Source organism: Salmo salar, chromosome 13, assembly GCF_965601325.2.
Source record: "Salmo salar chromosome 13, fSalSal1, whole genome shotgun sequence".
Classification (NCBI taxonomy): Eukaryota; Metazoa; Chordata; class Actinopteri; order Salmoniformes; family Salmonidae; genus Salmo; species Salmo salar.
The window spans coordinates 11,442,815-11,514,903 of NC_138303.1; the positions used below are offsets into that span (position 1 = coordinate 11,442,815).

The 72,089-nt window shown below is 42.9% G+C and overlaps 3 protein-coding genes and 1 pseudogene across 6 annotated transcripts in view; 3 read left to right on the forward strand and 1 right to left on the reverse strand.

Moving 5' to 3' along the window:
• The first annotated feature begins 18,505 nt into the window (after window positions 1-18,505).
• LOC123726188 (aerolysin-like protein) lies at window positions 18,506-24,102 on the forward strand. The gene is made up of 4 exons (XM_045692892.2): window positions 18,506-18,634; window positions 20,628-20,658; window positions 22,497-23,006; window positions 23,296-24,102. Exons 3-4 carry the CDS (start codon window positions 22,524-22,526, stop codon window positions 23,743-23,745), a joined length of 933 nt encoding a protein of 310 aa, XP_045548848.1. The 5' UTR covers window positions 18,506-18,634; window positions 20,628-20,658; window positions 22,497-22,523; the 3' UTR covers window positions 23,746-24,102.
• A 274-nt stretch (window positions 24,103-24,376) lies between these two features.
• Window positions 24,377-28,485, forward strand: LOC106566391 (aerolysin-like protein). The gene is made up of 2 exons (XM_045692893.2): window positions 24,377-27,443; window positions 27,736-28,485. The coding sequence occupies exons 1-2, from the start codon at window positions 26,961-26,963 to the stop codon at window positions 28,183-28,185; spliced, it is 933 nt and encodes a 310-aa protein (XP_045548849.1). The 5' UTR covers window positions 24,377-26,960; the 3' UTR covers window positions 28,186-28,485.
• Window positions 28,486-42,293: 13,808 nt separating this feature from the next.
• LOC106566392 (aerolysin-like protein) lies at window positions 42,294-44,049 on the reverse strand (annotated as a pseudogene). Its single transcript, XR_014379929.1, has 2 exons — window positions 43,211-44,049; window positions 42,294-42,883 (listed from the first exon to the last, which is right to left on the reverse strand). The product of XR_014379929.1 is annotated as an aerolysin-like protein (transcript).
• A 26,310-nt stretch (window positions 44,050-70,359) lies between these two features.
• The window catches only part of LOC123723853 (aerolysin-like protein), a 14,669-nt gene continuing 12,939 nt past the window's right edge, over window positions 70,360-72,089 (forward strand). For 2 of the 3 annotated variants that reach the window (XM_045692896.2, XM_045692894.1), the window contains exon 1: window positions 70,360-70,521. The gene's annotated coding sequence lies outside the window, so the exon portion shown is untranslated. Of the gene's footprint in view, window positions 70,522-70,575; window positions 71,915-72,089 lie in introns of those variants that run through there. The other variant, XM_045692895.2, reaches the window with a different exon arrangement.

A 72,089-nucleotide genomic window follows, 5' to 3' on the forward strand; every position in this document is an offset into this window, starting at 1 on the left:
TCTAAACTCTGGTGTCCAAACACCCAGCGCGCCCTAGACCTTCTGTCTGAGGACCAACTAGGTTCACCTAGCCACATAATAATACACACAGGCACAAACGACCTGAGAACACAGCAGGAAAGGGTGGCCACAGCACTGAAGTGAGTGATTGAAAAAGTTTCTTCTACTTTCCCCAATGCACAAGTGGTTATCTCCACCCTGCTACCACGAAAAGACTTCCACCCTGCTACCAAACAGCAGGTAACCGCAGGTATTTCCCGTGACTGTGCCTCAAAACCAAATGTTTTCCTGACCCACCAGTTCATCCTGGACTTGAACAGCCTCTATGACCAGGTCCATCTATACAAGGCAGCAGTGCCCACCTTCGCCCGGACTCTAAAGGACATGGCTCTCAAACGCAGCCTCAACACTTCACACAGGAGCAACAGATCAATTGACACCCTGCCCAGACCAGCGAGACTCTCTCCCAGACCTACGGGATCCCCCCCTGGACCTACACATAGAGGACCCACGCCGAGAGGACCTACATCCAGACCACAACACCACCAGCCACATACACACCCAGACCCCAACCAATCAACACACTCCCAAGTCAACCATGCCCACACCCCATTTAGGGCCCCTCAGATCAGACCTGTGCCACTCCTGCGCACCCCAGCAAAGAGGCCTCAACATGGAAGTCACACATACGCCCAGGCAGTGAGCGGGCAAACTGGCCCAACACCCACTCTTACACTAGCCCAAGCTAATGGCATGTACCAGATGCTCAGCAGGCTCTGCTCACACTTACTGGCCTGAGGCCAAACCACACAACCAACAACATTGAACACTTTATGGAACACAAAGCCTTCACTATCTCATCCTGGAATATCCAAGGCCGGAGGTCATCTGCCTTTGGCCTAAAGAGCAGGAACCTGGACTTCATCAAAGAAATACAAACATTGTCATCCTTCAAGAAACCTGGTATAGTGGAGACAGACCCACTGGTTTCCCTCTAGGTTACAGAGAGCTGGTAGTCACATCCATCAAACGACCAGGTGTGAAACAGGGAAGGGACTCAGGGGGTATGCTAATTTAGTATAGAGCAGACCTAACTCACTCCATTAAATTAATCAAAACAGGAACATTTTACATTTGGCTAGAAATTCAAAAGGAAATGATCTTAACAGAGAAAAATGTCCTCCTGTGTATCATTTCCCTACCCAGGGACATGTACTAGTCTGTGGCAACATAAATTCCAGAACCAGACAAGAACCTGACACCCTCAGCACACAGGGGGACAAACACCTGCCTGGAGGTGACAGCATTCCCTCCCCCATATTCCCCCTAGGCACAACTATGACAACATAACTAATAAAAACGGGTCACAATCCTGCAGCTCTGTCGCACGCTGGGTATGTACATAGTCAATGGTAGGCTTTGTGGGACTCCTTATGGTAGGTACACCTATATATAATTTCTTGGCAGTAGTACTGTAGACTACTTTATCACTGACTTCAACCCAGAGTCTCTCAGAGCATTCATAGTCAGCCCACTGACACCCCTATCAGACCACAGCAAAATCACACTCTACTTGAACAGAGCAATACTCAATCATTAGGCATCAAAGCCAAAGGAACTGAGTAATATTAAGAAATGCTATAGATGGAATGAGAGTGGTGTGGAAATCTACCAAAAAACAATTGGGCAACAACAAATTCAATCCATTCTAGACAATTTCCTGGACAAAATGTATCACTGTAATAGTGAAAGTGTAAACCTGGCAGTAGAAAACCTAAGCAGCATATTTTGACCTCTCAGCTTCCCTATTAAATCTAAAAAAATCTAAAAATAGAAACCCGAAGAAAATGAACAACAATGACAAATGGTTTGATGAAGAATGCAAAAACCTAAGAAATAAATTGAGAAACCTGTCCAACCAAAAACACAGAGACCCAGAAAACCTGAGTCTAAGCCTTCACTTTGGTAAATCACTAAAACAATACAGAAATACACTACGGAAAAAGAAGGCACAGCATGTCAGAAATCAGCACAGCATGTCAGAAATCAGCACAACGTAATTGAAGAATCCATAGACTCAAACCACTTCTGGGAAAATTGGAAAACACTAAACAAACAACAGCATTAAGAATTATCTACCCAAAATGGAGATGTATGGTTAAACCACTTCTCCAATCTTTTTGGCTCTATACCAAAAAACAAACGGCAAAAACATATACATGATCAAATACAAATCTTAGAATCAACTATTAAATACTGCCAGAACCCACTGGATTCTCCAATTACCTACAGGATAAAATAAAAACCCTCCAACCCAAAAATGCCTCTGGTGTTGATGGTATCCTCACTGAAATGATAAAATATACAGACAACAAATTCCAAATGGCTGTACTAAAACTCTTTAACGTAATCCTTAGTTTTGGCATCTTTCCCAATATTTGGAACCAAGGACTGATCACCCCAATCTACAAAAGTGGAGACAAATGTGACCCCAATAACTACCTTGGGATATGCGTCAACAGCAACCTTGGGAAAATCCTCTGGTCCTGGGGCTCTGTTCACAAACAAAAACACACCCCACAGAGCCCCAGGACAGCAACACAATTAGACCCAACCAAATCATGAGAAAACAAAAAGATAATTACTTGACACATTGGAAAGAATTAACAAAAAAAACAGAGAAAACTAGAATGCTATTTGGCACTTAACAGAGAGTACACAGTGGCAGAATACCTGACCACTGTGAGTGACCCAAACTTAACTTTTTAGTGACAGGGGGCAGTATTCGGAAATTCGGATGGATGACGTGCCCAAATTAAACTGCCTACTACTCGGGCTCAGAACGTAGGATATGCATACACTCTGACGTTTCTAAAACTGTTTGAATGATGTCTTTGAGTATAACAGAAGTCATATGGCAGGCAAAAACCTGAGAAAAAATCCAACCAGGAAGTGGTTTGTAGTTTTTCAAGACTGGGCCTATTCAGTATACAGTGACTTAGGGTTCATTTTGCACATCCTACTTTGTTTGAGGCTTCTATGGTGAACAGAGAGCGAACAAAGGAAGTTGGAAGTTGTTGACTCAGGAAAGGACATGGCCTCAATTGCGCGCATTCACATGAGAGGTATGCTGTGTTCCATTACATTTTTGAAGACATTTGAATCGTCCGGTTGGAATATTATTGAACTTTTATGTTAAAAAGGCCCTAAAGATTAATGCTATACATCATTTGACATGTTTCTACGAACGTAAATAGAACTTATTTAAACTTTTTGTCGTGAAATATTCGGCGCGCTTCCTACATTTGGAGTAGCTTAATGAATGCGCTAACAAAGAGGACATAAATGATGGACTTTATCGAACAAAACAGCATTTATTGTGGACCTGGGATTCCTAGGAGTGCATTCTTCTGAAGATCATCAAAGGTAAGTGAATATTTATAATGCTATTTATGATTTTAGATGACTCCAAAATGGCGGGTATCTGTATTGCCTGCTGTTGTTTTCTGAGTGCAGTTCTCAGATTATTGCAAAGTGTGCTTTCTCCGTGAAGCTTTTTTGAAATCTGTCACAGCGGTTGCATTAAGGAGATGTTTATCTATAATTCTTTGAATAACAGTTTAATATTTTATCAATGTTTATGATGAGTATTTCTATACATTTATGTGCTCATTCACCGGAAGTTTTCGGAGGAAAAGCATTTCTGAACATTACGGGCCAATGTAAAATGGGGTTTTTGGATATAAATATGAACTTTATCGAGCAAAACATACATGTATTGTGTAACATGAAGTCCTATGAGTGCCATCTGATGAAGATCATCAAAGGTTAGTGCTCAATTTTAGCTGTATTTCTGTTTTTTGTGACGCCTGTCCTTGCTTGGAAAATGGCTGTATGGCTTTTATTTTTTAGGCACTGTTCTAACATAATCTAATGTTTTGCTTTCGCCATAAAGCCTTTTTGAAATCGGACAATGTGGTTTGATTAAGGAGAAGTGTATCTTTAAAATGGTGTATAATACTTGTATGTTTGAGAAATTTTAATTATGAGATTTTTGCTGTTTTGAATTTGCCGCCCTGCTATTTCACTGGCTGTGTCCCGCAGGTGGGACGGTAGCGTCCCACATAGCCCAGAGAGGCTACGGAAAGCTTTGACTATGTACAGACTCAGTGAGCATAGCCTTGCTATTGAGAAAGGCCGCCGTAGGCAGACCTGGCTCTCAAGAGAAGACAGGCTATGTGCACACTGCCCACAAGATGAGGTGGAAACTGAACTGCACTTCCTAACCTCCTGCCCAATGTATGACCATATTAGAGACACATATTTCCCTCAGATTACACAGTTACACAAAGAATTCGAAAACAAACCCGATTTTTAAAAACTCCCATATCTACTGGGTGAAATACCACAGTGTACCATCACAGCAGCACGATTTGTTACCTGTTGCCACAAGAAAAGGGAAACCAGTGAAAAACAAACACCATTGTAAATACAACCCATATTTATGTATATTTATTTTCCCTTTTGTACTTAACCATTTGCACATCATTACAACACTGTATATATACATAATATGACATTTGAAATGTCTATATTATTTTGGAACATTTGTGAGTGTAATGTTTACTGTTCATTTTTCTTGTTTATTTCACTTTTGTATATTATCTACTTCACTTGCTTTGGCAATGTTTTCAATAAAGCCCCTTGAATTGAATTTAATTGAGAGATAAAGAGAGAGTGTCACGCCCTGGCCATAGAGAGGGTTTTGTTCTCTATTTTGGTTAGGCCAGGGTGTGACTAGGGTGAATATTCTATGTCCTTTTTTCTATGTTTTGGTATTTCTTTGTTTTGGCCGGGTATGGTTCTCAATCAGGGACAGCTGTCTATCGTTGTCTCTGATTGGGAACCATACTTAGGTAGCCTTTTCCCACAGGGTTGGTGTGGGTAATTGTTTTCTGTTTGGTGTGTTCACCTGACAGAGCTGTTGCGTTTTGATCCACTTTGTCTTTTGTTTCAGTGTTCAAGTTATAATAAACATCATGAAAACTTACCACGCTGCGCTTTGGTCTACTCCTTCTTCCACAGACGACCGTTACAGAACTACCCACCACCAACGGACCAAGCAGCGTGGTAAAAGGGAGTTATGGACCTGGGAGGAGATCCCTGATGGGGCAGGACCGTGGACAAGGCCGGGAGAGTACCGCCGCCCGCCGGAGGAGATAGAGGCAGCGAAGGCGGAACGGCGTTTCTGAGAGGATCGGCTGAGACGGCAGGAGGAGACTGAGAGGCAGCCCCCCCAAAAATTGGGGGGGAGCACACGGGGAGATTGGCGGAGTCAGGCGATAGTCCTGAGCCAACTCCCCGTGCTTACCGGAAGCAACGTGGTACTGGTCAGGCACCGTGTTATGCGGTGAAGCGCACGGTGTCTCCAGTACGCGCTCATAGCCCGGTGTGCTATAGGCCAGCCCCCCACAAGTGCCAATGCGAGAGTGGGCATCCAGCCACGGCGGATTGTGCCAGCTCAGCGCGTCTGGTCTCCAGTGCGCCGTTTCGGCCCAGAGTATCCTGCGCCGGCTCTGCGTACTGTGGCTCCGGGGCGCTGGGAGGGCTCAGTTTGTCCTATGCGTGCGCTCCGCCCGTGCCGCGCGAAAGTGGGCATTCAGCCTGGAAGAGTGGTGTCAAGTCTACGCACCAGATCTCCAGTGCTCCCCCACAGCCCAGTCTATCCTGTGCCTCCTCCACGGACCAGGCCTCCAGTAGGTCTCCCCAGTCTGGGGAGTCCTGTGCCTGCTCCCAGAGCCAGGCCTCCTGCATGTCTCCCCAGCCTGGGGAATCCTGTGCCTGCTCCCAGAGCCAGGCCTCCTGCATGTCTCCCCAGCCTGGTGAGTCCTGTGCCTGCTCCCAGAGCCAGGCCTCCTACATGTCTCCCCAGCCTGGTGAGTCCTGTGCCTGACGCCTGTCCGGAGCTGCCAGAGTCGCCCGCCTGTCCGGAGCTGCCAGAGTCGCCCGCCTGTCCGGAGCTGCCAGAGTCGCCCGCCTGTCCGGAGCTGCCAGAGTCGCCCGCCTGTCCGTTGCTGCCAGAGTCGCCCGCAAGTCCGGAGCTGCCAGAGTCGCCCGCCAGTCCGGAGCTTCCAGAGTCGCCCGCCAGTCCGGAGCTGCCAGTCGCCCGCCAGTCCGGAGCTGCCAGAGTCGCCCGCCAGTCCGGAGCTGCCAGAGTCGCCCGCCATTCCGGAGCTGCCAGAGTCGCCCGCCAGTCCGGAGCTGCCAGAGTTGCCCGCCAGTCCGGAGCTGCCAGAGTCGCCCGCCTGTTCGGGGTTCCGCGGCGAGGGTTCCCACTCCGGAGGCGCCACCTAAGTGTGCCAAGCCTAAGGTGGAGCGGGGTCCACGTCCCGCACCAGAGCCACCTACGTAAAGAAGGCCCACCCGGACCCTCCCCTTTAGAGTCAGGTTTTGCGGCCAGAGTCCTTACCTTTGGGGGGGGGGGGGGGGGGGGTACTGTCACGCCCTGGCCATAGAGAGGGTTTTGTTCTCTATTTTGGTTGGGCCAGGGTGTGACTAGGGTGGGCATTCTATGTCCTTTTTTCTATGTTTTGGTATTTCTTTGTTTTGGCTGGGTATGGTTCACAATCAGGGACAGCTGTCTATCGTTGTCTCTGATTGGGAACCATACCTAGGTAGCCTTTTCCCACAGGGTTGGTGTGGGTAATTGTTTTCTGTTTGGTGTGTTCACCTGACAGAGCTGTTGCGTTTTGTTCCACTTTGTTTTTTGTTTCAGTATTCAAGTTATAACAAACATCATGAACACGTACCACGCTGCGCTTTGGTCTACTCCTTCTTCCACAGACGACCGTTACAGAGAGGAAGAGAGAGAGAGAGAAAAGACCGATAGATAGATAGACAGACAGACAGACAGACAGACAGACAGACAGACAGACAGACAGACAGACAGACAGACAGACAGACAGACAGACAGACAGACAGACAGACAGACAGACAGACAGACAGACAGACAGACAGACAGACAGACAGACAGACAGATAGATAGATAGATAGATAGATAGATAGATAGATAGATAGATAGATAGATAGATAGATAGATAGATAGATAGATAGATAGATAGATAGATAGATAGATAGATAGATAGATAGATAGATAGATAGATAGATAGAGACAAATAGATATAGGAATAGGAAGAGGGAGAGGGGAGAGAGAGAGGGTGGTAGGAGAGAGAGGGTAGCGAGAGAGAAAGAGGAAGAGAGAGAGGGAGAGTGGGGAGAGAGGGGGGAGAGAGAGAGAGAGAGACAGAGACAGAATCAGCAAAAATGGATGGTAGTCATACCTGTGACCAAAATGATCCACTCTGGGTGACTGGGACGTCGGCAAAATAACTCCTAGCTAGTTCCTCAGTGCCTACTCTAACTCCTCAAGCTGAGGCTACAGTCAGAGTAGAGGGTCAGTGGGTAATTTAACATAACATGGCATAGGAGGAATTACAACAGATTGGATGGTTGTAATGCAGGTGGTTGGGGCTGGTGATGACAGGCTAGATCTTTTTTCAGAGCCATCTGTTTCATGTAATGTCTCATCTCTGTCAATATTAGTTAGCATACCACCGAGATGGAGGGAAGAGCAGGGGCAGAAATCCCGGCGGGGACGGGGGGGACACGACCCCCCCATCCTGGGAAAAATATGATTTGTCCCCCCCAATATATCACTGAAACATAACTATGTAATTTAAATAATATTAATAATACGCAATGAAAGCAATTGTGCTGATAATAGACACTTAATAGCGCGTTTTTAAGTTTCAAAAGATTGCAACCCCCCCACCCTTTGCCTCACAATGGTTTGATCCACTGCCAGTTCCTTAGCTTGCTAGGTAACAGAGAGGTCGTATCTACTGTCTGAAAGGCACTCAATGCACGTAACTGACGTGAGGTTAATCCAGTCAATCGCACACACACACTAGCTGAATATGCAGAGCTAGCGCGCAAATATTAACTATTAAGCTAGCTAGTACCTATTCCATTTATGTGGCGTCGTCAAAGATGGAATCAGCATGCAGATGATGCAAGTTAGTGCTTCAAAGTCCCTGTGATAAGGTTAGCGATAAACTGAAATCCAAACTGAACAGAACTACACTCTCTTCTACCATTGTCTTAAATATATTTAATGGTCTCGTTGCAAAAGCTAAATTGTCGCAAGTGAACTTTTATTTATTTATTTTATTTCACCTTTATTTAACCCGGGTAGCAAAGATTATAGCAAACACCACTGAAACTGAATTGGTGCTTGCTAGCTTTGCAAATTCAGCCATTGTTGGAAGCCAGCCAATATGAAACAAACTATTAAAATTACAAAAGGTTGCAGCATATGTTGTGTAAATGGTGAACTCATACAGCTGTCAACTCTTGTCATTTTAATCCGTTTCACATTTGCTAGCTACCTTTTAGATCGAAGCCCAAATAGAACGATTGAAGATGATAGAAGCCCATCTCCTACTGTAAATAACCTACACACTGTGTGTGTAGCCAGCCAGCCAGCCAGGTAGAAAAATGGCAGAAAAATAAAAGACGGACATCAGAGTATTTTTCAATACACCAAAACGCATAGTAAGAACCCTAGTAGCCTAATATCTCAAAGACTAGTTGATAAAATGTTCATAAGAAAGAAATGAAATTCTAATGGAAAGGTTTCACAATGATGTCATTAGGCAGAGCAGGCAACAGATGGCACACAGACAGCAGAGTTGGGGACAGATATGCAGGGACAGACTGGCAGAGACAGGGAGTCTCAGGTAAGTTTGTTGAGTCTTTGTTTGGCAACATTATGAAAGGTTCTCAATTTTTTTGACTTGTAAAATAGGAACATAATTGGAAAATGCCATGGATACTCCCACTCTCAACCTAAACTGGTGACTGAACTAAGATTTGTTAAAGGCAATGGTATTGCTGTTGTGATTAGTTGTGTAGTTTTGGGTACCGGTAGTTAGGAGTACGGCAAACACCTTATTTCTTTGGTTCCTCAATATACATTTACCATATTACAATGTAGGCTATGTGTTACAGCACTACTATTGGTGTCCCCCTCAGGAATTGCTCTTGAGAAAATTTCATGTAATTGTCCCCTCCAAAGTTGATATCAGATTTTCGCCCCTGGGGAAGAGAGAGAGAGAGCGATGGAAAAGTTTAGCTACCTACCCACAGTTTTCGGCTGTCTACACTTCTCATCAAGCCACTGATACAAGAAAAAAGTTTAGTAACCAGGCTAACACAGTTGGCTACTGTATCCATTCACTTTCTGTGGAATGTTTTTTCACTGCAATGGTTACTGTAGGTCTGATACTATTCAAACCCTCCCAAAATACATGGATGGATGTTGTTCATAAGTACTGTTAATCAATAACTTTTGTCAGCCTTCATTTCTCAAGGTGAAGTCACTTTTATGCTCATACTCACTTGTTGAGTTGTGCGAGTGAGTGGCTTCCATGGCTGGCAGTGAACTCTCCATGGCTAGCCACCCCCCAGACCACCATGGTTTGGTGGTTCATTCACCCCGACCTTCTCAATCTCTCCCTCCAGACTCTCTTCCCCCTGTGCTTTCAATAGCTCCCTGTGTCACCAGATTGATTAAAACAAACAGCGGCCCTATTTTGGTATCTAATCCAATAGTGCTCTGTTTCAAAATAATTTGGTATGAGTTTGAAAGTGAAGATTTCTGGCGTTGACCAGATTTATTTTGGGGTGAAGTGGGGTTGGAGGTATTGACTAGGAGACTAGTGTTTATTGTTATGTTGATGTTGGGGCATGTCGGGCTCTGCCAGATCAGCACTCCCTCTTTGACCTGTAAGGTCCATGTGTGTCTGTCTTTCTCTCTCTGTACTAATCTTCATGGGGTCCAACACCAATTAACAAGACATTACAATCAACCACAAATCAAGACTTCACAAACATTCAACCTGTAGACAATACAGACAATTAAAATAGCTGACAGGAAACACATTTAACATTCAGTTGATGCTTTCTACTTCCTGTCCAGTCATATGGTCTATCGCATTAAATGTTCTTTTATTTTTTCTTGAAGGTGGATTTACTTTTTGCCTCAGAAATATGGATTGGTAAAGAGTTCCATTCAGCTTTGGCTCTATATAGAACTGTAGATTTAACCTGTTAGGGCTAGGGGGCAGTATTGACACAGCCGGATAAAAAACGTACCCGATTTAATCTGGTTACTACTCCTGCCCAGTAACTAGAATATGCATATAATTATTGGCTTTGGATAGAAAACACCCTAAAGTTTCTAAAACTGTTTGAATGGTGTCTGTGAGTATAACACAACTCATATGGCAGGCCAAAACCTGAGAAGATTCCATGCAGGAAGTGGCCTGTCTGAGAAGTTGTGTTTCATCTTGGCTCTTTTTATTGAAGACTGAGGATCTTTGCAATAACGTGACACTTCCTACGGCTCCCATAGGCTCTCAGAGCCCGGGAAAAAGCTGAACGATATCGAGGCAGCCTCTGGCTGAAACACTTTATCGCTTTTGGCAAGTGGCCGCTCAGAGTACTATGGGCTTAGGCGCGTGCCCGTGTCGACCGAATGCTTTATTTTCTTTTGTCTGTTTACCTAAACGCAGATTCCCGGTCGGAATATTATCGCTTTTTTATGAGAAAAATTGCATAAAAATTGATTTTAAACAGCGGTTGACATGCTTCGAAGTACGGTAATGGAATATTTAGAATTTTTTTGTCACGAATTGCGCCATGCTCGTCACCCTTATTTACCCTTTCGGATAGTGTCTTGAACGCACAAACAAAACGCCGCTGTTTCGATATAACTATGGATTATTTTGAACCAAACCAACATTTGTTATTGAAGTAGAAGTCCTGGGAGTGCATTCTGACGAAGACAGCAAAGGTAATAACATTTTTCTTATAGTAAATCTGACTTTGATGAGTGCTAAACTTGCTGGGTGTCTAAATAGCTAGCCTGTGATGCCGGGCTATCTACTGAGAATATTGCAAAATGTGCTTTCACCGAAAAGCTATTTTAAAATCGGACACATCGAGTGCATAGAGGAGTTCTGTATCTATAATTCTTAAAATAATTGTTATGCTTTTTGTGAACGTTTATCGTGAGTAATTTAGTAAATTCACCGGCAGTGTTCGGTGGGAATGCTAGTCACATGCTAGTCGCATGCTAATGTAAAAAGCTGGTTTTTGATATAAATATGAACTTGATTGAACAAAACATGCATGTATTGTATAACATAATGTCCTAGGGTTGTCATCTGAGGAAGATCATCAAAGGTTAGTGCTACATTTAGCTGTGGTTTGGGTTTACGTGACATTATATGCTAGCTTGAAAAATGGGTGTCTGATTATTTCTGGCTGGGTACTCTGCTGACATAATCTAATGTTTTGCTTTCGTTGTAAAGCCTTTTTGAAATCGGACAGTGTGGTTAGATTAACGAGAGTCTTATCTTTAAAATGGTGTAAAATAGTCATATGTTTGAAAAATTGAAGGTTTTGCATTTCTAAGGTATTTGAATAACGCGCCACGGGATTACACTGGCTGTTGAGTAGGTGGGACGCAAGCGTCCCACCTAGCCCATAGAGGTTAAGGCGATTTGTCCTTGGCTTGGGTTGTCTTAGCTGCCCTGAATTTGCCTGTCTGGTTTGGTGGTTATGCGTGTTGCTAATACAGTGGCTTGCGAAAGTATTCACCCCACTTGGCATTTTTTCTATTTTGTTGCCGTACAACCTGGAATTAAAATGTATTTTTGGGGGAGTTTGTATCATTTGATTTACACACCATGCCTACCACTTTGAAGATGCAAAATATATTTTATTGTGAAACGAACAAGAAATAAGACAAAAAAACTGAAAACCTGAGTGTGCATAACTATTCACCCCACCCAAAGTCAATACTTTGTAGAGCCACCTCTACCAAGTATTGACTTTGTAGATCCACAAAAAAAAATGAAAACTTGAGTGTGCATAACTATTCACCCCCCCCCCAAAGTCAATACTTTGTAGAGCCACCTTTTGTATCAATTACAGCCGCAAGTCTCTTGGGGTATATCCCTATAAGTTTGGCACATCTAGCCCCTGGGATTTTTGCCCATTCTTCAAGGCAAAACTGCTCCAGCTCCTTCAAGTTGGATGGGTCCCGCTGGTGTACAGCAATCTTTAAGTCATACCACAGATTCTCAATTGGATTGAGGTCTGGGCTTTGACTAGTCCATTCAAAGACATTTAAATGTTTCCCCTTAAACCACTCGAGTGTTGCATTAGCACTATGCTTAGGGTCATTGTCCTGCTGGAATGTGAACCTCCGTGCCAATCTCAAATCTCTGGAAGACTGAAACAGGTTTCCCTAAAGAATTTACCTGTATTTAAAGCCATCCATTATTCCTTCAATTCTGATCAGTTTCCCAGTCCCTGCCAATGAAAAACATCCCCACAGCATGATGCTGCCACCACCATGCTTCCCTGTGGGGTTGGTGTTGTCGGGGTGATGAGAGCTGTTGGGTTTGCGCCAGACATAGCATTTTCCTTGATGGCCATTTTAACCTCAACTGACCAGAGTACGTCCTTCCATATGTTTGGGGAGTCTCCCACATGCCTTTTGGCGAACACTTAAAGTGTTTTCTTATTTTTTTTCTTAAATAGTACAGATCTGGATTTAGAATCCTAGCTTTTCTGTCTTCAAGGAGATGTGATTGTGAAAGATAAGGAACACAGAAGATGGTACCGCCCCTATTGCTGTTATCAGTAACATTACATTACATTACAGTCATTTAGCAGACGCTCTTATCCAGAGCAACTTACAGTAGTGAATGCATACATTTCATACATTCTTTCTCCGTACTGGTCCCCAGTGGGTAACAGAGACATTAGCTACGCCCTGATCAAACTATACTCCTGGAATCAATCATGAAGAACCGATAGAGCAGACAGATGACAGGAGAGAGAGGGGGATGATGGAGGAAGTGTTAATTCTTAAACATGATCACATTGTAATAGTACTTTTAATCAACAAATGAATGAATGGAAAAAGTAGTTTGTAGCTGTAAACAAAAGGTTTGCCACAAAACTAAACCAAATGAATCGGCATGCCTCATACATTTATTTTCCTTTTCACGGTTGAGTAACAATAGAAAGAGCAGAGAACTTAGCTACAGTTATCAAAGGTCTTCCACTGTAAACAGTTTTAATCAGTGACTCATTGGACCTTGTTAACATTAGAGATCAGCTCTGTGACAACGATTTTCAATGAAACGAAAGGAAAGCATGGGTAAATGTAATTTAAGTGCAGCTACATGAGGATGTAACCTACATACAAATAAATAAATACAATGCAAATAGGCTACACATAATATGGGTTATGAAAGACCTATGAAGTGTGACAGCACCATCTAGTGGTCATTTAGCTATATCCTCTAAGTAGAAACACTATGAGTGAATAAATTGATGTAAAACCAAAGCAACGATGCAACATATTCTAAATGAAAGGGTTCTTTGTTTTAGGTCAGCAGGGAGTCGACTACTACAGTACTATCATTTGATCTCTCTGAGAAAAGCACACAGATTAACAATTCTATGCAATAAGATTAATGTCCTGTCAAATTATGTATGGAAAAATATATTTGATCTGTACTACATAGGCACTAGGAAGTATGTGAAATATAGCCCATTACCTTTACCCTCTTATAATGATGATCTATTGTCTCTATTGTCTCTACTCTACTGGCTGAAAGCCAGGAGTCTCTATAATGAAGGAACTTCAATGGATGAGAGGAGAGGACTGGTCCTAAAATATACAACTGGAATAATTCCTTCTAATGGCCAGAGCTGTGCTAGTTCAGAGATAAAAGGTGTGTGTGTGTGTGAGAGAGATTGCTGGAAAGTCTGTATAAACCCCCAAAACTGTATATCAAACCCTCTAGACCACAGCTTTTATGGCCATCCCACCACACTTTGCAGAGTGGAAGTAGAGTTGTTTATGGTTTATGTAACAGCACGCTGGCTTTGGTTGTTAACACTGAATTTAATGCAAAGCTGACTGTTTCCCCAACGTTTGGCACATTGGATGAATAACTGACATTTATTGACTGAGTGATCATTTGAACTGTCTTGGTGAGAGGAAGTAGGGTGTTGCTGAGAAGGTTATGCTCTTAAGGATCCGCCCCCTTTTTTTAAATTTCACCTATAATGACATACCCAAATCTAACTGCCTGCAGCTCAGGCCCTGAAGCAAGGATATGCATATTCATTATACCATTTGAAAGGAAACACTTTGACGTTTGTGGAAATGTGAAAGGAATGTAGGAGAATATAACACATTAGATGTGGTAAAAGATAATACAAACAAAAAACAAAGTTTTTTTTTTCTTTTTTGTACCATCACCTTTGAAATGCAAGAGAAAGGCCATAATGTATTATTCCAGCCCAGGTGGAATTTAGATTCTGGCCACAAGACGTAATTTGTCATTTTTATTAGGATCCCCATTAGCTAACGCCATAATGCTACCTCAAATCAAATCAAATCAAATGTATTTGTCACATACACATGGTTAGCAGGTGTTAATGCAGGTGTAGCGAAATGCTTGTGCTTGTAGTTCCGACCATGCAGTAATATCTAACAAGTAATCTAACAATTTCACAACAACTACCTTATAGACACAAGTATAAAGGAATGAGTACGAATATGTACATAAAAATATATAAATGGGTGATGGCTGAAATGCATAGGCAAGATGCAGTAGATGGTATAGAGTACAGTATGTCCATATGAGATGAGTAATGCAGGGTATGAAAACATTATATGAAGTGACATTGTTTAAAGTGGCTAGTGATACATTTAATTACATCAGATGGCAAGATGCAGTAGATGGTATAGCATACAGTATATACATAAGAGATGAGTAATGTAGGGTAAGTAAACATTATGTAATATAAAGTGGCTAGTGATAAATTGATTACATCAATTTTTCCATTAATAGAGTGGTTGGAGTTGAGTCAGTATGTTGGCAGCAGCCACTCAATGTTAGTGATGGCTGTTTAACAGTCTGATGGCCTTGAGATAGAAGCTGTTTTTCAGTCTCTCGGTCCCCGCTTTGATGCACCTGTACTGACCTGACCTTCTGGATGATAGCGGGGTGAACAGGCAGTGGCTCAGGTGGTTGCTGTCCTTGATGATCTTTTTGGCCCTCTTGTGACATCGGGTGGTGTAGGTGTCCTGGAGGGCAGGTAGTTTGCACCCGGTGATGCGTTGTGCAGACCTCACTACACTCCGGAGAGCCTCCCGGTTATGGGCGGAGCAGCTGCCGTACCAGGCGGTGATACAACCTGACAGGATGCTCTCAATTGTGCATCTGTAAAAGTTTGAGTGTTTTTGGTGACAAGCCGAATTTCTTCAGCCTCCTGAGGTTGAAGTGGCGCTGCTGCGCCTTCTTGAGATAGAAATCCCACTAGGGTTGAACTTGTTGAGTATTGGTGTAGAGATACATTAAAATAATTAACAGATAGAAATCCAATTATGTCACGTCCTGACTAGTATAGGGGTTATTTGTTATTGTAGTTTGGTCAGGACGTGGCAGGGGGTATTTGGTTTATGTGGTTCGGGGTGTGTGTCTATGTAGAGGGGTGTTTGATTTATGTATTCCGGGGTTTTTGGGCACTGTTCTATGTTAGTGTATTTCTATGTTCTGTCTAGTCTAGTCTATTTCTATGTTTAGTTTATTGGGGTTGGACCTTCAATTGGAAGCAGCTGGTTATCGTTGCTTCTGATTGAAGGTCCTTTAATCTAACCACACTGTCCGATTTCAAAAAGGCTTTACAACGAAAGAAAAACATTAGATTATGTCAGCAGAGTACCCAGCCAGAAATAATCAGACACCCATTTTTCAAGCTAGCATATAATGTCACATAAACCCAAACCAGAGCTAAATGCAGCACTAACCTTTGATGATCTTCATCAGATGACACCCCTAGGACATTATGTTATACAATACATGCATGTTTTGTTCAATCAAGTTCATACTTATATCAAAAACCAGCTTTTTACATTAGCATGTGACTAGCATGTGACTAGCATTCCCACCGAACACTTCCAGTGAATTTACTAAATTACTCACGATAAACGTTCACAAAAAACATAACAATTATTTTAAGAATTATAGATCCAGAACTCCTCTATGCACTCACTATGTCCGATTTTAAAATAGCTTTTCGGTGAAAGCACATTTTGGAATATTCTCAGTAGATAGCCCGGCATCACAGGACTAGCTATTTAGACACCCAGCAAGTTTAGCACTCACCAAAGTCAGATTTACTATAACAAAAATGTTATTACCTTTGCTGTTCTTCGTCAGAATGCACTCCCAGGACTTCTACTTCAATAACAAATGTTGTTTTGGTCCCAAATAATCCATAGTTATATCCAAATAGCGGCGTTTTGTTTGTGCGTTCAAGACACTATCCGAATGGTAAAGAAGGGTGACGAGCACGACGCATTTCGTGACAAAAAAATTCGAAATATTCCATTACCGTACTTCGAAGCATGTCAACCGCTGTTTAAAATCAATTTTTATGCCATTTTTCTCGTAAAAAAGCGATAATATTCCGACCGGGAGTGGTGGTTTTCGTTCAAAGAGAGGGAAAATAAAAACATCTCGTGCCCTCGTGCACGAGCCCCAGTCTGATGGTCCTCTGACAGGCCACTATCCAAACGCGCTAATGTGTTTCAGCCAGGGGCTGCCTCGATATCATTCAGCTTTTTCCCGGGTTCTGAGAGCCTATCGGAGCCGTAGGAAGTGTCACGTTACAGCAAAGATCCTCAGTCTTCAATAAAAAGAGCCAAGATGAACAAGAACTTGTCAGACAGGCCACTTCCTGTTCAGAATCTTCTCAGGTTTTGGCCTGCCATATGAGTTCTGTTATACTCACAGACACCATTCAAACAGTTTTAGAAACTTTAGGGTGTTTTCTATCCAAATCAAATAATTATATGCATATTCTAGTTTCTGGGCAGGAGTAATAACCAGATTAAATCGGGTACGTTTTTTTTATCCGGCCGTGAAAATACTGCCCCCTATCCTAAGCAGGTTAACATTAGCCTACACATTGTAACATCTGCTTCCAACTCACACTCTCAAACACATAGATCCCCTGAACGCAGGTCACTCTCCAGATCCCAATCACCTGAATTCTAATCACCTGTATGTCATTATCACACACTATTTATTTCAGTTCTTTGCATCCCATCACTGTGAGGTACAGTATTGCTTGTTTTGTGACACATTACATTTACATTTTAGTCATTTCGCAGAAACTCTTATCAGAGCAACTTACAGTAGTGAATGAATACATTTCATACATTTTTATTTTTTTGTACTGGCCCCCTTGGGAATCAACCCCACAACCCTGGCATTGCACAGATCATGCTGGTGTTGGAAACACCATGCTCTACCAACTGAGCCACAGGGAAGACACATGTCTTTCAGATTGCAGGTTTTCCCGTAATTTACTCCTCCCGTGTATGATAGTATTTTCCTGCCTCACTAATGATGTCTTTTTGCCTATTCCCTGCCTGTACTTTAGTCTATTGAATTCCCTGTTATCTACCTATTGCCTTGACCTCCCGGACTACATTACTAGCCTTTTCCCTGCCTGTACTGTTGCCTTTGGACTTTCTGTGTATGACCTTCTGCCTGCCCCTGGACCAGGCTACCTGCCTCGCCCTGTGGTCCTTTTCAATAAACACCTGCTACGCCCTGCTCTTGAAACCAGCTCTCTGTCTCCCCTCGTGTTCATTACACATTCATTTTTATTATTGATTTTCAGCTTCCATGTAATACACAGATGTGAACTCTTTGAGCTACAGCCATAGGCTTGAGTGTTTTAAAAAATATGGAGCAAAATATGTCAATTATATTGATATATGATTCATTTTGATGGAACGTTTCCCTAAACGCTTCCACGAAGTTTACATTCATGTTGCCTTGGTAAAAGGCATCTTCCTACTGTAGTCAACTAGCAAGGAAGGAAGGTTGGGCTCCCAAGTGGCGTAGTGGTCTAAGGCACTGCATGTCAGTGCAAAGAGATCTGGCTGTGATTGGGAGTGTGATATAACAGCCAGTTACCTGCAGGAACCAACCCTATGAACCATGTCGTTTCTTTTGTTTCTTTTGTTTAGCAGTATATAAGAGAACTGAAGGAACCGCCCTGGCGGAGCTTGTGGCAGACTTGTACTTTGTACGTGTTTGTTTTAACCACTCCAGTTAGTGATAATAAAGAATTCATCATTTAATGTGGACTTCAGGAGTCCCTGGTGTTGAATTTCCACAAAACACATCTGTCATGATAAGCACAATACAATGTTTATTCAGGGTGAAAGGTTCTTTGTAAATTCTGATGTACATCATTGTATGGGCGTGGGGGGAGTTTTGCTGCTATAAGAAAGAGTGCTTCTCCACTCCAGAGACACATGTTCCGCTGTTGCATCTTTGAACTTCACTCAGAGTCTTGACTCTTAAAGAAGATTATTGCATATTGAATCAGACCAATCAGTTTTCTTTCATCAAGATCATCTATAGTCATCCTTAACACTGAGGCCTGCATATCATTCTATGTAAGTACACAATGTCACCAAATTACTAATCTTGCCATATGAGGAATATTTGAAAGCTATGTTAATATTTTGACCAACAAATGAACAAAACCTTTCACCAACAAATGAACAAAACTTTCAGGTAACAAATGCGTACTATATTCTGAAACAGTTGCTTAATCAGTTATAAAGTCTAGTTAAACAAGAATGGTATGGGTTTGTTGTCCCCCACGAAGAAATTGGGGAGGGGACTACGGATCAGTCTGTCCGTTCGTTCATATGTTTGTTTGTAAGTTAGTAAAACATGATATCTCAGACAGCACTAGTAAGATTTTGACAAAGCTTGGGTGAATGATTCGTCTTGCCGTACAGATTTGGCATTTACAAAATGACACTAATTGGCCCAAGACAGGAGCTATGGTAATTAACTGCAATTTGTTGGTCACACGCGATATGTCAATTGGCCCAAGAGGGGGTACTGCATCATTCGTGGGGGACGACATGTTTACTGTTGCCTTGTTTTCACATGGTAGCCTCCTATTGTTCTGTTTTGAATTCAAAAGTATTATGTTAGTATGATGTTTAATGTGAGGTGAGTAGACTGTTGAGTGTAGTACTTTACATCAAGCTGTCTCTTCATCTTGAATACACTGATTGACACATCTAGCATTGGATACAGAAATGTCAGGTCCCAAATTATTGAACTGCAGGGAAATGTGAACTGAGACAGGAAGTTCTTCATGCCAGCAATTTTGCTCCGTTAAAGCTGCAGTAGGTAAGTCTGCAGACAGCAGACTCTCTCACACACTCTCGTTCGCTTTCTGTGCCCTCTGCCTGCAGACATAATTGTTAATAAATCCCAAATAATGAAGTTGATATAATTCATCATGTATATTTATCTGTTTAAATCAAATTATTTGTGCACATTAGTCAGGTACATCCTCAGAAGGGACACGATTGGCTGGAATTATATTTCAGAGTGATTGCAGAGCGAGGGGCAGTCAAAGAAGCTGGATCTTCTCTCAGGATATTTTACATACTGATAGCTGACGATGTGTGAAGACAACTTCACAGAATTGTTAAAAATAAATATGACCTAATGCAGCTTTAACATGAAAGCTTACTTAAATTAGAGAATCTACATCCTTCTTTGAAACTAAGGCATGCAAAAGCCTTGTATGTTAGTAAAACTCATCATGCTAAGTGAACATTTTTTTTTGGAACTAATGTTGATTTTATTACTAATTAACTGCACATTTCAGGGAACAAACGGTACCTAAATGATTAAACAGTTGATTTATTGGTCATCATTTGTAGTTCATCAGTATATATGACATAATGTTTTGTATTCACATTGTTCACTTTGGCCTGCTATTGTTTTTGTTTTCACATGGTGGACGTTGGCCTGCTCTGCTGATCCTGTGTAATATGTTTTCAGGTGATTTGACTAAACACAGGTTTCTCTAGCAATTCATATTTATTGTTGCATGTTCATGTTGTATTTATACTATATCACTGGGATAAATTTGACTCAGATATGCAGATGTGGTATGACAGTATGATGTTTAGTTGTTCCTATAAAGTAGACTGTTGAGTGTAGTGCTTAATACCAAACTTTCCTTTTCATCTTGATTTGACTAATACAACTAGTATTGAAATTACAGATTCTATAATTGTTCAATTCTGGTAAAATAAAATACTTTACCTTTCTGAAACCATGTGAAATCAAGGTAAAGTTTCGATTTACATTCAGAAATTAAGTTTTAATTATTAACAGTCAAGTTTTAGGAATTACTTACATTTAATTGGACATACTGTATACTTTAAAGGGTTGACAGACCCTGTTCTATATTAGACAGTGTCATAATATATTAATGCATACCTGTGAATACTGCAGCCTGTCTTAAAGATGTTTGTATTATATTATAATATATTAATGCATACCTGTGAATACTGCAGCCTGTCTTAAAGATTATTGTTCTATATTGATTCAATTATACCTTTACTCTTTCAGATATTCAAAAGCAGAAACTTTTTTTGGAGAGGTGAGTTTCAGCCCCACAAACACCTCATATACTGATGTAGAATCTGTAACATTCATACTCATTATTATAGGTCAGTTTATCATATTCTGAGGTAGCATCTGTAAAATTCATACTCATCATTATTCATGATAATTTCTAATTATGGCAACATCAGAATTAATTTTAAAAGTGCATAGAGACGTGCTCACTTACACAACAATATGTTTCATTACATATAAGTCACCATGTTGATCAGGACGAAACAGCAGGAGGTAGAGTGGGGAGGTGCTGGGAGTAGGAGAGGGACTCCATGGTGTTGATCAGGAAGAAACAGCAGGAGGTAGAGTAGGGTGGTGCTGGGTGAAGGAGAGGGACTCCATGGTGTTGATCAGGAAGGAACAGCAGGAGGTAGAGTAGGGAGGTGCTGGGAGTAGGAGAGGGACTCCATGGTGTTGATCAGGAAGAAACAGCAGGAGGTAGAGTGGGGAGGTGCTGGGAGTAGGAGAGGGACTCCATGGTGTTGATCAGGAAGAAACAGCAGGAGGTAGAGTAGGGAGGTGCTGGGTGAAGGAGAGGGACTCCATGGTGTTGATCAGGAAGAAACAGCAGGAGGTAGAGTAGGGAGGTGCTGGGTGAAGGAGAGGGACTCCATGGTGTTGATCAGGAAGAAACAGCAGGAGGTAGAGTGGGGAGGTGCTGGGTGAAGGAGAGGGACTCCATGGTGTTGATCAGGAAGAAACAGCAGGAGGTAGAGTAGGGAGGTGCTGGGTGAAGGAGAGGGACTCCATGGTGTTGATCAGGAAGGAACAGCAGGAGGTAGAGTGGGGATGTGCTGGGAGTAGGAGAGGGACTCCATGGTGTTGATCAGGAAGAAACAGCAGGAGGTAGAGTGGGGAGGTGCTGGGTGAAGGAGAGGGACTCCATGGTGTTGATCAGGAAGAAACAGCAGGAGGTAGAGTAGGGAGGTGCTGGGAGTAGGAGAGGGACTCCATGGTGTTGATCAGGAAGAAACAGCAGGAGGTAGAGTGGGGATGTGCTGGGTGAAGGAGAGGGACTCCATGGTGTTGATCAGGAAGGAACAGCAGGAGGTAGAGTGGGGATGTGCTGGGAGTAGGAGAAGGACTCCATGGTGACTTTGACGTCTCTAGCTGAGGAAGAAGGAATGGGTGTGATAGATTCCAGGCAAATAAAGATGGAAAGATCAGAGGAGGGTGGAGGACAAGGAGGAGTTAGGAGCAATTTAAGAATGCTTCATTCTCAGTGACCTGAGGATTGTGGAGCAATATGGTCGCCATAGAACAGAGCTACCGTCCTGAATTTTTTAATTCCAATCCCAATCTCGTCCACCTGATTCTAATCAAATCAAATATTATTTGTCACTTACAAATGGTTAGCAGATGTTAATGCGAGTGTAGCGAAATGCTTGCGCTTCTAGTTCCGACCATGCAGTAATATCTAACAAGTAATCTAACAATTTCACAACAACTACCTTATACACACATGTGTAAAGGAATGAATAAGAATATGTACATAAAAATATATTTGGATCATATATGGATGAGCGATGGCCGAACGGCATAGGAAAGATGCAGTAGACGGTATAATCATGTTCGTTACAACTGGGGCTGGAGTGAAAACCTACAGGAGGTTAGATGTCCAGCAACAGGGTTGGAGAGCCCTGCCCTCGACTGATGTGTTGCTCGACCTCTAGTTCCTACAATGAGTCATTATATCCCATGGTTATTGTTTGATCCTTTTATTTTGTTTTTTAATTTCCTTTTGGTGCTTTGAATGTCTGAATCAGATCTGAGTTTGAGTTAGAGGTTTCTTAAATTTATCTGTACAAATTTCTATTTCAGGTTACGTGACAAACACAAACACTCAACATGGCAACCACTCTGCATTTGATTGGTGGTGGAGGAGGCAATTCATTTGAATTCCACGGCATGGACAACGGTGCCACCCTCAAGAAGATCGGAGTGGCGGTGGAAGGCTGGCAGATCAAAGCTGTGCGGGCGGAGCTTACCGACGGGCGCGTAGCGACCTTTGGAAATTCACACACTTTCAATGAGTTTCAGTTTGACCTCGGCGAGCGCATCACCAAACTGTCTCTGTGGGGTAACGGCGCCGGCACACGTCTGGGTGCCATCAAGTTCACAACGAGTAAGAATCGTCAGTTCTTTGAAAAAATGACCAGCTGGCCACTGAAGACTGAGTACACCATAGATGTGGGGTCCGGAATCTGCCTGGGGCTGCAGGGCAGGTCTGGCTCGGACATCGACAGCATGGGCTTCCTCTTCATCAACACCATCAAGTCATCCGTGCTGACCAACATGGAGTATCCCACCCTGTCCCTCTTCAAACCCCAGGTGAGCTCTTCTATAGATGTGTGTAGACGGCACAGGAAAACTCTACCGATGCTCTAACATTAAGGGGGCTGTCCACTTTAAAACCTGTAATCCAATATGGGGGTCGACATTCATCAGGCATCTCATTTCTAGGACAGTCACACACACATACAGACACATTAGTTATTATTGTTGGCTTTCTAAAAATCTATTGATCAGTTCCTCACTGATAATTAGTTCTTAAATTGTCTTTGTGTTGTCTGAACAATTTGTATCTTTGTGTGTGTGTCTGTGTGTGTGTTGATTTTAGGTGACCCCAGAATATGTGAAATCCCTGTCTCACCACAACGACACGTCCTTGGTTCAAGAAGAGTCCATTACATACAGCAAGACCCTGACCAAGACTTCCTCCTGGTCCGTCAGCAACAAGATAGAGTCCACCTTGAATGTGTCGGTCAAAGCGGGGATCCCGGATCTGGTAGAGGTGACATCAGGTTTCAGCTTGACCGTGGGAGTGCAGCAATCCACCAGCCTGCAGAAGACAGAGACCATAACAGAATCGGATACCATCAACGTAAAGATCCCGCCAGGGAAGACCCTGGATGTTGAGATCACAGTGGGGAAAGCAACTATCGACCTTGACTACAGGGCCACAGTGAAAGTCACCTGCATGAATGGCAGTCAGCTGGTCTTCCCATCCAACGGCATCTACACTGGTGTAACTTACACTTCAGCGAGGGTATCCACAAAGGAGAGATGAGACAAGTGTATGACATCATGAATAATAAGCACAGTGATAGAATGTGACACCATTACTGATTATTTGTGTGCCTTCTCTGTTATTATGATCTTCTTTGAGTGAATCTAATTGAACCATGTTGACTCAGCTCTTTATTTCTGTCTCAGCAGAGGGTATAACAACAGGTGGGTTATTCCTACAATCTGGTGCCTTTTGTGTCCAATGACATGTTAACACATATTTTGTGTGAATTATTGAACAACATTCACTACAAAATGTTTTCTTATTTGCTTAGACCCCCATTTACCATAAAAAACAATGTTACATAACTGTAATACATTTCATTTGTAATAAACCATTTGTCTTGTGTGTCAGTAAGCTTTCGCCATATCCCCAGTTAAGTTTATTCAACTTCCATTGGATATACTATCCTTAAAATTCACAAATATTGTAATTATCATTACATTGAGTTGTTCTCTTTCTAACTAATTGTTAATCATGATTAATTAATTATTTAATATAAGAATAATCTAATATGTTTGTTAGCACACACGCAGTCACTCACACACGCACAGAGTTTCTTTCTCTGGTTGCACATTTAACATGCTGGTAGAAATGAGGTAAAATGGATTTAATTTTTTCTGCATTGAAGTCTCCGGCCACTAGGAGCACCGCTACTGGTTGAGCGTTTTCCTGTTTGCTTATGGCCTTACACAGCACATTGGTTGGTGTTAGTGCCAGCATCGGTTTGTGGTGGTAAATAGACAGCTACTAAGAATATAGACTAAAAACTATCTTCTGCCTGACAGTAGAGAAAATAGATGATCATTATAAGATGGTAAAGGTAATGGGCTATATTTCACATACTTCCTACAGGTTACAGATCAAATATATTTTTCCATACATTGACAACTCACCAACGGAAATCATTTCACAGGACATTAATCTTATTGCATAGAATTGTTAATCTGTGTGCTTTTCTCAGAGAGATCAAATGATAGTACTGTAGTAGTCGACTCCCTGCTGACCTAAAACAAAGAACCCTTTCATTTAGAATATGTTGCATCGTTGCTTTGGTTTTACATCAATTTATTCACTCATAGTGTTTCTACTTAGAGGATATAGCTAAATGACCACTAGATGGTGCTGTCACACTTCATAGGTCTTTCATAACCCATATTATGTGTAGCCTATTTGCATTGTATTTATTTATTTGTATGTAGGTTATATCCTCATGTACCTGCACTTAAATTACATTTTACTCATGCTTTTCCTTTTATCTATGTTTCATTGAAAATCGTTGTCACAGAGCTGATCTCTAACGTTAAAAACGTCCAATGAGTCACTGATTAAAACTGTTTGGGGGCTGTGCTTTGGCAAAGTGGGTGGGGTTATATCCTTCCTGTTTGGCCCTGTCTGGGGGTTTCATCGGATGGGGCCACAGTGTCTCCTGACTCCTCCTGTCTCAGCCTCCAGTATTTATGCTGCAGTAGTTTATGAGTCGGGGGGCTAGGGTCAGTCTGTTACATCTGGAGTATTTCTCTTGTCTTATCCGGTGTCCTGTGTGAATTTAAATATGCTCTCTCTAATTCTCTCTTTCTCTCTTTCTTTCTCTCTCTCGGAGGACCTGAGCCCTAGGACCATGCCTCAGGACTACCTGGCATGATGACTCCTTGCTGTCCCCAGTCCACCTGGCCATGCTGCTGCTCCAGTTTCAACTGTTCTGCCTGCGGCTATGGAACCCTGACCTGTTCACCGGACGTGCTACCTGTCCCAGACCTGCTGTCCCAGACCTGCTGGAACCCTGACCTGTTCACCGGACAAGCTACCTGTCCCAGACCTGCTGTTTTCAACTCTCTAGAGACAGCAGGAGCGGTAGAGATACTCTCAAAGATCGGCTATGAAAAAGCCAACTGACACTTACTCTTGAGTTGCTGACTTGTTGCACCCTCGACAACTACTATGATTATTATTATTTGACCATGCTGGTCATTTATGAACATTTGAACATCTTGGCCATGTTCTGTTATAATCTCCACCCCAGCACAGCCAGAAGAGGACTGGCCACCCCTCATAGCCTGGTTCCTCTCTAGGTTTCTTCCTAGGTTTTGGCCTTTCTAGGGAGTTTTTCCTAGCCACTGTGCTTCTACACCTGCATTGCTTGCTGTTTGGGGTTTTAGGCTAGGTTTCTGTACAGCACTTTGAGATATCAGCTGATGTAAGAAGGACTCCATGGTGTTGATCAGGAAGAAACAGCAGGAGGTAGAGTGGGGAGGTGCTGGGTGAAGGAGAGGGACTCCATGGTGTTGATCAGGAAGAAACAGCAGGAGGTAGAGTGGGGAGGTGCTGGGAGTAGGAGAGGGACTCCATGGTGTTGATCAGGAAGAAACAGCAGGAGGTAGAGTGGGGAGGTGCTGGGTGAAGGAGAGGGACTCCATGGTGTTGATCAGGAAGAAACAGCAGGAGGTAGAGTGGGGAGGTGCTGGGAGTAGGAGAGGGACTCCATGGTGTTGATCAGGAAGAAACAGCAGGAGGTAGAGTGGGGATGTGCTGGGTGAAGGAGAGGGACTCCATGGTGTTGATCAGGAAGGAACAGCAGGAGGTAGAGTGGGGATGTGCTGGGTGAAGGAGAGGGACTCCATGGTGACTCTGACGTCTCTAGCTGAGGAGGAAGGAATGGGTGTGATAGATTCCAGGCGAATAAAGATGGAAAGATCAGAGGAGGGTGGAGGACAAGGAGGAGTTAGGAGCAGTTTAAGAATGTGTCATTCTCAGTAACCTGAGGATTGTGCAGCGATTTACTCAGCCTAGACCAGAGCTACCGTCCTGTATTTTTTAATTCCAATCCCAATCTAGTCCATCTGATTCTAATAATTAACTGTTTGACAAGCTGAATCAGGTTAGTTACCACTGGGGTTGTAGTGAAAACCTACAGGAGGGTAGCTTCCCATGATCAGGGTTGGAGAGCCCCGGTGTGAAACTACAGGAGGGTAGCTCTCCAGGAACAAGGTTGAAGAGCCCTGCCCTAGACTGATATATTGCTCGACCTCTAATTCCAACCAAGAGTCATTATATCCCTTGGTTATCGTTTGATCCTTATATCTTGACTTTAATTTCCTTTTAGTGCTTTGAATGTCTGAATCAGATCTTCTTTGAGTTGGAGCTTGAAGTTATGTGTACAAATTTATATTTTATAGGTTACTTGACGCACACACGCGCACACACACACACTCAACATGGCAACCACACTGGAACTAATAGGTGGTCAAGGAGGCAGTTCATTTGAATTCCACGGCATGAACAACTGTGCCACCCTCAAGAAGATCGGAGTGGCGGTGGGAGGCTCGCAGGTCAAAGCTGTGCGGGCGGAGCTTACCGACGGGCGCGTTGCGACCTTTGGAGATGCAAACACTTTCAATGAGTTTGAGTTCAAACTCGGCGAGCGCATCACCAAGCTGTCGCTGTGGGGTAACGGCGCCGGCACACGTCTGGGTGCCATCAAGTTCACGACGAGTGAGAACCGTCAGTTCTTTGAAAAAATGACCAGCTGGGGACTGAAGACTGAGTACACCATAGATGTGGGGTCCGGAATCTGCCTGGGGCTGCAGGGCAGGTATGGCTCGGACATCGACTGCATGGGCTTCCTCTTCATCAACACCATCAAGTCGTCCGTGCTGACCGACATGACGTATCCCACCCTGTCCCTCTTCAAACCCCAGGTGAGCTCTTTTATAGATGTGTGTAGACGGCTCAGGAAAACTCTACCGATGCTCTAACATTAAGGGGGCTGTCCACATTAAAACATATAATCCAATATGGGGTCGACATTCATCAGGCATCTCATTTCTAGGACAGTCACACACACATACAGACACGTTAGTTATTATTGTTGGCTTTCTAAAAATCAATTGATCAGTTCCTCACTGATGATTAGCTCTTAAATTGTCTTTGTCACGTCTGAAAAATGTGTATCTTTGTGTGTGTGTCTGTGTGTGTGTGTGTTGATTTTAGGTGAGCCCAGAATATGTGAAATCCCTGTCTCACCACAACGACACCTCCTTGGTTCAAGAAGAATCCATTGCATACAGCAAGACACTGACCAAAACGTCCTCCTGGTCCGTCAGCAACAAGATAGAATCCACCTTGAATGTGTCAGTTAAAGCGGGGATCCCAGATCTGGTCGAGGTGACATCAGGTTTCAGCTTGACCGTGGGAGTGGAGCATTCCACCAGCCTGGAGAAGACAGAGACCATAACAGAATCGGACACCATCAACGTGAAGATCCCACCAGGGAAGACCCTGGATGTTGAGATCACAGTGGGGAGAGCAAATATCGACCTCGACTACGAGGCCAAAGTGAAAGTCACCTGCATGAATGGCAGTCAGCTGGTCTTCCCATCCAACGGCACCTACACTGGTGTGACTTACACTTCAGCGAGGGTATCCACAAAGGAGAGATAATAAGTACAGTGATAGTATTAACTAATTGTTTGAGTGCCTTTTCTTTTTACTGTGATCAATTTCAAGTGATTCTAACTGAACCCAGTTGACTCAGCACTTTATTTCTGTCTCAGCAGAGGGTATAACAGCAGGTGGGTCATTCCTACAATCTGGTGCCTTTTATGTCCAATGACATGTTAACACATATTCTGTGTGAATTATTGAACAACATTCACTACAAAATGTTTTCTTATATGCTTAGACCCCATTTACCATAAAAAACAATGTTATGTAACTATAATAAATGTCATTTGTAATAAACCATTTGTCTTGTGTTTCAGTAACCTTTCGCCATATCCCCAGTTACGTTTATTCAACTTCCATTGGATATACTATTCATATAATTCACAAATTATTGTAATTATCATTACATTGAGTTGTTCTCTTTCTAACTAATTGTTAATCATAATTCATTTATTATTTAATATAAGAATAATCTAATGTGTTTGTTAGCACACATGCAGTCACTAACACACACATAGTTTTCTTCTCTGGTTGCACATTTAACATGCTGGTAGAAATGAGGTAAAATGGATTTAAGTTTTCCTGCATTGAAGTCCCCGGCCACTAGGAGCGCCGCCTCTGGATGAGCGTTTTCCTGTTTTCTTATGGCCTTACACAGCACATTGGTGCGTGTTAGTGCCAGCATCGGTTTGTGGTGGTAAATAGACAGCTATTAACCTCTATGGGCTAGGTGGGACGCAGGCGTCCCACCCGTGGTGCACTCCATCAACAGCAGGTGCATTTCAAGAGCGGCAAATTTGAATCCAAATAAATGTCAAAATTCAAATTTTTCAAACATACAACTATTTTACACCCTTTGAAAGATAAACATCTCCTTAATCTAACCACGTTTTACGATTTCAAAAAGGTTTTACGGCGAAAGCATAAATTTAGAGTATGTTAGGACAGTACATTTACAAGAGTTGTGTGTAATGTTTTGTCAATTCAAAGACAGGGTCACCAAAATCATAAAACCAGCTAAAATGATGCACTAACCTTTTACAATCTCCATCAGATGACACTCCTAGGACATTATGTTAGACAATGCATGCATTTTTAGTTCTATCAAGTTCATATTTATATCCAAAAACAGCGTTTTACTATGGCATTGATGTTGAGGAAATCGTTTCCCTCCAATAACCGGCAGTCAAGTCAGCACCAAAAATTAAATAATTAAAATTAGAAAACATTGGTAAAATATTATATTGTCATTTAAAGAATTATAGATTTACATCTCTTGAACGCAATAAACTTGCCAGATTTAAAAATAACCTTACTGGGAAATCACACTTTGCAATAATCTGAGCACTGCGCCCAGAAAAATACGCGTTGCGATACAGACTAGTCGTCATGTTGGGGAGATCTAAAATCGAAAATACTATGTAAATAATCCATTACCTTTGATTCTCTTCATCAGATGTCACTTCCAGGTATCACAGGTCCATAACGAATGTAGTTTTGTTCAAAAAAGCTCATCATTTATGTCCAAAAATCTCCGTCTTGTTAGCACATGATCTAAGCCCGCCGGACTTCACTTCATGAACGAGGGGAAAAAATATATTTACGTTCGTTCAAACATGTCAAACGTTGTATAGCATAAATCATTAGGGCCTTTTTTAACCAGAACATGAATAATATTCAAGGTGGACGAATGCATTCTCTTTTATAACGTATTGGAACGAGGGTACCCAACATGAACTCGCGCGCCAGGTGTCTAATGGGCCATCATCGTTCCATGGCTCTTGTTCGGTCAGATCTCCCTCCAGAAGACTCAAAACACTTTGTAAAGGCTGGTGACATCTAGTGGAAGCAATAGGAAGTGCCAAAATATTCCTCAGCCCCTGTGTTTTTCAATGGCATAGGTTTAAAGGTAATACAACACATCAGGTATCCACTTCCTGTCAGAAAATGTCTCAGGGTTTTGCCTGCCAAATGAGTTCTGTTATACTCACAGACACCATTCAAACAGTTTTAGAAACTTTAGAGTGTTTTCTATCCATATATAATAAGTATATGCATATTCTAGTTACTGGGTAGGATTAGTAACCAGATTAAATCGGGTACATTTTTTTTATCCAGCCGTGCAAATACTGCCCCCTAGCCCTAACAGGCTAAGAATATAGACTAAATACTATCTTCGGCCTGACAGTAGAGACAATAGATTATCATTATAAGAGGGTAAAGGTAATGGGCTATATTTCACATACTTCCTACAGGTTACAGATCAAATATATTTTTTCGGACATTCACAGTTCACCTACGGAAATAATTTGGCAGGACATTAATGTTATTGCATAGAATTGTTAATCTGTGTGCTTTTTCTCAGAGAGGTCAAATGATAGTACTGTATTAGGCGACTCCCTGCTGACCTAAAACAAAGAACCCTTTCATTTAGAATATTTTGCATCGTTACTTTGGTTTTACATCAATTATTCACTCTTGGTGTTTCTACTTAGTGGATGTAGCTAGATGACCACTAGATGGTGGTGTCACACTTCATAGGTCTTTCATAGACCATATTATGTGTAGCCTATTTGTATGTAGGTTATATCCTCTTGTAGCTGCACTTAAATGACATTTTACTCATGTTTTCCTTTTATCTATGTTTCATTGAAAATCGTTGTCACAGAGCTGATCTCTAACGTTAACCTGTTAGGGCTAGGGGGCAGCATTGACACGGCTGGATAAAAAACATACCCGATTTAATCTGGTTACCACTCCTACTCAGTAACTAGAATATGCATATACTTATTACATATGGATAGAAAACACCCTAAATTTTCTAAAACTGTTTGAATGGTGTCTGTGAGTATAACAGAACTCAAATGGCAGGTCAAAACCTGAGAGATTCCTTTACAGGAAGTGGCCTGTCTGACCATTTGTTGAACTTCTTTTCCATCTCTATCATTTACTAAGGATCTCTGCTCTAACGTGACACTTCCCACGTCTTCCATAGGCTCTCAGAGCCCGGGAAAAAACAGAATGTCGTCATTCCAGCCCCAGGCTGAAACACATTATCGCCTTTCTCAAGTGGCCCATCAAGAGACACTAGCTTATGCACGTGACCCCGACCGCCCCCGCCTTTGGGATTTTTTCCTCTGTTTGCCGAAAAGGAGATTCCCTGTCGGAATATTATCGCTTTTCTACGAGAAAAATTTCGTAAAAATTGATTTTAAACAGCGGTTGACATGCTTCGACGTACGGTAATGGAATACTTAGAATTTTATTGTCACGAATTGCGCCAAGCGCGTGACACTTCTTTACTATTTCGGATAGTGTCTGGAACGCACGAACAAAACGCCGCTATTCGGATATAACGATGGATTATTTTGGACCAAACCAACATTTGTTATTGAAGTAGCTGTCCTGGGTGTGTATTCTGACGAAGACAACAAAAGGTAATGACATTTTTATAATAGTAAATATGATTATGGTGAGTGCTAAACTTGCCGGGTGTCTAAATAGCGAGCCCGTGATGCCTGGGCTATGTACTTAGAATATTGCAAAATGTGCTTTCACCAAAAAGCTATTTTAAAATCGGACATATCGAGTGCATAGAGGAGGTCTGTATCTATAATTCTTAAAATAATTGTTATGCTTTTTGTGAACGTTTATCGTGAGTAATTTAGTAAAATGTTAGCGAATTCCCCGGAAGTTTGCGGGGGGTATGCTAGTTCTGAACGTCACATGCTAATGTAAAAAGCTGGTTTTTGATATAAATATGAACTTGATTGAACAAAACATGCATGTATTGTATAACATAATGTCCTAGGGTTGTCATCTGATGAAGATCATCAAAGGTGAGTGCTGCATTTAGCTGTCTTCTGGGTTTTGGTGACATTATATGCTGGCTTGAAAAATGGGTGTCTGATTATTTCTGGCTTGGTACTCTGCTGACATAATCTAATGTTTTGCTTTCGTTGTAAAGCCTTTTTGAAATCGGACAGTGTGGTTAGATTAACGAGAGTCTTATCTTTAAATGGCTGTAAAATAGTCATATGTTTGAGAAATTGAAGTAATAGGATTTTTAAGGTTTTGAAAATCGCGCCACAGGATAGCCGTGGCTGTTACGTAGGTGGGACGAATTCGTCCCGCCTAGCCTAGAGAGGTTAAAAACGTCCAATGAGTCACTGATTAAAACTGTTTGGGGGCTGTGATTTGGCAAAGTGGGTGGGGTTATATCCTGCCTGTTTGGCCCTGTCCGGGGGTTTCATCGGATGGGGCCACAGTGTCTCCTGACCCCTCCTGTCTCAGCCTCCAGTATTTATGCTGCAGTAGTTTATGAGTCGGGGGGCTAGGGTCAGTCTGTTACATCTGGAGTATTTCTCTTGTCTTATCCGGTGTCCTGTGTGAATTTAAATATGCTCTCTCTAATTCTCTCTTTCTCTCTTTCTTTCTCTCTCTCAGAGGACCTGAGCCCTAGGACCATGCCTCAGGACTACCTGGCATGATGACTCCTTGCTGTCCCCAGTCCACCTGGCCATGCTGCTGCTCCAGTTTCAACTGTTCTGCCTGCGGCTATGGAACCCTGACCTGTTCACCGGACGTGCTACCTGTCCCAGACCTGCTGTTTTCATCTCTCTAGAGACAGCAGGAGCGGTAGAGATACTCTCAAAGATCGGCTATGAAAAAGCCAACTGACACTTACTCTTGAGTTGCTGACTTGTTGCACCCTCGACAACTACTATGATTATTATTATTTGACCATGCTGGTCATTTATGAACATTTGAACATCTTGGCCATGTGCTGTTATAATCTCCACTCGGCACAGCCAGAAGAGGACTGGCCACCCCTCATAGCCTGGTTCCTCTCTAGGTTTCTTCCTAGGTTTTGGCCTTTCTAGGGAGTTTTTCCTAGCCACCGTGCTTCTACACCTGCATTGCTTGCTGTTTGGGGTTTTAGGCTGGGTTTCTGTACAGCACTTTGAAATATCAGCTGATGTAAGAAGGGCTATATAAATATATTTGATTTTATTTTATTTACAGTGGAAGACCTTTGATAACTGTAGCAAAGTTCTCAGCTATTTCCATTGTTGTTCACCTGTGAAAAGGAAAATAAATGTATGAGGCATGCCAATTGATTTAGTTTAGTTTTGCGCAAAACCTTTTGTTTACAGCTCTACTCTTTCCATTCATGCATTTGTTGATTAACCTCTTGGGGCTAGGTGGGACGCTAGCGTGCCACCTGTGGTGCACTCCATCAACAGCAGGTGCATTTCAAGAGCGGCAAATTTGAATCCAAATAAATGTCAAAATTCAAATTTTTCAAAAATACAACTATGTTACACCATTTGAAAGATAAACATCTCCTTAATCTAACCACGTTTTACGATTTCAAAAAGGTTTTACGGCGAAAGCATAAATTTAGAGTATGTTAGGACAGTACATTTACAAGAGTTGTGTGTAATGTTTTGTCAAGTCAAAGACAGGGTCACCAAAACCATAAAACCAGCTAAAATGATACACTAACCTTTTACAATCTCCATCAGATGACACTCCTAGGACATTATGTTAGACAATGCATGCATTTTTAGTTCTATCAAGTTCATATTTATATACAAAAACAGCGTTTTACTATGGCATTGATGTTGAGGAAATCGTTTCCCTCCAATAACCGGCAGTCAAGTCAGCGTCAGAAATTAAATAATTAAAATTAGAAAACATTGTTAAAATATTATATTGTCATTTAAAGAATTATAGATTTACATCTTTTGAACGCAATCAACTTGCCAGATTTAAAAATAACCTTACTGGGAAATCACACTTTGCAATAATCTGAGCACTGTGCCCAGAAAAATACGCGTTGCGATACAGACTAGACGTCATGTTGGGGAGATCTAAAATCGAAAATACTATGTAAATAATCCATTACCTTTGATTCTCTTCATCAGATGTCACTTCCAGGTATCACAGGTCCATAACGAATGTAGTTTTGTTCAAAAAAGCTCATCATTTATGTCCAAAAATCTCCGTCTCGTTAGCACATGATGTAAGCCAGCCGGACTTCTCGTCATGAACGAGGGGAAAAAATATATTTCCGTTCGTTCAAACATGTCAAACGTTGTATAGCATAAATCATTAGGGCCTTTTTTAACCAGAACATGAATAATATTCAAGGTGGACGAATGCATAGCCTTTTATAACGTATTGGAACGAGGGTACCCAACATGAAGTAGCGCGCCAGGTGTCTAATGGGACATCACCGTTCCATGGCTCTTGTTCGGTCAGATCTCCCTCCAGAAGACTCAAAACACTTTGTAAAGGCTGGTGACATCTAGTGGAAGCAATAGGAAGTGCCAAAATATTCCTAAACCCCTGTGTCTTTCAATGGGATAGCTTTAAAGTCAATACAACACATCAGGTATCCACTTCCTGTCAGAAAATGTCTCAGGGTTTTGCCTGCCAAATGAGTTCTGTTATACTCACAGACACCATTCAAACAGTTTTGGAAACTTTAGAGTGTTTTCTATCCATATATAATAAGTATATGCATATTCTAGTTACTGGGTAGGATTAGTAACCAGATTAAATCGGGTACATTTTTTTTATCCAGACGTGCAAATGCTGCCCCCTAGACCCAACAGGTTAAAAGTATAAATACAAAGTGATCATATTTATGAATTAACACTAAAGTTAAGCTAAATAAATACTTAAATAAATACTAAATACTAAATAAATACTAACTTTGTTTGTCCTTGTAATTAGTGGTGATCTTCATGTTTCATGGTTGGAGATGATGACAGGCACATGGAGGTGAGGTTGAGAGCGCCATATTTTAACTGTGTGGTGGTTCACGCCAACCTGTTGATTGTCCCGGGGGGAGGATAATTGTGTCACGTCCTGACCAGCAGAGGGAGGTATTGTATCAGTTTTGGTCAGGATGTGGCAGGTTTTTTGTATGTTAAGGGTTTGTGTTGGGGATTGGACTCCCAATTGAAGGCAGGTGTGTTGAGTTGCCTTTGATTGGGAGTCCTATATAGAAGGGTGTGTTTTTCTTTGGGATTGTGGGTAGTTGTCCTTGCACTGCGTTGTATGTGCCTGCAAGACTGTTGTGGTCGTCTTTATTGTTTTTGTCCAGTGGATACTTTACTCCTTTTTTTAAATTAAAAAACATGAGTATAGACATACCTGCTGCGCCTTGGTCCATTCTTGACGACGATTGTGTCAGAACTACCCACCACAAAAGGACCAAGCAGCGGAAGAGGAGGAAGCCACAGGAGAACAGGGTGGATGAATGGACATGGGAGGACGTCCTGGACGGCAAGGGAGTCTACACTTGGGAAGAGATCCTGGCCAGAAGGGATCGCCTCCCATGGGAACAGGTGGAGGCACTCAGGAGAGTGGAGGCAGCTGGACAGAGGAACCAACGCGAACGTTATGCTAGAACACGGCTGGCGAGGAAGCCGGAGAGGCACCCCCAATATTTTTTTGGGGGGGGGCACACGGGTAGTTTGGTCAGGCCAAGGAAGAGCCGTAAGCCAGCTACCCGTGATTACAAGGAGGTGCGTATGAGGTGGAGGGCGCCATGTTACGCTGAGGCTGGCACGTCCAGGCTGGCACGTCCAGTACCAGCCCCACGCATCAAGCGTCTAGTGCGTCAGCCTCGCCAGTCAAGAGTCACCAGAGCTGTCCGCCAGTCAAGAGTCCCCAGAGCTGTCCGCCAGTCAAGAGTCGCCAGAGCTTTCTGCCAGTCAAGAGTCGCCAGAGCTGTCCGCCAGTCAAGAGTCGCCAGAGCTGTCCGCCAGTCAAGAGTCGCCAGAGCTGTCCGCCAGTCAAGAGTCGCCAGAGCTGTCCGCCAGTCAAGAGTCGCCAGAGCTGTCCGCCAGTCAAGAGTCGCCAGAGCTGTCCGCCAGTCAAGAGTCGCCAGAGCTGTCCGCCAGTCAAGAGTCGCCAGAGCTGTCCGCCAGTCAAGAGTCGCCAGAGCCGCCCGCCAGTCAGGAGTCGCCAGAGCCGCCCGCCAGTCAGGAGTCGCCAGAGCCGCCCGCCAGTCAGGAGCCGCCAGAGCCGCCCGCCAGTCAGGCGCCGCCAGAGCAGCCCGACTGCCCGGAGCCGCCAGAGCGCCCCAACTGCCCGGAGCCGCCAGAGCGGCCCGACTGCCCGGAGCCGCCAGAGCGGCCAGACTGCCCGGAGCCGCCAGAGCGGCCCGACTGCCCGGAACCGCCAGAGCGGCCCGACTGCCCGGAGCCGCCAGAGCGGCCCGCCTGTCCTCCGGGCCAGCCCGAGCGGCACGCATGTCCTCCGGGCCAGCCCGAGCGGCCCGCCTGTCCTCCGGGCCAGCCCGAGCGGCCCGCCTGTCCTCCGGGCCAGCCCAAGCGGCCCGCCTGTCCTTTGCCTACCATATATGATGTCATCCAGTGTTTGAAATCTAAAATCAGTCACGGAGGGGAGGGTTAGAGTAGTTGTGGATCCCATGGACACCTAATACTCTGCGTGCTCCAGGGCCGGAGAGAAGAAACAGAAAACTAATGGATTAGATACCAAAATAGGGCCGCTGTTTGTTTTAAACAGTCTGGTGACACAGAGAGCTTTTGAAAGAACAGGGGGAAGAGAGTCTAGAGGGAGAGATTGAGATGGGGGGAAGTCGGGGTGAATGGCCCACCAAACCATGGCGGTCTGGGGGGTGGCTAGTCAAATTAAATCGAATCAGCCATGGAAGCCACTCACTCGCAGAACTCAACAAGTGAGAATGAGCATAAAAGTGACTTCACCATGATAAATGAAGGCTGACAAAGATATTTCATTTCAAAACGAACAGTTTTTAGCGGTCCAAGCTCTTAGAGGTTAGAATTATGTGTTTGCTGAAACGTTTTCCAAGGCAGAGAGAAGGTGGCCAACTCAATTTTCCCATTTGCAGCTGCTTTCTATTCTACAATGTGCAGCATAATTATAAACAATACATTTTTTATTCAACCACTTCACTACCACAACCTCTTTCTCCTTCTCTGGAAGAAGCAGAGTTCTCACAACATATTATTTTATATGGCGAAGTCACTTAGTATGATTCACTTAGCTTTGTTTTCTCCTGAGCTGGGTTCTGAGTTGTGGCTGTGTGATTACAGTGTGTCAGAGTTCTTTTAACCTCTATGGGCTAGGTGGGACGCTTGCGTCCCACCTACGTAACAGCCACTGGCAGCCTGTGGCGCGATTTTCAAAACCATAAAAATCCTATTACTTCAATTTCTCAAACATACTACTATTTTACAGCTATTTAAAGACAAGACTCTCGTTAATCTAACCACACTGTCCGATTTCAAAAAGGCTTTACAACGAAAGCAAAACATTAGATTATGTCAGCAGAGTACCAAGCCAGAAATAATCAGACACCCATTTTTCAAGCCAGCATATAATGTCACCAAAACCCAGAACACAGCTAAATGCAGCACTCACCTTTGATGATCTTCATCAGATGACAACCCTAGGACATTATGTTATACAATACATGCATGTTTTGTTCAATCAAGTTCATATTTATATCAAAAACCAGCTTTTTACATTAGCATGTGACGTTCAGAACTAGCATACCCCCCGCAAACTTCCGGGGAATTCGCTAACATTTTACTAAATTACTCACAATAAACGTTCACAAAAAGCATAACAATTATTTTAAGAATTATAGATACAGACCTCCTCTATGCACTCGATATGTCCGATTTTAAAATAGCTTTTTGGTGAAAGCACATTTTGCAATATTCTAAGTACATAGCCCAGGCATCACGGGCTCGCTATTTAGACACCCGGCAAGTTTAGCACTCACCAATATCAGGTTTACTATTATAAAAGTTTGATTACCTTTTGTTGTCTTCGTCAGAATGCACTCCCAGGACTGCTACTTCAATAACAAATGTTGGTTTGGTCCAAAATAATCCATCGTTATATCCGAATAGCGGCGTTTTGTTCGTGCGTCCCAGACACTATCTGAAATGGTAAATCAGGGTCGCGCGCATGGCGCAATTCGTGACAAAAAAAATCTAAATATTCCATTACCGTACTTCGAAGCATGTCAACCGCTGTTTAAAATCCATTTTTATGCAATTTTTCTCGTAAAAAAGCGATAATATTCCAACCGGGAATCTCCTTTTCGGTAAACAGAGGAAAGTAAACAAAGCTTTCGGTCGACGCGGGCACGATCCTGAGTCTCACAGTACTGTAACCAGCCACTACCCAAACGCGCTACTTTTTTTCAGCCAGAGCCTGCAAAGCCACGATTCAGCTTTTTACCGCCTTCTGAGACCCTATGGCAGCCGTAGGAAGTGTCACGGGACAGCTAAGATCCTCACTCTTCAATAAACAGAGACAAGAAGAACGACACCTTGTCAGACAGGCCACTTCCTGCCTGAAACCTTGTCAGGTTTTTGCCTGCCAAATGAGTTCTGTTATACTCACAGACACCATTCAAACAGTTTTAGAAACTTTAGGGTGTTTTCTATCCATATGTAATAAGTATATGCATATTCTACTTACTGGGTAGGAGTGGTAACCAGATTAAATCGGGTACGTTTTTTATCCAGGCGTGAAAATACTGCCCCCTAGCCATAACAGGTTAAGCATCAGCTGTAAGAGCAGTTTACCGATCACCGTACCTGTACACAGCCCATCTGTAAATAGCACACCCAACTACCTCATCCCCATACTGTTATTTTTTTTGTTGCTCTTTTGCACCCCAGTATCTCTACTTGCACATCATCATCTGCACATCTTTAACTCCAGCGTTTAATTTCCAAATGTTTGCCACTATGGCCTATTTATTGCCTTACCTCCCTAACCTTACTACGTTTGCACACACTGTACATTGATTTTTCTATTGTGTTATTTACTGTACATGTGTTTATCCCATCCCATGTTATCCCATGTTGTTGTTTTTGTCGCACTGCTTTGCTTTATCTTGGCCAGGTCGCAGTTGTAAATGAGAACATAAGGTGTCTACAAGGTTTCAAAAGCGTTCCATAGGGTTGCTGGCTAATGTTGACTCCAATGCTTCCCACAGTTGTGTCAAGATGGCTCAATGTCATTTGGATGGTGGACCATTCTTGACACACACGGGAAACTGTTGAGCATGAAAAACCCAGATGTGTTGCAATTCTTGACACATACCGGTGCGCCTGGCACCTACTACCATACCACTTAAATCTTTTGTCTTGCCCATTCACCCTCTGAATGGCACACATACAAAATCCATGTCTTAATTGTCTCAAGGCTTAAAAATCCTTCTTTAGCCTGTCTCCCCTTCATCTACAGTGATTGAAGTGGATTTAACAAGTGACATCAATAAGGGACCATAGCTTTCACCTGGATTCACCTGATAACTCTATGTCACGGAAAGAGCAGGTGATCTTGATGTTATGTGCACTCAGTGTATGTGTTACTTTTCACACCCGCAATAGATAATATACAGTGCATTCGGAAAGTATTCAGACACCTTGACTTTTTTACGTTACGTTACAACCTTATTCTAAAATGGATTAAATAATTAATGTTTTTACAAACAAACCACATAATGACAAAGCAAAAACGTTTTTTGAGAAATTTTGGCAAATGTTATAAAAAACTGAATATCACATTTACATAAGTATCCAGACCCTTTACTCAGAACTATGTTGAAGCACCTTTGGCAGCGATTACAGCCTCGAATCTTCTTGCTACATGCCTGGCACTCAAGCATTTGGGGATTTTCTCCCATTCTTCTCAAGCTCTGTCAGGTTGGATGTGGAGAGTCGCTACACAGCTATTTTCAGGTCTCTCCAGAGATGTTCAATCGAATTCAAGACCAGGCTCTGACTGGGCCACTCAAGGACATTCAGAGCCTTGTCCAAAAGCCACTCCAGCTTTGTCTTGGCTGTGTGCTTAGGGTTGTTGTACTGTTGGAATGTGAACCTTTGCCCCAGTCTGAGGTCCTGAGCATCCTCAAGCAGGTTTTCATCAAGGATCTCTCTGTACTTTGCTCTGTTCATCTTTCCCTCGATCCTGACTAGTCTCCTAGTCCTTGCCGCTGAAAAATATTCCCACAGAATGATGCTGTCACCACCATGCTTCACCGTAGGGATGGTGCCAGGTTTTATCCAGACGTGACGCTTGGCATTCAGGCCAAAGAGTTCAATCTTGGTTTCATCAGACCAGAGAATCTTGTCACCTCTCTGACCAAGGCCCTTCTCTCCTGATTGCTCAATTTGGCCTGGCTTCCAGCTCTTGGTAGAGTCTTGGGGGTTCCAAACTTCTTCCATTTAAGAGGCCACTGTGTTCTTGGGGACATTCAATGTTGCAGAAATATTTTGGTACCCTTCTCCAGATCTGTGCCTGGACACAATCCTGTCTCGGGGGTCTACGGACAATTCCTTTGACCTCATGACTTGGTTTTTGCTCTGACATGCATTGTCAACTCTGGGACCTTGTATACACAGGTGTATGCCTTTCCACATCATGTCCAATCAATTGAATTTCCCACATGGTGACTCCAAGTTGTAGAAACATGTCAAGGATGATCGATGGAAACAGGATGCAACTGAGCTCAATTTCGACACAGCAAAGGGTCTGAATACTTACATAAATTAGCTATTTCTGTTTTTTATTTTTAATAATAATTTTTATTAAAATTTGCAAACATTTCAAAAAACCTTTTTTCGCTTTGTCATTATGGGGTATTGTGGAGTATTATGGGGTATTGTTCTCCGCCAGCCTATCCCTACTACTCCGATGCCAAGTTTCGTAAGCCATAGCCCTCTTGATGAGGGAAAATAATTATTGAATACATTTTAGAACAAGGCTGCTGTAAAGTTCTGTATTTATTTTCTTAGTCAACATTGTGTTCTTGAACGTAGCCCTGTTTCTTTGTATTCTTGAACGTAACCCTGTCTTTCCTTTTTGTTCATTGATTTCACCTGTGTTCGTTACTCACCTGGTCTCATAAGCTCCTTATTTAGTTAAGTTCATTCTGTTTGTGCCTTTGTGAGGTATTGTTCGTTTTGACTCTACTAAGCCTTTTCCTAGCTCATTTGTCAGAACCTGTTATAGCCTTCAATCCTAGTTTTGATTCACCTGCCTGTTTGCCTACCTGTGTATGACCATTGCCTGCGACCACGATTCCTGCCTTCTGCGAAGGCGAAATAAACACCTGCCACGCTCTAATCTACACCTTTTTCTCCCTGAGAATTCATTACAGCTGCAACATAACACATGTGGGAAAAGGCAAATCTGTAGATTTCACTTGACTGGGAATACAGATATGCATCTGTTGGTCAAAGACACATAATAAAAAAGGTAGGGGAGTGGATCAGAAAACCAGTCAGTATCTGATATGACCACCATTTGCCTCATGTAGTGCGACGCATCTCCTTCACATAGAGTTGATCAGGCTGTTGATTGTGACCTGTGGAATGTTTTCCCACTCTTCAACAGCTATGACAAGCCTAGGAACAGTGGGTTAAGTGCCTTGTTCAGGGGCAGAACAGATTTATACCTTGTCATCTCAGGGATTTGATCTAGCAACCTATCGGTTAATGGCCCAACTCTGTAACCACTAGGCTACCTGCTGCCCCATAGTGACTAGAATTACAACAAAAATGCTGTTAGTTGTAACTGATATGCAACTGAGATGCTGCTTGTATTCTACACAATGTATAGTCCAATATTTACACGTCTTTTGGGTTAGGGGGATTGGGGCAAGTGTTTAAATTGTGCAGTATTTAGCAATCACAATACAACTCTGTTAACAGATGTGATGTGTAGCGTGAATGTGCGCGTGTTTCAGTGACTGCATGTGTTAATCATAATAAACAATTTGTTAGAAAGAGAACTCAATGTAATGATAATTACAATATTTGTACATTTTATGAATAGTATATCCAATGGGAATTTAACTGGAGATATGGCAAACACACAAGACAAATTCTTTATAAAATTAATTATCGTTACGTAACATTATGTTTATGGTAAATGGGGGACTAAACATGTAACAAAACATTTTTAAATTAATGTTGTTCAATAATTCACACAAAATGTGTTATAAACATGTCATTGGACACAAAAGGCACCGTATTGTAGGAATGACCCACTTGTTGTTATACCCTCTGCTGAGACAAATAAAAAAAATGGGTCAACTGGGTTCAATTAGAATCAGTCAAAGATGATCATAATAACAGAGAAGCCACACAAATAATCAGTAATGGTGTCACATTCTGTTACTGTGCTTATTATTCATGAAGTCGCACTTGTCTCATCTCTCCTTTGTGGATACCCTCGCTGAAGTGTAAGTCACACCAGTGTAGATGCCGTTGGATGGGAAGACCAGCTGACTGCCATTCATGCAGGTGACTTTCACTGTGGCCCTGTAGTCAAGGTCGATATTTGCTTTCCCCACTGTGATCTCAACATCCATGGTCTTCCCTGGCGGGATCTTCACGTTGATGGTATCCGCTTCTGTTATGGTCTCTGTCTTGTGCAGGCTGGTGGATTGCTCCACTCCCACAGTCAAGCTGAACACTGATGACGCCTCAACCAGATCCGGGATCCCCGCTTTGACCGACACATTCAAGGTGGATTCTATCTTGTTGCTGACGGACCAGGAGGAAGTCTTGGTCAGGGTCTTGCTGTATGTAATGGACTTTTCTTGAACCAAGGAGGTGTCGTTGTGGTGAGACACAGATTTCACATATTCTGGGGTCACCTAAAATCAACACACAAAGATACAAGTTGTTCAAACAAGACAAAGACAATTTAAGAACTAATCAGTGAGGAACTGATAAATAGATTTTTAGAAAGCCAATAATAATAACAGGTGTGTGTGCTATCTTGGCCTGATGCATATGTGTAAAGGTTTAAAAAGAAAAAAGGGTGTTGGGGCTATTTTACTGACCAATGCCAATTAAACAGATGCCTGATGAATGTCAACCCCCATATTGGATTATATGTTTTAAAGTGGACAGCCCCGTTAATGTTAGAGCATCGGTAGAGTTTTCCTGAGCCGTCTACACACATCTATAGAAGAGCTCACCTGGGGTTTGAAGAGGGACAGGGTGGGATACTCCATGTCGGTCAGCACGGACGACTTGATGGTGTTGATGAAGAGGAAGCCCATGCTGTCGAGGTCCCAGCCAGACCTGCCCTGCAGCCCCAGGCAGATTCCGGACCCCACATCGATGGTGTACTCAGTCTTCAGTCCCCAGCTGGTCATTTTTTCAAAGAACTGCCGGTTCTGACTCGTCGTGAACTTGATGGCACCCAGACGTGTGCCGGCGCGGTTACCCCACAGAGACAGCTTGGTGATGCGCTCGCCAAGGTACAACTCAAACTAATTGAAAGTGTTCGCGTCTCCAAACGTCGCAACACGCCCGTCGGTAAGCTCCGTCCACACAGCTTTGACCTGCCAGCCTTCCACCGCCACTCCGATCTTCTTGAGGGTGGCACCGTTTTTCATGCCGTGGAATTCAAATGAACTGCCTCCTCCACCACCGATCAACTGCAGTGTGGTTGCCATGTGTGTGCGTCACGTAACCTCAAATACCAATTTGTACAGATCAATTTAAGAAGCAACCAACTCAAAGGAGCTCTGATTCAGACATTCAAAGCCTTGGAGTTCCTCGCCTACTCTCAGCACCTCCCCATTCTACCTCCTGCTGTTTCTTCCTGATCAACTTGCTGACTTGTGTAATGATGTATGTAAACATATTGTTGTGTTGGTGAGCAAGTCTCTATGCACTTCTAAAATTAATTCTGATGTTGCTATAACTACGAAGAATCATGAATGTTACAGATTCCACTTCAGAATATGACGATGGTTATGGTGCTGGAACTCACCTTTCCAAACAAAGTTGCCACTTTGAAATGTAATATATTATTAATTAATATATAACAATATTCATTAACACAGGCTGCAGTATTCACAGGTATGCATTAATATATTATGACACTGTCTAATATAGAACAGGGTCTGTCAACCTTTTAAAGTATCTGTCCAATTAAAACAAACATCAGATTTAGTCAAGTAACACCTAAAACATGACTGAATAATTCAAACTTGATTATTGAATGTAGATACAAACTTTACTTCAATTTTAAATGGTTTAAGAATGCTAAAGTATTTTCTTTTACCTGCATGTGAAGATACTGTAGTATGCAAGCAATGCAACAGCTGCATCATTGGTAGTGTAGTCATAAATTGTATTGCCCTATTCTTGAACTATGTACTTTAAGACCCTAAATATGAATATCTATGATCACAAGGTTGCGCCTGCTCTTCTCCAGAATGCCTGGTAGAAAGTGTAGACAGACACCCATAAACGCTTTAGACACTAGACATGTTAGAGCTGCAGTGCAGTTCACCTTTACCTGCAGTTTAATAATTTAGAATCTGTCATTTCAAGATGAAGTACTAGCTGTGTTAGTCAAATCAAGATGAAAAGGAAAGCTTGGTATTAAGCACTAGACTCAATCTACTATATAGGAACAACGAAACATCATACTGTCATAAACATCTGCATATCGGAGTCAAATTAATCCCAGTGATATATACTGCTCAAAAAAATAAAGGGAACACTTAAACAACACAATGTAACTCCAAGTCTATCACACTTCTGTGAAATCAAACTGTCCACTTAGGAAGCAACACTGATTGACAATAAATTTCACATGCTGTTGTGCAAATGGAATAGACAACAGGTGGAAATTACAGGTAATAAGCAAGACACCCCCAATAAAGGAGTGGTTCAGCAGGTGGTGACCACAGACCACTTCTCAGTTCCTATGCTTCCTGGCTGATGTTTTGGTCACTTTTGAATGCTGGAGGTGCTTTCACTCTAGTGGTAGCATGAGACGGAGTCTACAACCCACACAAGTGGCTCAGGTAGTGCAGCTCATCCAGGATGGCACATCAATGCGAGCTGTGGCAAGAAGGTTTGCTGTGTCTGTCAGCGTAGTCTCCAGAGCATGGAGGCGCTACCAGGAGACAGGCCAGTACATCAGGAGACGTGGAGGAGGCCGTAGGAAGGCAACAACCCAGCAGCAGGACCGCTACCTCCGCTTTTGTGCAAGGAGGAGCAGGAGGAGCACTGCCAGAGCCCTGCAAAATGACCTCCAGCAGGCCACAAATGTGCATGTGTCTGTTCAAACGGTCAGAAACAGACTCCATGAGGGTGGTATGAGGGCCTGACGTCCACAGGTGGGGGTTGTGCTTACAGCCCAACACCGTGCAGGACGTTTGGCATTTGCCAGAGAACACCAAGATTGGCAAATTCGCCACTGGCGCCCTGTGCTCTTCACAGATGAAAGCAGGTTCACACTGAGCACATGTGACAGACATGACAGAGTCTGGAGACGCCGTGGAGAACGTTCTGCTGCCTGCAACATCCTCCAGCATGACCGGTTTGGCGGTGGGTCAGTCATGGTGTGGGGTGGCATTTCTTTGGGGGGCCGCACAGCCCTCCATGTGCTCGCCAGAGGTAGCCTGACTGCCATTAGGTACCGAGATGAGATCCTCAGACCCCTTGTGAGACCATATGCTGGTGCGGTTGGCCCTGGGTTCCTCCTAATGCAAGACAATGCTAGACCTCATGTGGCTGGAGTGTGTCAGCAGTTCCTGCAATTGGAAGGCAATGATGCTATGGACTGGCCCGCCCGTTCCCCAGACCTGAATCCAATTGAGCACATCTGGGACATCATGTCTCGCTCCATCCACCAACGCCACGTTGCACCACAGACTGTCCAGGAGTTGGCGGATGCTTTAGTCCAGGTCTGGGAGGAGATCCCTCAGGAGACCATCCGCCACCTCATCAGGAGCATGCCCAGGCGTTGTAGGGAGGTCATACAGGCACATGGAGGCCACACACTACTGAGCCTCATTTTGACTTGTTTTAAGGACATTACATCAAAGTTGGATCAGGCTGTAGTGTGGTTTTCCACTTTAATTTTGAGTGTGACTCCAAATCCAGACCTCCATGGGTTGATAAATTGGATTTCCAATGATTATTTTTGTGTGATTTTGTTGTCAGCACATTCAACCATGTAAAGAAAAAAGTATTTAATAAGATTATTTCTTTCATTCAGATCTAGGATGTGTTGTTTAAGTGTTCCCTTTATTTTTTTGAGCAGTGTAGTATAAATACAACATGAACACGCAACAATAAATATGAATAGCTAGAGAAACCTGTGTTTAGTCACTGACCTGAACATATTACACAGGATCAGCAGCTAGCTAGAGAAACATGTGTTTAGTCACTGACCTGAACATATTACACAGGATCAGAAGCCAGGCCAACGTCCACCATGTGAAAACACTTATGCAGGCCTTAGTTTCGAAGATGGATATAAATCATCTCATTTATGTAAGCTTCCATGTTAAAGATGCACTAGGTAAGACTTAACAATATGGTGAAATTGTCATTACACACTGTCAGCTATCAGTATGTAAAATGTTCTGAGAGAAAATCCAGCTTCTATGACTGCCCCTCACTCTGCAATCACTCTCTGAAAAATCATTCCAGCAAATCGTGTCTCTTCTAGGGATGCACCTGACTAATGTCCACAAATAATTTGATTTCAACAGATAAATATACGTGGTGAACTATATCAACTTCATTATTTTGGATTTATTAGCAGTTATGTATCAAGGCAGAAGGCACAGAAAGCAAACAAGAGTGTGAGAGAGTTGAGTCCCTCCCCTCCTGTTCAGCTGCGGCAGGGTCTATCGCTGCACACAGAGGAGCAGAAGTTGGAGCCAGATAAGCATCCGTTTGTTGATAACATGCCTGTTTATGCATTAAATTTACATTATGGATAATAAAGTTGGTAAAGTAACTGAACGCTAGCGTCCCACACCCCCTAGAGAGGTTAAACACTGGAGTGATAGATGTGCAGAAGATGAATGTGCAAGTAGAGATACTGGGGTGCAAAGAAGGAAAAGAATAAATAGCAATATGGGGATGAGTTAGTTGGATGGTGTCAACGGTGGGTGTAGCTGGTGCATGGAAGTCAGGCGCAGGAGAGCAGAGATGAGAGCACAAAGCATTTTACTTAGGCAATCATTTCAACAGAACGCAACCGTGCCACAAAAACAAATGCCCAAAGAACAAGTGAGGCAGCACAAAGTACGAAAACCAAGTACAAAGTACCGGCTGCCACAAAGGACGGGTACAAAACAAAACACGGCGCAAACCAGCCATTAGCGTGTCAACCTTGACAATAAACAATACCCCACACAGACATAGAGGGAACAGAGGGCTAAATACATATAGTAATATTGAGGAGATGTAAACCAGTTGTGCAGGAAAACAAGACAAAACAAATGGAAAATGAAAAGTGGAGCGGCGATGGCTAGAATACCGGTGACGTTGACCGCCGAATGCCGCCCGAACAAGGAGAGGGACCGACTTCGGCGGAATTCGTGACAGATGGGCTATTTACAGATGGGCTATGTACAGGTGCAATGATCTATGAGCTGCTCTGACAGCTGATGCTTAAAGTTAGTGAGGGAGATTTGAGTCTCCAGCCTCAGTGATTTTTGCAATTCGTTCCAGTCATTGGCAGCATAGAACTGGAAGGAAAGGCAGCCAAAAGAGGAATTGGCTTTGGGGGTGACCAGTGAAATATACCTGCTGGAGCGCGTGCTATGGGTGGGTGCTGCTATGGTGACCAGTGAGCTGAGATAAGGTGGGGCTTTACAAAGACGTATAGAAGACCTGGAGTGGTGGATAGTATAAGGGGCTTTGGTGACAAAATGGATGGCACTGTAATAGACTACATCCAATTTGCTGAGTAGAGTGTTGGAGGCTATTTTGTAAATGACATCGCCGAAGTCAAGGATCCGTAGGATAGTCAGTTTTACGAGGGTATGTTCGGCAGCATGAGTGAAGGATGCTTTGTTGTGAAATAGACAGCCGATTCTAGATTTAATTTTGGAATGGAGAAGCTATATTTGAGTCTGGAAGGAGAGTTTACAGTCTAACCAGACAGCTTTCCAATCTTTGGGGATCTCAGACGATACGAAAGAGAGGTAGAACAGGCTAGTAATAGGGGTTGCAACAATTGCGGTGGATAATTTTAGAAAGAGAGGGTCCAGATTGTCTAGCCCAGCTGATTTGTAGGGGTCCAGATTTTGCAACTCTTTCAGAACATCAGCTATCAAGATTTGGGTGAAGGAGAAATGGGGAGGCTTGGGCAAGTTGCTGTGGGGGGTGCAGGGCTGTTGACCGGGGTAGGGGTAGCCAGGTGGAAAGCATGGCCAGCCGTAGAAAAATGCCAATTGAAATTCTCAATTATCGTGGATTTATCGGTGGTGACAGTATTTCCTAGCCTCAGTGCAGTGGGAAGCTGGGAGGAGGTGCTCTTATTCTCCATGGACTATACGGTGTCCCAAAACGTTTTCTATTAATGCTACAGGATGCACATTTCTAGCCTTTGCTTTCCTAACTGCCTGTGTATATTGGTTCCTAACTTCCCTGAAAGGTTGCATATTGCAGGGGCTATTTGATGCTAATGCAGTACACCACAGGATGTTTTTGTGCTAGACAAGGGCAGTCAGGTCTGGAGTGAACCAAGGGCTATATCTGTTCCTGGTTCTACACTTTTTGACCGGGGAATGCTTATTTAAGATGATGAGGAAAGCACATCCTCTACTGACGGAATGAGGTCAATATACTTCCAGGATACCTGGGCCAGGTTGATTAGAAAGGCCTGCTCGCTGAAGTGTTTTAGGGAGCGTTTCACAGTAATGAGGGGTCGACGTTTGACCGCAGACCCTTTACAGACGCTGGCAATGAGGCAGTGATCTCTAAGATCCTAGTTGAAGAGAGCAGAGGTGTATTTAGAGAGCAGGTTGGTTAGGATGAATTCCATGAGGGTGCCTGTGTTTACGGATTTGGGGTTGTACCTGGTAGGTTCCTTGATAATTTGTGTGAGATTGAGGCCATCTAGCTTAGATTGTAGGTAGGCCGGGGTGTTAAGCATGTCCTAGTTTAGGCCACCTAACAGTACGAGCTCTGAAGATAGATGTAGGGCAATCAATTCACATATGGTGTCCAGGGCACAGCTGGGGGCTGAAGGGGATCTATAACAAGCGGCAACGGTGATAGACCTGTTTCTGGAAAGGTGGATTTTTAGAAGTAGAAGGCTCGAATTGTTTGGGCACAGACCTGGATAGTATGACAGAACTCTGCAGGATATTTTGGCAGTAGATTGCAACTCCGCCCCATTTGGCAGTTCTATCTTGTCGGAAAATGTTATAGTTAGGGATGGAAATTTCAGTGTTTTTGGTGGCCTACCTAAGCCAGGATTCAGACATGACTAGGACATCCGGGTTAGCAGAGTGTGCTAAAGCAGTGAATAAAACAAACTTAGGGAGGAGGCTTTTAATGTTAACATGCATGAAACCAAGGCTTTTACGGTTACAGAAGTCAAGAAATGAGAGCGCCTGGGGAATGGGAGTGGAGCTAGGCACTGCAGAGCCTGGATGAACCTCTACAGCACCAGAGGAGCAGAGGAGTAGGATAAGGGTACGGCTAAAGGCTGTAAGAACTGGTCGTCTAGTACGTTCGATGGGAGGCAAGAGAGTAAAAAGAGCAGGTTTCTGGGCGCGGAAGAATAGATTCAATGCATAATGTACAGACAAAGGTATGGTAGGATGTGAGTACAGTAGAGGTAAACCTAGGCATTGAGTGATGATGAGAGAGGTATTGTCTCTAGAGACATCGATTAAACCAGGTGAGGTCACCGCATGTGTGGGAGGTGGGACAAGAGGGTTAGCTGAGGCATATTAAGCAGGGCTGGAGGCTCTACAGTGAAATGCTCTGGAAAACATCAGAATCTTGAAAACACCATCCAACCTGGAACTGAGTGAGTAATGTTTAGTCTGGAGCTATATTTTATTTCTAAAAGCCAAGAAGAAAAATACATTACATTACTTTATAAGGACTGAACGCTAAATTAAGGCTGCCAAGCTTGATACAATTAGCACTGACGTGTCAAGTGAGAGGTGTCAAAGCCCTTTAGCCCAACAATGGCAGGAGAGCCGCACAGTCTACTCCAACCAAATGGAGATGCCTTAGAAGCTGCCTCCCGCTGTTCAGAGGTAATTAAAATACAGTACCCTCCATGTAGCATGGTGTTCTGTGTAGGTGGAAGGAATAACGGGGCATTATCTGTGTCATATTTTGCTGATTGTTAAATAAAATAAAAAAATATGCCAATAAATATATTGTACAAAAAAATATATAGATATAATAAAATACAGTACCCTGTGTATGTAAAGAATGATAAGGCAAGAAAATGAAGCTCCTTATGCAAAATCAAGAGACACTTTTTGCTGACTATTATAAAAATGGGAACATCAGCATCCTCATCGTTCACACAAACCATCCCCTGGCATGGCACAGTGCTTTATTAGTACACTACCCCTCAGTTAAATGGGGTGGTGGTGTTAACGAGGGGTGGAAACTCAGGATACTAGACAACGACGACTCTGAGTCAGCTAATATAAATCTCTAAAAGTCTGGAACATTATTGATACAGGGCAACCCAAAACAGTTTCAGCTGGATTTTCACCTAATAAAATAATTAGCCCAGCAGGAGAAGCTCTCCCTTGAGAAAGATACCCCCACCCCGAGCTGGTCAGACCAGACCTCTTCATTATATAACTCCATAGACGAGCAACCCCAAGCAGAAAGTCAACATCCCAGCACAGAGTACTACCTCATTGAAATGAAGGATACATTTACCCAGCTGGAACAGCAGGTGATTACACTCTAGTCAGCACAGACCCAGACAACAGTCCAGCACAACAACCCCCCCTTAACCAGACCCAGAGAGCTGGAGGTGGAGAGAGACATATCTGCACTCTGGACTGTGGGGAGACAACATCAAGAATATAAAAATCAAGAACAGGAGAAGAACAGAGCACTAGAGGAGAGGATCAGACTGCTGGAGGAGAAGGTGAGGGGATGGCGTGTGACAGAGAACAACCCACTAGAGAGATAGCCACACCCGCAGAGAAGCCAGCAGAACAGTCCACCTCAGCTCCCGACAAAAGTCTCGACACCACAGCAGAACAGTCCACACCAGACCCTGACCATAGCGTCGACATCACAGCAAAACAGACAAATGAAGAACCCCAAGCTGTAAGGGCTGTCGTCATGGAGAGAAGTGGACCAAAATGCAGCGGAGTTCGTGTTCGTCATCTGTAATGCAAACGGAACACTATACACTTACAAAAACAATAAACAACCGACAGCTCAACAGTACTGACAGCATAACACACTGAACAGAAACAATTACCCACAACCACAAGGAAAAACACACACTACTATGTAGGACTCCCAATCAAAGGCAACTCAACACACCTGCCTTCAATTGGGAGTCCAACAACCAACTCACACGTAACACAAAAATCTCTGCCACGTCCTGACCAAAACTAATACAATTGCTCCCTCTGCTGGTCAGGACGTGACACAAGCCCAGGGGATCTCACCCCCTCTGAGCACCCCCCCTGTCAGCCACCCTGCTAGCCCTCCTGACAACCCCCCCACACCCACTGAGGACATACACAAGACACAGATTGTACTCCTTATAGACTCAAATGGGAAATATATACAAGAAAAAATACTTTTTCCCAAACATAGTGTGTCTAAACTCTGGTGTCCAAACACCCAGCGCGCCCTAGACCTTCTGTCTGAGGACCAACTAGGTTCACCTAGCCACATAATAATACACACAGGCACAAACGACCTGAGAACACAGCAGGAAAGGGTGGCCACAGCACTGAAGTGAGTGATTGAAAAAGTTTCTTCTACTTTCCCCAATGCACAAGTGGTTATCTCCACCCTGCTACCACGAAAAGACTTCCACCCTGCTACCAAACAGCAGGTAACCGCAGGTATTTCCCGTGACTGTGCCTCAAAACCAAATGTTTTCCTGACCCACCAGTTCATCCTGGACTTGAACAGCCTCTATGACCAGGTCCATCTATACAAGGCAGCAGTGCCCACCTTCGCCCGGACTCTAAAGGACATGGCTCTCAAACGCAGCCTCAACACTTCACACAGGAGCAACAGATCAATTGACACCCTGCCCAGACCAGCGAGACTCTCTCCCACACCTATGGGATCCCCCCCTGGACCTACACATAGAGGACCCACGCCGAGAGGACCTACATCCAGACCACAACACCACCAGCCACATACACACCCCGACCCCAACCAATCAACACACTCCCAAGTCAACCATGCCCACACCCCATTTAGGGCCCCTCAGATCAGACCTGTGCCACTCCTGCCCACCCCAGCAAAGAGGCCTCAACATGGAAGTCACACATACGCCCAGGCAGTGAGCGGGCAAACTGGCCCAACACCCACTCTTACACTAGCCCAAGCTAATGGCATGTACCAGATGCTCAGCAGGCTCTGCTCACACTTACTGGCCTGAGGCCAAACCACACAACCAACAACATTGAACACTTTATGAAACACAAAGCCTTCACTATCTCATCCTGGAATATCCAAGGCCGGAGGTCATCTGCCTTTGGCCTAAAGAGCAGGAACCTGGACTTCATCAAAGAAATACAAACATTGTCATCCTTCAAGAAACCTGGTATAGTGGAGACAGACCCACTGGTTTCCCTCTAGGTTACAGAGAGCTGGTAGTCACATCCATCAAACGACCAGGTGTGAAACAGGGAAGGGACTCAGGGGGTATGCTAATTTAGTATAGAGCAGACCTAACTCACTCCATTAAATTAATCAAAACAGGAACATTTTACATTTGGCTAGAAATTCAAAAGGAAATGATCTTAACAGAGAAAAATGTCCTCCTGTGTATCATTTCCCTACTCAGGGACATGTACTAGTCTGTGGCAACATAAATTCCAGAACCAGACAAGAACCTGACACCCTCAGCACACAGGGGGACAAACACCTGCCTGGAGGTGACAGCATTCCCTCCCCCATATTCCCCCCTAGGCACAACTATGACAACATAACTAATAAAAACGGGTCACAATCCTGCAGCTCTGTCGCACGCTGGGTATGTACATAGTCAATGGTAGGCTTTGTGGGACTCCTTATGGTAGGTACACCTATATATAATTTCTTGGCAGTAGTACTGTAGACTACTTTATCACTGACTTCAACCCAGAGTCTCTCAGAGCATTCATAGTCAGCCCACTGACACCCCTATCAGACCACAGCAAAATCACACTCTACTTGAACAGAGCAATACTCAATCATTCGGCATCAAAGCCAAAGGAACTGAGTAATATTAAGAAATGCTATAGATGGAATGAGAGTGGTGTGGAAATCTACCAAAAAACAATTGGGCAACAACAAATTCAATCCATTCTAGACAATTTCCTGGACAAAATGTATCACTGTAATAGTGAAAGTATAAACCTGGCAGTAGAAAACCTAAGCAGCATATTTTGACCTCTCAGCTTCCCTATTAAATCAAAAAAAATCTAAAAATAGAAACCCGAAGAAAATGAACAACAATGACAAATGGTTTGATGAAGAATGCAAAAACCTAAGAAATAAATTGAGAAACCTGTCCAACCAAAAACACAGAGACCCAGAAAACCTGAGTCTAAGCCTTCACTTTGGTAAATCACTAAAACAATACAGAAATACACTACGGAAAAAGAAGGCACAGCATGTCAGAAATCAGCACAGCATGTCAGAAATCAGCACAACGTAATTGAAGAATCCATAGACTCAAACCACTTCTGGGAAAATTGGAAAACACTAAACAAACAACAGCATTAAGAATTATCTACCCAAAATGGAGATGTATGGTTAAACCACTTCTCCAATCTTTTTGGCTCTATACCAAAAAACAAACGGCAAAAACATATACATGATCAAATACAAATCTTAGAATCAACTATTAAATACTGCCAGAACCCACTGGAATCTCCAATTACCTACAGGATAAAATAAAAACCCTCCAACCCAAAAATGCCTCTGGTGTTGATGGTATCCTCACTGAAATGATAAAATATACAGACAACAAATTCCAAATGGCTGTACTAAAACTCTTTAACGTAGTCCTTAGTTTTGGCATCTTTCCCAATATTTGGAACCAAGGACTGATCACCCCAATCTACAAAAGTGGAGACAAATGTGACCCCAATAACTACCTTGGGATATGCGTCAACAGCAACCTTGGGAAAATCCTCTGGTCCTGGGGCTCTGTGGGGTGTGTTTGTGTTTGTGAACAGAGCCCCAGGACAGCAACACAATTAGACCCAACCAAATCATGAGAAAACAAAAAGATAATTACTTGACACATTGGAAAGAATTAACAAAAAAAACAGAGAAAACTAGAATGCTATTTGGCACTTAACAGAGAGTACACAGTGGCAGAATACCTGACCACTGTGAGTGACCCAAACTTAACTTTTTAGTGACAGGGGGCAGTATTCGGAAATTCGGATGGATGACGTGCCCAAATTAAACTGCCTACTACTCGGGCTCAGAACGTAGGATATGCATACACTCTGACGTTTCTAAAACTGTTTGAATGATGTCTTTGAGTATAACAGAACTCATATGGCAGGCAAAAACCTGAGAAAAAATCCAACCAGGAAGTGGTTTGTAGTTTTTCAAGACTGGGCCTATTCAGTATACAGTGACTTAGGGTTCATTTTGCACATCCTACTTTGTTTGAGGCTTCTATGGTGAACAGAGAGCGAACAAAGGAAGTTGGAAGTTGTTGACTCAGGAAAGGACATGGCCTCAATTGCGCGCATTCACATGAGAGGTATGCTGTGTTCCATTACATTTTTGAAGACATTTGAATCGTCCGGTTGGAATATTATTGAACTTTTATGTTAAAAAGGCCCTAAAGATTAATGCTATACATCATTTGACATGTTTCTACGAACGTAAATAGAACTTATTTAAACTTTTTGTCGTGAAATATTCGGCGCGCTTCCTACATTTGGAGTAGCTTAATGAATGCGCTAACAAAGAGGACATAAATGATGGACTTTATCGAACAAAACAGCATTTATTGTGGACCTGGGATTCCTAGGCGTGCATTCTTATGAAGATCATCAAAGGTAAGTGAATATTTATAATGCTATTTATGATTTTAGATGACTCCAAAATGGCGGGTATCTGTATTGCCTGCTGTTGTTTTCTGAGTGCAGTTCTCAGATTATTGCAAAGTGTGCTTTCTCCGTGAAGCTTTTTTGAAATCTGTCACAGCGGTTGCATTAAGGAGATGTTTATCTATAATTCTTTGAATAACAGTTTAATATTTTATCAATGTTTATGATGAGTATTTCTATAAATTGATGTGCTCATTCACCGGAAGTTTTCGGAGGAAAAGCATTTCTGAACATTACGGGCCAATGTAAAATGGGGTTTTTGGATATAAATATGAACTTTATCGAGCAAAACATACATGTATTGTGTAACATGAAGTCCTATGAGTGCCATCTGATGAAGATCATCAAAGGTTAGTGCTCAATTTTAGCTGTATTTCTGTTTTTTGTGACGCCTGTCCTTGCTTGGAAAATGGCTGTATGGCTTTTATTTTTTAGGAACTGTTCTAACATAATCTAATGTTTTGCTTTCGCCATAAAGCCTTTTTGAAATCGGACAATGTGGTTTGATTAAGGAGAAGTGTATCTTTAAAATGGTGTATAATACTTGTATGTTTGAGAAATTTTAATTATGAGATTTTTGCTGTTTTGAATTTGCCGCCCTGCTATTTCACTGGCTGTGTCCCGCAGGTGGGACGGTAGCGTCCCACATAGCCCAGAGAGGCTACGGAAAGCTTTGACTATGTACAGACTCAGTGAGCATAGCCTTGCTATTGAGAAAGGCCGCCGTAGGCAGACCTGGCTCTCAAGAGAAGACAGGCTATGTGCACACTGCCCACAAGATGAGGTGGAAACTGAACTGCACTTCCTAACCTCCTGCCCAATGTATGACCATATTAGAGACACATATTTCCCTCAGATTACACAGTTACACAAAGAATTCGAAAACAAACCCGATTTTTAAAAACTCCCATATCTACTGGGTGAAATACCACAGTGTACCATCACAGCAGCACGATTTGTTACCTGTTGCCACAAGAAAAGGGAAACCAGTGAAAAACAAACACCATTGTAAATACAACCCATATTTATGTATATTTATTTTCCCTTTTGTACTTAACCATTTGCACATCATTACAACACTGTATATATACATAATATGACATTTGAAATGTCTATATTATTTTGGAACATTTGTGAGTGTAATGTTTACTGTTCATTTTTCTTGTTTATTTCACTTTTGTATATTATCTACTTCACTTGCTTTGGCAATGTTTTCAATAAAGGCCCTTGAATTGAATTTAATTGAGAGATAAAGAGAGAGTGTCACGCCCTGGCCATAGAGAGGGTTTTGTTCTCTATTTTGGTTAGGCCAGGGTGTGACTAGGGTGAATATTCTATGTCCTTTTTTCTATGTTTTGGTATTTCTTTGTTTTGGCCGGGTATGGTTCTCAATCAGGGACAGCTGTCTATCGTTGTCTCTAATTGGGAACCATACTTAGGTAGCCTTTTCCCACAGGGTTGGTGTGGGTAATTGTTTTCTGTTTGGTGTGTTCACCTGACAGAGCTGTTGCGTTTTGATCCACTTTGTCTTTTGTTTCAGTGTTGAAGTTATAATAAACATCATGAAAACTTACCACGCTGCGCTTTGGTCTACTCCTTCTTCCACAGACGACCATTACAGAACTACCCACCACCAACGGACCAAGCAGCGTGGTAAAAGGGAGTTATGGACCTGGGAGGAGATCCCTGATGGGGCAGGACCGTGGACAAGGCCGGGAGAGTACCGCCGCCCGCCGGAGGAGATAGAGGCAGCGAAGGCGGAACGGCGTTTCTGGGAGGATCGGCTGAGACGGCAGGAGGAGACTGAGAGGCAGCCCCCCCAAAAATTGGGGGGGAGCACACGGGGAGATTGGCGGAGTCAGGCGATAGTCCTGAGCCAACTCCCCGTGCTTACCGGAAGCAACGTGGTACTGGTCAGGCACCGTGTTATGCGGTGAAGCGCACGGTGTCTCCAGTACGCGCTCATAGCCCGGTGTGCTATAGGCCAGCCCCCCACAAGTGCCAATGCGAGAGTGGGCATCCAGCCACGGCGGATTGTGCCAGCTCAGCGCGTCTGGTCTCCAGTGCGCCGTTTCGGCCCAGAGTATCCTGCGCCGGCTCTGCGTACTGTGGCTCCGGGGCGCTGGGAGGGCTCAGTTTGTCCTATGCCTGCGCTCCGCCCGTGCCGCGCGAAAGTGGGCATTCAGCCTGGAAGAGTGGTGTCAAGTCTACGCACCAGATCTCCAGTGCTCCCCCACAGCCCAGTCTATCCTGTGCCTCCTCCACGGACCAGGCCTCCAGTAGGTCTCCCCAGTCTGGGGAGTCCTGTGCCTGCTCCCAGAGCCAGGCCTCCTGCATGTCTCCCCAGCCTGGGGAATCCTGTGCCTGCTCCCAGAGCCAGGCCTCCTGCATGTCTCCCCAGCCTGGTGAGTCCTGTGCCTGCTCCCAGAGCCAGGCCTCCTACATGTCTCCCCAGCCTGGTGAGTCCTGTGCCTGACGCCTGTCCGGAGCTGCCAGAGTCGCCCGCCTGTCCGGAGCTGCCAGAGTCGCCCGCCTGTCCGGAGCTGCCAGAGTCGCCCGCCTGTCCGGAGCTGCCAGAGTCGCCCGCCTGTCCGTTGCTGCCAGAGTCGCCCGCAAGTCCGGAGCTGCCAGAGTCGCCCGCCAGTCCGGAGCTTCCAGAGTCGCCCGCCAGTCCGGAGCTGCCAGTCGCCCGCCAGTCCGGAGCTGCCAGAGTCGCCCGCCAGTCCGGAGCTGCCAGAGTCGCCCGCCATTCCGGAGCTGCCAGAGTCGCCCGCCAGTCCGGAGCTGCCAGAGTCGCCCGCCTGTTCGGGGTTCCGCGGCGAGGGTTCCCACTCCGGAGGCGCCACCTAAGTGTGCCAAGCCTAAGGTGGAGCGGGGTCCACGTCCCGCACCAGAGCCGCCGACGTAAAGAAGGCCCACCCGGACCCTCCCCTTTAGAGTCAGGTTTTGCGGCCAGAGTCCTTACCTTTGGGGGGGGGGGGGGGGGTACTGTCACGCCCTGGCCATAGAGAGGGTTTTGTTCTCTATTTTGGTTGGGCCAGGGTGTGACTAGGGTGGGCATTCTATGTCCTTTTTTCTATGTTTTGGTATTTCTTTGTTTTGGCTGGGTATGGTTCACAATCAGGGACAGCTGTCTATCGTTGTCTCTGATTGGGAACCATACTTAGGTAGCCTTTTCCCACAGGGTTGGTGTGGGTAGTTGTTTTCTGTTTGGTGTGTTCACCTGACAGAGCTGTTGCGTTTTGTTCCACTTTGTTTTTTGTTTCAGTATTCAAGTTATAACAAACATCATGAACACGTACCACGCTGCGCTTTGGTCTACTCCTTCTTCCACAGACGACCGTTACAGAGAGGAAGAGAGAGAGAGAGAAAAGACCGATAGATAGATAGACAGACAGACAGACAGACAGACAGACAGACAGACAGACAGACAGACAGACAGACAGACAGACAGACAGACAGACAGACAGACAGACAGACAGACAGACAGACAGACAGACAGACAGACAGACAGACAGACAGACAGACAGACAGACAGACAGACAGACAGACAGACAGACAGACAGACAGACAGACAGACAGACAGATAGATAGATAGATAGATAGATAGATAGATAGATAGATAGATAGATAGATAGATAGATAGATAGATAGATAGATAGATAGATAGATAGATAGATAGATAGATAGATAGATAGATAGATAGATAGATAGATAGATAGATAGATAGATAGATAGATAGATAGATAGATAGATAGATAGATAGAGACAAATAGATATAGGAATAGGAAGAGGGAGAGGGGAGAGAGAGAGGGTGGTAGGAGAGAGAGGGTAGCGAGAGAGAAAGAGGAAGAGAGAGAGGGAGAGTGGGGAGAGAGGGGGGAGAGAGAGAGAGAGAGACAGAGACAGAATCAGCAAAAATGGATGGTAGTCATACCTGTGACCAAAATGATCCACTCTGGGTGACTGGGACGTCGGCAAAATAACTCCTAGCTAGTTCCTCAGTGCCTACTCTAACTCCTCAAGCTGAGGCTACAGTCAGAGTAGAGGGTCAGTGGGTAATTTAACATAACATGGCATAGGAGGAATTACAACAGATTGGATGGTTGTAATGCAGGTGGTTGGGGCTGGTGATGAGCCATTTTCAGAGCCATCTGTTTCATGTAATGTCTCATCTCTGTCAATATTAGTTAGCATACCACCGAGATGGAGGGAAGAGCAGGGGCAGAAATCCCGGCGGGGACGGGGGGGACACGACCCCCCCATCCTGGGAAAAATATGATTTGTCCCCCCCAATATATCACTGAAACATAACTATGTAATTTAAATAATATTAATAATACGCAATGAAAGCAATTGTGCTGATAATAGACACTTAATAGCGCGTTTTTAAGTTTCAAAAGATTGCAACCCCCCCACCCTTTGCCTCACAATGGTTTGATCCACTGCCAGTTCCTTAGCTTGCTAGGTAACAGAGAGGTCGTATCTACTGTCTGAAAGGCACTCAATGCACGTAACTGACGTGAGATTAATCCAGTCAATCGCGCACACACACTAGCTGAATATGCAGAGCTAGCGCGCAAATATTAACTATTAAGCTAGCTAGTACCTATTCCATTTATGTGCCGTCGTCAAAGATGGAATCAGCATGCAGATGATGCAAGTTAGTGCTTCAAAGTCCCTGTGATAAGGTTAGCGATAAACTGAAATCCAAACTGAACAGAACTACACTCTCTTCTACCATTGTCTTAAATATATTTAATGGTCTCGTTGCAAAAGCTAAATTGTCGCAAGTGAACTTTTATTTATTTATTTTATTTCACCTTTATTTAACCCTGGTAGCAAAGATTATAGCAAACACCACTGAAACTGAATTGGTGCTCGCTAGCTTTGCAAATTCAGCTATTGTTGGAAGCCAGCCAATATGAAACAAACTATTAAAATTACAAAAGGTTGCAGCATATGTTGTGTAAATGGTGAACTCATACAGCTGTCAACTCTTGTCATTTTAATCCGTTTCACATTTGCTAGCTACCTTTTAGATCGAAGCCCAAATAGAACGATTGAAGATGATAGAAGCCCATCTCCTACTGTAAATAACCTACACACTGTGTGTGTAGCCAGCCAGCCAGCCAGGTAGAAAAATGGCAGAAAAATAAAAGACGGACATCAGAGTATTTTTCAATACACCAAAACGCATAGTAAGAACCCTAGTAGCCTAATATCTCAAAGACTAGTTGATAAAATGTTCATAAGAAAGAAATGAAATTCTAATGGAAAGGTTTCACAATGATGTCATTAGGCAGAGCAGGCAACAGATGGCACACAGACAGCAGAGTTGGGGACAGATATGCAGGGACAGACTGGCAGAGACAGGGAGTCTCAGGTAAGTTTGTTGAGTCTTTGTTTGGCAACATTATGAAAGGTTCTCAATTTTTTTGACTTGTAAAATAGGAACATAATTGGAAAATGCCATGGATACCCCCACTCTCAACTTAAACTGGTGACTGAACTAAGATTTGTTAAAGGCAATGGTATTGCTGTTGTGATTAGTTGTGTAGTTTTGGGTACCGGTAGTTAGGAGTACGGCAAACACCTTATTTCTTTTGTTCCTCAATATACATTTACCATATTACAATGTAGGCTATGTGTTACAGCACTACTATTGGTGTCCCCCTCAGGAATTGCTCTTGAGAAAATTTCATGTAATTGTCCCCTCCAAAGTTGATATCAGATTTTCGCCCCTGGGGAAGAGAGAGAGAGAGCGATGGAAAAGTTTAGCTACCTACCCACAGTTTTCGGCTGTCTACACTTCTCATCAAGCCACTGATACAAGAAAAAAGTTTAGTAACCAGGCTAACACAGTTGGCTACTGTATCCATTCACTTTCTGTGGAATGTTTTTTCACTGCAATGGTTACTGTAGGTCTGATACTATTCAAACCCTCCCAAAATACATGGATGGATGTTGTTCATAAGTACTGTTAATCAATAACTTTTGTCAGCCTTCATTTCTCAAGGTGAAGTCACTTTTATGCTCATACTCACTTGTTGAGTTGTGCGAGTGAGTGGCTTCCATGGCTGGCAGTGAACTCTCCATGGCTAGCCACCCCCCAGACCACCATGGTTTGGTGGTTCATTCACCCCGACCTTCTCAATCTCTCACTCCAGACTCTCTTCCCCCTGTGCTTTCAATAGCTCCCTGTGTCACCAGATTGATTAAAACAAACAGCGGCCCTATTTTGGTATCTAATCCAATAGTGCTCTGTTTCAAAATTATTTGGTATGAGTTTGAAAGTGAAGATTTCTGGCGTTGACCAGATTTATTTTGGGGTGAAGTGGGGTTGGAGGTATTGACTAGGAGACTAGTGTTTATTGTTATGTTGATGTTGGGGCATGTCGGGCTCTGCCAGATCAGCACTCCCTCTTTGACCTGTAGTGTCCATGTGTGTCTGTCTTTCTCTCTCTGTACTAATCTTCATGGGGTCCAACACCAATTAACAAGACATTACAATCAACCACAAATCAAGACTTCACAAACATTCAACCTGTAGACAATACAGACAATTAAAATAGCTGACAGGAAACACATTTAACATTCAGTTGATGCTTTCTACTTCCTGTCCAGTCATATGGTCTATCGCATTAAATGTTCTTTTATTTTTTCTTGAAGGTGGATTTACTTTTTGCCTCAGAAATATGGATTGGTAAAGAGTTCCATTCAGCTTTGGCTCTATATAGAACTGTAGATTTAACCTGTTAGGGCTAGGGGGCAGTATTGACACAGCCGGATAAAAAACGTACCCGATTTAATCTGGTTACTACTCCTGCCCAGTAACTAGAATATGCATATAATTATTGGCTTTGGATAGAAAACACCCTAAAGTTTCTAAAACTGTTTGAATGGTGTCTGTGAGTATAACACAACTCATATGGCAGGCCAAAACCTGAGAAGATTCCATGCAGGAAGTGGCCTGTCTGAGAAGTTGTGTTTCATCTTGGCTCTTTTTATTGAAGACTGAGGATCTTTGCAATAACGTGACACTTCCTACGGCTCCCATAGGCTCTCAGAGCCCGGGAAAAAGCTGAACGATATCGAGGCAGCCTCTGGCTGAAACACTTTATCGCTTTTGGCAAGTGGCCGCTCAGAGTACTATGGGCTTAGGCGTGTGCCCGTGCCCGTGTCGACCGAATGCTTTATTTTCTTTTGTCTGTTTACCTAAACGCAGATTCCCGGTCGGAATATTATCGCTTTTTTATGAGAAAAATTGCATAAAAATTGATTTTAAACAGCGGTTGACATGCTTCGAAGTACGATAATGGAATATTTAGAATTTTTTTGTCACGAATTGCGCCATGCTCGTCACCCTTATTTACCCTTTCGGATAGTGTCTTGAACGCACAAACAAAACGCCGCTGTTTCGATATAACTATGGATTATTTTGAACCAAACCAACATTTGTTATTGAAGTAGAAGTCCTGGGAGTGCATTCTGACGAAGACAGCAAAGGTAATAACATTTTTCTTATAGTAAATCTGACTTTGATGAGTGCTAAACTTGCTGGGTGTCTAAATAGCTAGCCTGTGATGCCGGGCTATCTACTGAGAATATTGCAAAATGTGCTTTCACCGAAAAGCTATTTTAAAATCGGACATATCGAGTGCATAGAGGAGTTCTGTATCTATAATTCTTAAAATAATTGTTATGCTTTTTGTGAACGTTTATCGTGAGTAATTTAGTAAATTCACCGGCAGTGTTCGGTGGGAATGCTAGTCACATGCTAGTCGCATGCTAATGTAAAAAGCTGGTTTTTGATATAAATATGAACTTGATTGAACAAAACTTGCATGTGTTGTATAACATAATGTCCTAGGGTTGTCATCTGAGGAAGATCATCAAAGGTTAGTGCTACATTTAGCTGTGGTTTGGGTTTACGTGACATTATATGCTAGCTTGAAAAATGGGTGTCTGATTATTTCTGGCTGGGTACTCTGCTGACATAATCTAATGTTTTGCTTTCGTTGTAAAGCCTTTTTGAAATCGGACAGTGTGGTTAGATTAACGAGAGTCTTATGGTGTAAAATAGTCATATGTTTGAAAAATTGAAGGTTTTGCATTTCTAAGGTATTTGAATAACGCGCCACGGGATTACACTGGCTGTTGAGTAGGTGGGACGCAAGCGTCCCACCTAGCCCATAGAGGTTAAGGCGATTTGTCCTTGGCTTGGGTTGTCTTAGCTGCCCTGAATTTGCCTGTCTGGTTTGGTGGTTATGCGTGTTGCTAATACAGTGGCTTGCGAAAGTATTCACCCCACTTGGCATTTTTTCTATTTTGTTGCCGTACAACCTGGAATTAAAATGTATTTTTGGGGGAGTTTGTATCATTTGATTTACACACCATGCCTACCACTTTGAAGATGCAAAATATATTTTATTGTGAAACGAACAAGAAATAAGACAAAAAAACAGAAAACCTGAGTGTGCATAACTATTCACCCCACCCAAAGTCAATACTTTGTAGAGCCACCTCTACCAAGTATTGACTTTGTAGATCCACAAAAAAAAATGAAAACTTGAGTGTGCATAACTATTCACCCCCCCCCCCAAAGTCAATACTTTGTAGAGCCACCTTTTGTATCAATTACAGCCGCAAGTCTCTTGGGGTATATCCCTATAAGTTTGGCACATCTAGCCCCTGGGATTTTTGCCCATTCTTCAAGGCAAAACTGCTCCAGCTCCTTCAAGTTGGATGGGTCCCGCTGGTGTACAGCAATCTTTAAGTCATACCACAGATTCTCAATTGGATTGAGGTCTGGGCTTTGACTAGTCCATTCAAAGACATTTAAATGTTTCCCCTTAAACCACTCGAGTGTTGCATTAGCACTATGCTTAGGGTCATTGTCCTGCTGGAATGTGAACCTCCGTGCCAATCTCAAATCTCTGGAAGACTGAAACAGGTTTCCCTAAAGAATTTACCTGTATTTAAAGCCATCCATTATTCCTTCAATTCTGATCAGTTTCCCAGTCCCTGCCAATGAAAAACATCCCCACAGCATGATGCTGCCACCACCATGCTTCCCTGTGGGGTTGGTGTTGTCGGGGTGATGAGAGGTGTTGGGTTTGCGCCAGACATAGCATTTTCCTTGATGGCCATTTTAACCTCAACTGACCAGAGTACGTCCTTCCATATGTTTGGGGAGTCTCCCACATGCCTTTTGGCGAACACTTAAAGTGTTTTCTTCTTTTTTTTCTTAAATAGTACAGATCTGGATTTAGAATCCTAGCTTTTCTGTCTTCAAGGAGATGTGATTGTGAAAGATAAGGAACACAGAAGATGGTACCGCCCCTATTGCTGTTATCAGTAACATTACATTACATTACAGTCATTTAGCAGACGCTCTTATCCAGAGCAACTTACAGTAGTGAATGCATACATTTCATACATTCTTTCTCCGTACTGGTCCCCAGTGGGTAACAGAGACATTAGCTACGCCCTGATCAAACTATACTCCTGGAATCAATCATGAAGAACCGATAGAGCAGACAGATGACAGGAGAGAGAGGGGGATGATGGAGGAAGTGTTAATTCTTAAACATGATCACATTGTAATAGTACTTTTAATCAACAAATGAATGAATGGAAAAAGTAGTTTGTAGCTGTAAACAAAAGGTTTGCCACAAAACTAAACCAAATGAATCGGCATGCCTCATACATTTATTTTCCTTTTCACGGTTGAGTAACAATAGAAAGAGCAGAGAACTTAGCTACAGTTATCAAAGGTCTTCCACTGTAAACAGTTTTAATCAGTGACTCATTGGACCTTGTTAACATTAGAGATCAGCTCTGTGACAACGATTTTCAATGAAACGAAAGGAAAGCATGGGTAAATGTAATTTAAGTGCAGCTACATGAGGATGTAACCTACATACAAATAAATAAATACAATGCAAATAGGCTACACATAATATGGGTTATGAAAGACCTATGAAGTGTGACACCACCATCTAGTGGTCGTCTAGCTACATCCACTAAGTAGAAACACTATGAGTGAATAATTGATGTAAAACCAAAGCAACGATGCAACATATTCTAAATGAAAGGGTTCTTTGTTTAAGGTCAGCAGGGAGTCGGCTACTACAGTACTATCATTTGATCTCTCTGAGAAAAGCACACAGATTAACAATTCTATGCAATAAGATTAATGTCCTGTCAAATTATGTATGGAAAAATATATTTGATCTGTACTACGTAGGCACTAGGAAGTATGTGAAATATAGCCCATTACCTTTACCCTCTTATAATGATGATCTATTGTCTCTATTGTCTCTACTCTACTGGCTGAAAGCCAGGAGTCTCTATAATGAAGGAACTTCAATGGATGAGAGGAGAGGACTGGTCCTAAAATATACAACTGGAATAATTCCTTCTAATGGCCAGAGCTGTGCTAGTTCAGAGATAAAAGGTGTGTGTGTGTGTGAGAGAGATTGCTGGAAAGTCTGTATAAACCCCCAAAACTGTATATCAAACCCTCTAGACCACAGCTTTTATGGCCATCCCACCACACTTTGCAGAGTGGAAGTAGAGTTGTTTATGGTTTATGTAACAGCACGCTGGCTTTGGTTGTTAACACTGAATTTAATGCAAAGCTGACTGTTTCCCCAACGTTTGGCACATTGGATGAATAACTGACATTTATTGACTGAGTGATCATTTGAACTGTCTTGGTGAGAGGAAGTAGGGTGTTGCTGAGAAGGTTATGCTCTTAAGGATCCGCCCCCTTTTTTTAAATTTCACCTATAATGACATACCCAAATCTAACTGCCTGCAGCTCAGGCCCTGAAGCAAGGATATGCATATTCATTATACCATTTGAAAGGAAACACTTTGACGTTTGTGGAAATGTGAAAGGAATGTAGGAGAATATAACACATTAGATGTGGTAAAAGATAATACAAACAAAAAACAAAGTTTTTTTTTTCTTTTTTGTACCATCACCTTTGAAATGCAAGAGAAAGGCCATAATGTATTATTCCAGCCCAGGTGGAATTTAGATTCTGGCCACAAGACGTAATTTGTCATTTTTATTAGGATCCCCATTAGCTAACGCCATAATGCTACCTCAAATCAAATCAAATCAAATGTATTTGTCACATACACATGGTTAGCAGGTGTTAATGCAGGTGTAGCGAAATGCTTGTGCTTGTAGTTCCGACCATGCAGTAATATCTAACAAGTAATCTAACAATTTCACAACAACTACCTTATAGACACAAGTATAAAGGAATGAGTACGAATATGTACATAAAAATATATAAATGGGTGATGGCTGAAATGCATAGGCAAGATGCAGTAGATGGTATAGAGTACAGTATGTCCATATGAGATGAGTAATGCAGGGTATGAAAACATTATATGAAGTGACATTGTTTAAAGTGGCTAGTGATACATTTAATTACATCAGATGGCAAGATGCAGTAGATGGTATAGCATACAGTATATACATAAGAGATGAGTAATGTAGGGTAAGTAAACATTATGTAATATAAAGTGGCTAGTGATAAATTGATTACATCAATTTTTCCATTAATAGAGTGGTTGGAGTTGAGTCAGTATGTTGGCAGCAGCCACTCAATGTTAGTGATGGCTGTTTAACAGTCTGATGGCCTTGAGATAGAAGCTGTTTTTCAGTCTCTCGGTCCCCGCTTTGATGCACCTGTACTGACCTGACCTTCTGGATGATAGCGGGGTGAACAGGCAGTGGCTCAGGTGGTTGCTGTCCTTGATGATCTTTTTGGCCCTCTTGTGACATCGGGTGGTGTAGGTGTCCTGGAGGGCAGGTAGTTTGCACCCGGTGATGCGTTGTGCAGACCTCACTACACTCCGGAGAGCCTCCCGGTTATGGGCGGAGCAGCTGCCGTACCAGGCGGTGATACAACCTGACAGGATGCTCTCAATTGTGCATCTGTAAAAGTTTGAGTGTTTTTGGTGACAAGCCGAATTTCTTCAGCCTCCTGAGGTTGAAGTGGCGCTGCTGCGCCTTCTTGAGATAGAAATCCCACTAGGGTTGAACTTGTTGAGTATTGGTGTAGAGATACATTAAAATAATTAACAGATAGAAATCCAATTATGTCACGTCCTGACTAGTATAGGGGTTATTTGTTATTGTAGTTTGGTCAGGACGTGGCAGGGGGTATTTGGTTTATGTGGTTCGGGGTGTGTGTCTATGTAGAGGGGTGTTTGATTTATGTATTCCGGGGTTTTTGGGCACTGTTCTATGTTAGTGTATTTCTATGTTCTGTCTAGTCTAGTCTATTTCTATGTTTAGTTTATTGGGGTTGGACCTTCAATTGGAAGCAGCTGGTTATCGTTGCTTCTGATTGAAGGTCCTTTAATCTAACCACACTGTCCGATTTCAAAAAGGCTTTACAACGAAAGAAAAACATTAGATTATGTCAGCAGAGTACCCAGCCAGAAATAATCAGACACCCATTTTTCAAGCTAGCATATAATGTCACATAAACCCAAACCAGAGCTAAATGCAGCACTAACCTTTGATGATCTTCATCAGATGACACCCCTAGGACATTATGTTATACAATACATGCATGTTTTGTTCAATCAAGTTCATACTTATATCAAAAACCAGCTTTTTACATTAGCATGTGACTAGCATGTGACTAGCATTCCCACCGAACACTTCCAGTGAATTTACTAAATTACTCACGATAAACGTTCACAAAAAACATAACAATTATTTTAAGAATTATAGATCCAGAACTCCTCTATGCACTCACTATGTCCGATTTTAAAATAGCTTTTCGGTGAAAGCACATTTTGGAATATTCTCAGTAGATAGCCCGGCATCACAGGACTAGCTATTTAGACACCCAGCAAGTTTAGCACTCACCAAAGTCAGATTTACTATAACAAAAATGTTATTACCTTTGCTGTTCTTCGTCAGAATGCACTCCCAGGACTTCTACTTCAATAACAAATGTTGTTTTGGTCCCAAATAATCCATAGTTATATCCAAATAGCGGCGTTTTGTTTGTGCGTTCAAGACACTATCCGAATGGTAAAGAAGGGTGACGAGCACGACGCATTTCGTGACAAAAAAATTCGAAATATTCCATTACCGTACTTCGAAGCATGTCAACCGCTGTTTAAAATCAATTTTTATGCCATTTTTCTCGTAAAAAAGCGATAATATTCCGACCGGGAGTGGTGGTTTTCGTTCAAAGAGAGGGAAAATAAAAACATCTCGTGCCCTCGTGCACGAGCCCCAGTCTGATGGTCCTCTGACAGGCCACTATCCAAACGCGCTAATGTGTTTCAGCCAGGGGCTGCCTCGATATCATTCAGCTTTTTCCCGGGTTCTGAGAGCCTATGGGAGCCGTAGGAAGTGTCACGTTACAGCAAAGATCCTCAGTCTTCAATAAAAAGAGCCAAGATGAACAAGAACTTGTCAGACAGGCCACTTCCTGTTCAGAATCTTCTCAGGTTTTGGCCTGCCATATGAGTTCTGTTATACTCACAGACACCATTCAAACAGTTTTAGAAACTTTAGGGTGTTTTCTATCCAAATCAAATAATTATATGCATATTCTAGTTTCTGGGCAGGAGTAATAACCAGATTAAATCGGGTACGTTTTTTTATCCGGCCGTGAAAATACTGCCCCCTATCCTAAGCAGGTTAACATTAGCCTACACATTGTAACATCTGCTTCCAACTCACACTCTCAAACACATAGATCCCCTGAACGCAGGTCACTCTCCAGATCCCAATCACCTGAATTCTAATCACCTGTATGTCATTATCACACACTATTTAGTTCAGTTCTTTGCATCCCATCACTGTGAGGTACAGTATTGCTTGTTTTGTGACACATTACATTTACATTTTAGTCATTTCGCAGAAACTCTTATCAGAGCAACTTACAGTAGTGAATGAATACATTTCATACATTTTTATTTTTTTGTACTGGCCCCCTTGGGAATCAACCCCACAACCCTGGCATTGCACAGATCATGCTGGTGTTGGAAACACCATGCTCTACCAACTGAGCCACAGGGAAGACACATGTCTTTCAGATTGCAGGTTTTCCCGTAATTTACTCCTCCCGTGTATGATAGTATTTTCCTGCCTCACTAATGATGTCTTTTTGCCTATTCCCTGCCTGTACTTTAGTCTATTGAATTCCCTGTTATCTACCTATTGCCTTGACCTCCCGGACTACATTACTAGCCTTTTCCCTGCCTGTACTGTTGCCTTTGGACTTTCTGTGTATGACCTTCTGCCTGCCCCTGGACCAGGCTACCTGCCTCGCCCTGTGGTCCTTTTCAATAAACACCTGCTACGCCCTGCTCTTGAAACCAGCTCTCTGTCTCCCCTCGTGTTCATTACACATTCATTTTTATTATTGATTTTCAGCTTCCATGTAATACACAGATGTGAACTCTTTGAGCTACAGCCATAGGCTTGAGTGTTTTAAAAAATATGGAGCAAAATATGTCAATTATATTGATATATGATTCATTTTGATGGAACGTTTCCCTAAACGCTTCCACGAAGTTTACATTCATGTTGCCTTGGTAAAAGGCATCTTCCTACTGTAGTCAACTAGCAAGGAAGGAAGGTTGGGCTCCCAAGTGGCGTAGTGGTCTAAGGCACTGCATGTCAGTGCAAAGAGATCTGGCTGTGATTGGGAGTGTGATATAACAGCCAGTTACCTGCAGGAACCAACCCTATGAACCATGTCGTTTCTTTTGTTTCTTTTGTTTAGCAGTATATAAGAGAACTGAAGGAACCGCCCTGGCGGAGCTTGTGGCAGACTTGTACTTTGTACGTGTTTGTTTTAACCACTCCAGTTAGTGATAATAAAGAATTCATCATTTAATGTGGACTTCAGGAGTCCCTGGTGTTGAATTTCCACAAAACACATCTGTCATGATAAGCACAATACAATGTTTATTCAGGGTGAAAGGTTCTTTGTAAATTCTGATGTACATCATTGTATGGGCGTGGGGGGAGTTTTGCTGCTATAAGAAAGAGTGCTTCTCCACTCCAGAGACACATGTTCCGCTGTTGCATCTTTGAACTTCACTCAGAGTCTTGACTCTTAAAGAAGATTATTGCATATTGAATCAGACCAATCAGTTTTCTTTCATCAAGATCATCTATAGTCATCCTTAACACTGAGGCCTGCATATCATTCTATGTAAGTACACAATGTCACCAAATTACTAATCTTGCCATATGAGGAATATTTGAAAGCTATGTTAATATTTTGACCAACAAATGAACAAAACTTTCAGGTAACAAATGCGTACTATATTCTGAAACAGTTGCTTAATCAGTTATAAAGTCTAGTTAAACAAGAATGGTATGGGTTTGTTGTCCCCCACGAAGAAATTGGGGAGGGGACTACGGATCAGTCTGTCCGTTCGTTCATATGTTTGTTTGTAAGTTAGTAAAACATGATATCTCAGACAGCACTAGTAAGATTTTGACAAAGCTTGGGTGAATGATTCGTCTTGCCGTACAGATTTGGCATTTACAAAATGACACTAATTGGCCCAAGACAGGAGCTATGGTAATTAACTGCAATTTGTTGGTCACACGCGATATGTCAATTGGCCCAAGAGGGGGTACTGCATCATTCGTGGGGGACGACATGTTTACTGTTGCCTTGTTTTCACATGGTAGCCTCCTATTGTTCTGTTTTGAATTCAAAAGTATTATGTTAGTATGATGTTTAATGTGAGGTGAGTAGACTGTTGAGTGTAGTACTTTACATCAAGCTGTCTCTTCATCTTGAATACACTGATTGACACATCTAGCATTGGATACAGAAATGTCAGGTCCCAAATTATTGAACTGCAGGGAAATGTGAACTGAGACAGGAAGTTCTTCATGCCAGCAATTTTGCTCCGTTAAAGCTGCAGTAGGTAAGTCTGCAGACAGCAGACTCTCTCACACACTCTCGTTCGCTTTCTGTGCCCTCTGCCTGCAGACATAATTGTTAATAAATCCCAAATAATGAAGTTGATATAATTCATCATGTATATTTATCTGTTTAAATCAAATTATTTGTGCACATTAGTCAGGTACATCCTCAGAAGGGACACGATTGGCTGGAATTATATTTCAGAGTGATTGCAGAGCGAGGGGCAGTCAAAGAAGCTGGATCTTCTCTCAGGATATTTTACATACTGATAGCTGATGATGTGTGAAGACAACCTCACAGAATTGTTAAAAATAAATATGACCTAATGCAGCTTTAACATGAAAGCTTACTTAAATTAGAGAATCTACATCCTTCTTTGAAACTGAGGCATGCAAAAGCCTTGTATGTTAGTAAAACTCATCATGCTAAGTGAACATTTTTTTTTGGAACTAATGTTGATTTTATTACTAATTAACTGCACATTTCAGGGAACAAACGGTACCTAAATGATTAAACAGTTGATTTATTGGTCATCATTTGTAGTTCATCAGTATATATGACATCATGTTTTGTATTCACATTGTTCACTTTGGCCTGCTATTGTTTTTGTTTTCACATGGTGGACGTTGGCCTGCTCTGCTGATCCTGTGTAATATGTTTTCAGGTGATTTGACTAAACACAGGTTTCTCTAGCAATTCATATTTATTGTTGCATGTTCATGTTGTATTTATACTATATCACTGGGATAAATTTGACTCAGATATGCAGATGTGGTATGACAGTATGATGTTTAGTTGTTCCTATAAAGTAGACTGTTGAGTGTAGTGCTTAATACCAA

Coding starts and splice junctions, on each gene's coding strand:
- LOC123726188 (XM_045692892.2), top strand. CDS start 22,524: ATGGCAACCACTCTGCATTTGATTGGTGGTGGAGGAGGCAATTCATTT. Junction 23,007..23,295: donor TGTCCCTCTTCAAACCCCAG/GTGAGCTCTTCT, acceptor TGTTGATTTTAG/GTGACCCCAGAATATGTGAA.
- LOC106566391 (XM_045692893.2), top strand. CDS start 26,961: ATGGCAACCACACTGGAACTAATAGGTGGTCAAGGAGGCAGTTCATTT. Junction 27,444..27,735: donor TGTCCCTCTTCAAACCCCAG/GTGAGCTCTTTT, acceptor TGTTGATTTTAG/GTGAGCCCAGAATATGTGAA.